This window comes from Carassius gibelio, chromosome A16, assembly GCF_023724105.1.
Source record: "Carassius gibelio isolate Cgi1373 ecotype wild population from Czech Republic chromosome A16, carGib1.2-hapl.c, whole genome shotgun sequence".
NCBI classification, from domain to species: Eukaryota; Metazoa; Chordata; class Actinopteri; order Cypriniformes; family Cyprinidae; genus Carassius; species Carassius gibelio.
In genome coordinates, this window is record NC_068386.1 from 25935278 (window position 1) to 26007366 (window position 72089).

The window sequence follows — 72089 nt, forward strand, 5'->3', positions numbered from 1 at the left end:
ATTTTTTGGGGAAAACTTTCATATTGCTAATGAATTAATGATGCAATATCAGTAAATCCTTAATATCAGATATTTAATGCGACAGCGACTGACAGCTGTCAATCACGTCTGGCAGGTAACTGTAACGCTCTCACCTGTGTTGTGAGGCAACCGCAGAGTTTCCAGCAGAGCTTTATGCTTTACATGAGGACCAGCATGAAGGGTTGCAGATGCAGAGTGAGATCTCTACATGGACAGATAGTGAACATGCATCATTTGCATTGCAATACAAAGCAATATTGACGAAACAAATGCGTGTTTGCTCACCTGCTGGCTTCCGAGTACGAAAAACAGAATGAACAGCACAGAACAGTTGGATGCGGTATGATTCCTCCTCACTGGCACAGAGCTTAGGCAAGCCATGTCTCCTGAAGACTCTTATTTGAAAGCTGCTGCGAGCAGCCTCTGCGCCTCTCCAAACGCGCGCTGCGCTCTCACTGAATCACTGCACGCGCTCGTGCGCTTCACATCTATTCATACAGCATCAGTGAAGCGCAGTCATGGCGACCCCGAATCCATTATCTGTATCCTAAAAGCGTATTTCCAGATCCCAAAGCATGTTGGAGAACTTCTCCCTGCGTCTTATCCGAGAGTGGCCGAGGATACCTGTGCCATTGCTCACGCAGACGAGTCTCATTAGTGAATGTCTGGAGCAGCTCGGACGCCGGTAAGCTGCACACGCGCTTCCGAACAGCCAATCACAGCCCACACCTGTGCGTAAGAGCCCCGGGCCCCTGATGAGAGGAGGGTCCAAACATCTACACTGTATAAAAAAGTTAACACAACCAACTTATAGGAACAGTTGCCCAACATTTTAATAGAAATTAAGTTAGTGTGAATCCAGCTATAATCATATATAGGCGAGTATAATAAATATTGATTCTGTTGTGTATATTTTCTGCTCATTTTTGACTAGAGAGACAGTTTAGAAAAATCACAATAGAGTTTTAGAATACATCAAGCTCATATCTCAAGAGCTCAGGGACGCTTTGATTCTTTATGATATAATCTCTTTCAAATCAAAATATATCAAAGAAAATCCATACAAAATAGGTATTTAACCTGACTTTTCCTTTGTGAAGCTTTGTGTGTACGCGCGCGTGCACGATTGACAGCATTTATTATGATTAGGGCACTTACAGTGTCTGTTGAAATATTCAAGAGTGCAGACCAGCTGCAGACAATATTTTAAGAGATTTTACACTATAGCCACTGTAGATATTAGACACTTAGACAATGATTTTTATGCACTACAGAGGATGACAGTCATTATATTTCTATGAAGCCAGGGAGCTGCTCACAATATAACACTCTCAGAAACAGATTATATTTTCCACTAGTATACAGTAAGACTTCCCATATTCAGACTGCACACTTTACAGCCATTTTATTGTCATCATATCTCTCTGTCTCACATAATAAAGAGAAAATACACTTGTTTCTGAAGCTGCTCCTCACATTTCAAAAGTGTTTCCTCAACAAAAGTGTGATTTCCCGACTTGTCCTGTAGAATAATGGCTACCACAAGCAGTAAACAATCTGTAGCTTACTGTGAAATACAGGCTGGATACTTGCAAATACAGTCAATGGCCATATGTTGTGTGCATTCTATATATCATGCTGCATGCATTTTCCGTCATAAATTTATTTATTTATTTTTATATAAAAAATGCCTCACTGTCATACACAAGATGTAATAAAAACAAAGAAAGTCTATCAAATGCCTATGGAGCACTGATCATACAAAAAGTGAGGTAATATTTTTCAGATGGGTGATTATGTGTATGTTACTGATACTTATATAGGTGCAGAACGCTGAAGTCAATGTTATTTTATGATGAATATAATTTTAGTTTGACAGAGTAAAAAAAAATCTATTTAAGAGCCATTTTGAGGCCATGAACCTGTGGACTGGATTTTATGGAAGAACACAATGTGCAGTTCCCTTTCAAGGGAACTTCGAACTGCATCCTCTATGGGTCGCTATGGGGAACACCTCGTTGTGATGGTTTTTTTTTTCCCAGGGAAAGCAGGAGATATTTGAGGATGGTGAAGATGCTGAGGCTGAGCTTTCTCAATCCTCCTGCCCTGCGTATGTAGAGCTGTTGGAGGTTATGGATCACACCACGGCAAAGTTGGACTTGCCATGAAAGTGTGCTAACAAGTTAACTCCTTGAGGCCGCCTTGACGAGCCTTCCATTTCTGCCTGGTCTCCATACAGAGATCGAAAAATACATTTTCTTCTCGCATCCATCGGTTTCAGCATTAGAATTGTGCCGACATCAAGGCGATATGTGAAAGTGGTTATGAGAGGATGCCCCCTGAAGAAAGGGCTTTCTTTCTGCAGGGAAGACATCCTCTCTTAATCTCCCTTCTTGCCATCTAAGCCCCTTCAAGAAATACATCTCTCTTAAATGGCATGGCATACGCAGCAGCAGGTCAGGCTGTGGCTTTATTACACACGATAGTGGTGCTTTAAGCATATCAGACTGATCTGCTAAGAGACCTGGACAAGGGCCTTTCTCCTGATCAGGTAGCTGAGCTGCGCGGCAACACGGATCTCTCTCCAGTTTACCAAGCAGACCACCTCCACCATGGACAGGAATATGGCAGCCATGGTGGTAGTGGAGAGACATCTGTGGATGAACCTGGCAGACATCAGGAAGAAAGAAAGACTTTCTTCTCGATGCTCAGGTTTCGCCTTCTGAACTTTTCGGTATTTCCATTGAGATGGTGATCGTAAGAGGAATCCTGGTTCAAAAGGAGGTAAGCAGAACCTTAGGGATGTGATCCAAACGAGGCAGCGTTTCTAGCATACCTAGGTATCTACTCATTCCCTTTGGGGATTTTTAACTTCTGCTTTTATCCTCCCCTTCCTAATTCCCCTGTGACCACCAGCTCTCCACCTGATCGTGGTTAGGTGGAAACCTCTCTACTAACAGTCTCCTTTGCTGTGTCTACTAATAAACTCTGTGAGTTTCTTTTGCAGTGCTCAGTTACAGTGTTTACTAAACACTTGTCAGCACCAGCCCTCCGGCTTCATGTTCTGGTATTAGGCGGCTGAGATCACAGGTTTCTGAGGGAGCCTCCTTGATCATCAGGCCTGGCACAACACTAGTTGAGCTGTCTCATCCAGCGGGAAGTGGAGGTGGCACTTACAGAAGTCTTCTTGTATATGGTGCCTCAGGTGATGTTACCCTCGCCAGAGGTTTGTAATTTGAGCTTGCATCTTCCATGTGGTTCCTGTATGGTAAGGGTTACACTTCCCTCAACATGAGGGGTTAATTGGGCGATTCTCGTAGTAGTTTAGCAGCGCTCCCCATTTCCAAGAAGGGTCGCCTATGAGTGTGCTACTCTGAATTCGGAGTTCTCCTCTCATATGAGACTGAGTTCTCAGTTTTTTCCCCAGAGCGTTCCAACATTATTTCCACAGATCGAGTTGATGACTCTCAATCATACTGTTTTGAGATACAACATGCCATCTATGAGCTGCTCTATCAGAGTGCCACGAAAGCCCCTCCTTAGAACAGTATTTGAAAATCCATGCTATGGTTAGTGTGCACATGAATCTTTGCACACTTTCTGAAATCCGCACTGTGGTAAGTTCGCACGCTAGTATTCTGCATTCTTTCTAAAATCCTATATGGTGAGGGCTTTGCACGGTTGCTTCGTGCCCTTTCTTGAGCTGGTAAAAGTCCTGTTCATCTTGGGCGCCACTCCACCTATGTATCCTTGAATACCCATCTAAAGACGGTTTTGCTACTGGGGATCTGTTGAGACAGCTCCTTCAGCAAACTTATGAGAAAGCTAGCGGTAGCCCCTGTGTGACAGGCAAGACTTGGTATAAAAATGCTAGGTTCTTAGCTATATCCCTTTAAAGGAATCTTTCCTGATTCCAAGCATTCAACTCTACCCTGGACTTAGAGGACGCAGTTCAAAGTTCCCTTGAAAGGGAATGTCTCAGGTTACGAATCTTACCATGGTTCCCTGAGTAGGGAACGAGACACTCCATCCTCTAGCTCCCTGCCATGCTTCGGATGCAAGCTTCAGATGAAGAAGTGAATGACGTGTTCTCCCAGTGCCTGTTTATAGTCATGCTGGTATTGACGTCAGAGGCTGTCGCCGGCACACTCATTGGTGTTTTTTCAAGGTATGCTTCAGACACAGGTCACGACGAGGTGTTCCCCATAGCGGCCCCTAGAGGACACAGTGTCTCGTTCCCTACTAAGGGAACCATGGTTACATTCGTAACCTGAGATGTTTTTTCATAAGGTTGTTTGCTGTTTCCATTCAAAATTTGTTAACATTCATTAGCTTTCAGTTTTAAATTTAAATATATCTTATAGGTAAATTCTGACTTCTGATACAGTTTCACCTGTTTTACTGTTTGTCAGTTATATGTCTGATTGCTTGGGAAAACTGCGAACATGCATCTCTGCAACAGCAATCAATAGTGATTTTTGCCTTGCAAACTAAATCACTGAGAACAAAATTTCATTTTAATTTGTGCAACTCTAAAAGGGTTTTCTGTTTTACTGCTTGAAGGTTTCTTCCACTGAACCAAACACACACACACACACACACATACACACACATGCATCCATGGGGATTTTAATTCACTGGCCCAACTTAAACTCGCCCTTATACTCAGCCATGGCACTGGGCCATCTGAACCGCTCTGACCTCACCGGTAAATTTCCTCTAGGAATCCAGCAGTCACTATCGGCAGCGTCAACTGATTCTGCTGAGGAGAGAGAGAGAGAGAGAGATGGAGAAGAAGCTTCAGCCGTTTGCGCCTTTTGCTGAATGTGTGCACAAGGAATTGCTCTAATTATTACCTTTAATGTTTGTCTGTTCATCAGGGCAGAAAGAGCTCTCTAGCAGAGCGGATACAGCGGAGAATGTTATGTGTCCAGTCTCATGACGCACCGCAGGGATGCCGTTTCTGTGAAATGGTCTTCACCCTTGTGTTGTGTCCACAGACTGTTAGAATAACAGCCTTTATGTCTCTCTGCCGAGAAACACGGCGGAATAAAATGTAACTTCTAAATATCCCTGCAGAAATGCTACTCATTCAGTAGTTTACATCAGCATTGTGAGTGTTGTATGTAGCACATAGAGTTATATGCACTGAAAGTTAAATCAAATAGAGTTGATCACAGGCAGCCAGAACAGCTTATCAGTCAAAGCCGTGACATTTGGAGTATGTCTGGCCCACAGAATAAAGGATAGTGGCCTCATAGTTTGTGGGCCAGGGCCTGGCGTTCACCACTGAATGAAAGAACCTTTGACAGTCGTCCTACAGTCCTTTTCCACAGGAAAAACCTGTGGATCACTGCATCTGCACTCCAGCCGCAGTGTGGAGAGCCAGAGCAAACTGACCAGCACATCTCCAGTTAGCTGAGAATGAGAGCTGGGCTGTCTAGCCTCGTCTCAGACTCCCTCAGGAGTAAAAGTGAACACTCCAGACGAGCTCGGAGAGACCACCCGACTCGCCAAACCAAGATCACCTTCAAAAACCACAGAGACAGATGCAGTGGACAAACACGTCCATCTTTGACAGTGTTGTGGAAATAATGAGTTTGGCCTTGTGGAGACCAAACGTGGTGGCATTTGAAAAAAAAAGAAAAGAAAAAAAAGATGAGTTTAAGATTTTAAAATTGAATCATTATTTGAGTTATTAATATGTTTCCTGCATGTTGTATGTCTGGCAACAATTCTTTAAAGCTCTTTATTTCTCAAACAACCCTGTCAGAAGATGTGCATATTCCAGGATGATCAGGCTGAAATCATGAAGGATTGGCAAGTATAAAGTGCTTCTTATATTGACAATGAGAGAGTCTAGCCACTCTGTAAAGTCAGCATATCCTAAGGACTTTTGATAGTGTTAAATAAGTTGCTCAGACTCTGCTGCAATTATTTAATCAAATACAGTACACACTGTAATTGTGAAATATTATAACTACTTAAATTAACCGTTTTCTACTGTGATACACTGTAAAATTTATTTCTGTGATGTGCAGCTGTATTTTCAGCATCATTACTTCAGTGTCACATGATCTTCAGATATCATTCTATATATAATATACCGATTTACTGCTCAAGAACATTTCTGATTATCACCAATGTTGAAAACAGTTGTGCTGCACAATAAGTTTGTGGAAAACCTGATACAAATCAGTCTGAAATAAAATAAAATAAAATAAAAAAGTGAAGATCCTGCTTTCCACATTATTGTTCTTTTCTCCATGTCCATGTCCCATCATGTCATCATCTATCATTTATCAGCTCCTAAACATCATATATTGCAGACTTGATGCTGATCAGCATTAAACCTCCTACAGATGCTCTGTCACTTTGAGTTTGCGGCCAGTTTCTCAGGGTAAGATGAAAAGATGAGGGCATGGAGAATGTAGGACTGGAAATCAAAGAGAGCACTGGTCCAGAGATATAATGCAGGGCATGACTGTCAGCTGTGGCTCACTCAGTAGCGATCTCACTAATCAGATATCACTACAGGCCATGGCTGAGGGTAAGCAGTGCTTTTGTGGGACTTCACTCCTCCATCTTCACCTCATCCCTCCATCCCTCAGTCTCTATCAGGCTCCTCCTGCCCTCCGGATCCACCTCAGTCCTCTGTCGCTCAAGCTCCACTGTGGCCTTCCGGATCCCCGTCTCCACCTCGGTTGCTGCCACCATCTGTTCACCTTGGGCATCCGGATCCATGGTGATGGCCTGGGTCATCGGCTCATCGTCTCTAGCTCAGGCTGCTCCTCCACCTGTTCTGCCACCGTCGGTCGGCCCCCTGGAGTCTTCAGCCCTTCCTCCACCATGACTGCTCTCTCCATTGGCTCCACTGTGGGCCACCATCATGGCTGTGGCCTGGGTCCAGCTTGGCTCCTCCGGATCTGTCCTTTTCCCAAACCTCCAACTGTGTGGTTTTCCTGCAAGCCCTTGGCCATCCCTCTGTCTCCTTTCTTCATGGTGTGAGGACGCACCTTCCATGAGAGGGGCGAACTGTCACACCACAGAACTATCTTTTTGTGTTTTCATTCCTAATGTTCTCTGTGTGATCTGGTTTCTGTCTCGTATCGATTGTGTCATTATGTTCAGGTGTGTCTTGTCATTACCCTCATGAACAGTTCCCTTTTATAAGTTGTATAAACTTACAACTGTTGTCATTATAATGTAAACTTAAGTTTTCTTTGAATTTCTAAAATAAAAACAAATTGCCACTACATTTGCATTGTAATTTGCACTAATAAACAATCTGTATTTATAATGGCTTCTTATTTATATATAGATATTTAGAAAAAGTGTAATGACACTTTACATACAAGCAAACATTGTAAGTTTAACTTTCTTTAGCTGCACATTCACAAATGAACAGTATTTTTCAGCAATAAGACTGATAAAATGATCGCTGTAGACCCTCAACAATTTTAGCAAGTTTATAGGTGTGTTGTAGAGCTGAAGATCTTTGCCCGAACCCGACGGGACCCGATGGGCCCCGACAGGTTCGGTCGGGTTCGGGCTTAATTTATATCTTCTTACGCGGGCTCGGGTCAGGCTCGGGCTTGCGCTCCGGTTTGCGAGGTAAACGAGCGGTCATGTGATGTGTTTCGATTAGTGTGAGAAAGATGCGAAAATGAATGCTGAGGTGTAACGGAGACTTGCCTCTGGTGATTACGTTTTGGTTGCACCAGCAACTAGAGCAATCTCAATCAATTTCCTCCACAAAATCATGTAGACCTAGCCTAATCTCTGTGAGTAAAGGTTTTTCAAATGATAACTAAATATTCATTGAGTCTTAAACGCATAATGTGGACTGAGTATTTACGCTAATGTTTGCATTATTCTTTTATTAAATATCATCTGCTAGTGCGAAGCAAACCCGGCGGAGCCTTTATCTTAATTTCGTTATTGCCAAATACCCATTTTTATTTAAAATGTATGTTAATTTAATTTGTTAAAAATGACTCGTTTTTATTGGTGCGTTGGTCTATTTAAAGGTTAAATGATCCTATGTCTAGAATGCTGAGATGTTACGATGTTACAGAGGACTTATTTTATGTCTTTATTCCAACTTCCAAGTGGTATTGTCTACGTTAGTTATGAATAAATTATGTTAAAACATGTATAAATGACTCATTATTGACAAAAGTCAAAAGAGTTGTGTGCATGCACACATTTAAATAATGTTGGGCTGTAAACGGGTTCGGGCTTTAATAAAGCTTTCAATCAAAATGTACTTGTCGGGCTCTGGCCGAAACCTGTCGGGCCTAACTTTTAAGGCCTGATTACAGCTCTAGTGTGTTGATATCCAGCCGAAGAATAATCAACTATAACTTCAAGAGAGAAGGCTCATAAATTAGGAATACTTGAAAACTCACCACGAATGAGTTTGCGCATGCATACGCAATTGTTTCTTTTACGTTGGTTTAAACATAAGCGTGAATTAGTACCATTTCCATTAGCCGTCTTACCTACAATCTCTGTTCTGTGTAAACAATAAGTGACACACACGCATGAGAGATCACCTCCGGCTCTTTCTGGCGCTTGCGCAGACTAAGCCGTGCACACGTCACACACCAGGAAGTGCGCGCGTCCTCAGATCACTTGGACGTGGTTGTGTTCAAGAGGTAAAAACGATATAAATACTAATTCTTACAAAAACCGCTTGTTTCATGTCTTAGGTCATCAATGTGTACTTACGTTGGGGAATTGATTAATTTGGACTTCTCTGTGCATGCTCTTTGAGGTGGTGACCATAGACCTGCATTATGTGAGCCAAACACAAGAACGGTTTGACCTAAAAATATCAAAATTAAAACTACTGCGGAAACAAAGACACCTATATCTTGGACGCCCTTAGCCCCTTTCACACCTTCTGTGTGAAAACAACCACGTCCCGGGATTGATTCCCGCATTGAACCCGGGTCGGAGACCTAGTAACATTGCCAGGACGAGCGCTGTGTGAACAAAAGCCAGATCTAATGCCGTGTCGAAGTGATGATGCGCGTTATCGCGTGACTCTTTTAGCGGCTGTTTTGAAGGAAGATCAATGTTCGCGACTAAAAAATATGTGTAAACTGTAATGAAGCAGAGATCAGTTAGTTCCTCAATTTCCGCACTGAAGCAGAGATCGTCTGCTTGCTTCAGTGAAAGTGTAATATGCCTAATGTTTTCGACGTATCGTTACAGGATCTTCAAGGGTTGTGTGTGAAAGCACGCACATATCCCGGCTGGCACACAATGCATAAAGGTCCTAGATCACAAAATTTTCACAACACACAACTTAAAAAGTTTTGTCTATTTTTTTTTTCTTTTCTTTTTTCAGAAAAATGTTTTTTTCAGCTGAAAAATCAATATGTTGTTATTAAACAAGAGTATGATAACTTGAATGCATTGTACTTCAGTCTCTCACAGCCTCATTTTCATTCCTGTCAAAAATGAAATCTGGTGCTACCCTGACTAAGGTCTTTTGTAATGTTCACAGCACGTTCATTATTACTGCATATCATTAAACACACTACTTACAGTAATAAACACTACTACACATCAGATCGGCTCTGAGGCGATGAGAACTGGAACAGAACGAGCCTGCTGATGTTGACAGGCTGTTACGGGTTAATATCAGATGTGGTCTGTTGTTTCCAGGCCGTTCCCCCTCTCTGTTGTCTCAAATGCCAGAAGGTGGCAAGCTAAACAAACATGACCTGTTCCCAGTGGCCACCAAAGAGAGCTTCTACTTCCAGGTCAGTTCTCACATCATGGCAGGTCAGTGTCTTGGCAGAGGGTTGTTGAGAGGGAGGTTTTGTGTGTGGATCCAGCCATTCATTTACAATGCTACAGGAACAGTATGAATTCAGCTAGTTCATTGAAAGTAAGAAACTAAAGTAGTATTTTCAGTGAAGTGTCTTTACATTGCACACTTAGAAGCTCTGATATCTTTAGGATCATCTTCATCCTCATGCAAAGCCTTCGTTGAGGAAAGGAGGATTATACTGTAATAAAGCTTACACCAGATACATTTTTGTAAGTTTTATAATCTTTATACAGTATATTGATCTCCAAGTGTTTTTCACAATGACATCATACTATCCTCATCTTCTATTGGTCAAAGCAGTCATTCAGCTTGTTTTCTGCTGGGTTGTTCTGCACAAAACCTACACAAGCCCGACGCAGGAAAGTGAGCACTCGAGAATAATGCTTGAGAATACTAATGAGGATAGTACTTACTAAATTCCACTCAGAAGCTTTTGTCAGATGAGTGTTGATCTCATTGTGATCCGTTGTGATGTGTTAAAGTGTAAGTTTCCAAATGGAGGGTGAAAGAACGAAGCACAGATTTTGTGCATTCTGTAATTGTTTGCATGTGCATTGGTTTGCGTACAATAAATCAATGATATGTTGCATGCTTATCCAGCGTCTTGTACTGTTCTGTGGCCTGTTGCAGCCTGTCTAAGTGAAAGGCATTCTTGTGTGGGCAGTCCCATGCCACCGACACACTGTGGAAAAGGCTGCGGCAACTAAAACCCCATTATCTGGAATGGAAGAGAATTACTCAGTGGCATTAAAGCTCACTGGAGCTCCAAACAAAAGGCCCCTGCAGACTCAGCAATGCAAGAACGGGGGGAAAAATGAGACCTTTCACATTGGAAACAACAGTCAGTAACAATCCCACCCAGTGTGGCGCTCACTGACAATTTGGGAACGATGAATTTCTCATCTGAGATGGAAACTGCAACTCTGAGACACTGTCCCTACAAACAGAGTCAACCAATCAGAAACTTGAGCTGATTTATTTCTCTGAGAGAGAGAGAGAGAAAGAGAAAACCTTGATCAATGAATGCAGTATAAAATACATGATTGTGAAAGTACTCCATAAGTTGTAATATTTCATATTTTAAGATATCATTTCAGGCATTTGACAGCAACTTCTTTATTTCGTTCATTCATTATTATTATTATTATTATTATTATTTTTAAAGGCAGAAAATCACCTGCTTGATAAATTTTTATTATTATTAATGTTTTTGAATGTTGCATTGTTTTTTATGTTTTCTGTTGAATATGTCTAACTGACCCCAAACTTATATGTAAATGTAATTTAATTAATCCTAAATAAAAATACCATAAAATGCAAGTATTAAAATGTATGATTAAAATAAACACTTACTGACCACAGAAATATTCAAGTGACATTTATTTTAAAGGATGACAGCATAAGCATACTCTTCAAATGACAGAAGACACTTTTCACAGGCTCTGGGTATGAACATATGAGGTATTACTGTATTTCACATTCTTAAAGATCAGTACAGTCACCTGCAGGGAACAAGGTGAGCTCTGGACACATTATTGTGGAGTGAAAGTATCAGACTGCTTCATGTGCAGACTTACAACTCCAGACTTGAACAAAGAAACACCTTTGCTGATGAATCCAGATCATGCATCATTGTCCTGACCCCTCTGAAGATGATCTGAGTGTTTGCTGTAGGGTCAGAGGTCATCTGTGTGGGTTAGAGGCAGGAGCTAGAGTAATCCACGCAGAGCTGATGAGATCCTGACGGCAGCAGCTGCTTGTGTTTCTCACACTCACACACCCTCCATACTGTGCCATGCTCTGCTCCATGCCAGCTTCAATCATCCCCACGCCCAGCTAGCCTCAAACAGAACAAAACCATCACCGATTCCCTGATGTCTCCACCATTAGACTGCTCCAAAGAGAAACGCTCACAGCCAGTCCCGCTAGAGACGATAACCCATGAGAAACTCCATCATGACATCCTAAAATGAGGGGTGCGACCCAAAGATCTCCTCAATTACACGGCAAAAGCTTCCATGGTTTTCAGTTGTGGAAATCACCCTCCCCAGCTGCTGGTTTATATTCTACATTAAGGATTTTCACACTGAGTGTAACTCTGCGTGAATGTCTTTTTAACCGCAGACTCGGGCCTTGTTTCACTCTAGGTTTAGCCATCACCGCTAATATATATATATATATATATATATATATATATATATATATATATAGTTCAAATGATATATATATATATATATATATATATATATATATATATATATATATATATATATATATATATATATATATATATATAATTTAAATATTTCACAGTATGTTTTTGCTGTATTTTTGATTAAATAAAGACCTTGGTGTGTGGTTACTGAATACTAAGATTATAAGTGCATAACTTTAAAAATCCATTTCATGACCCCAGTGAAATAGTTAAGATGTCACAAGTTTCACAATATCAAATACTCTAAAAGTTTTGCTACAAAAAAATTGTTAGCTCATTTTTTTCTAGACTTTCTTTTATTTTTTATTTGGATGTAAAATCTTACCACCCTTTAACTTTTGAATTGTAGTGGTAGTTACTTACCAGCAATAGAAAACAAATCACAATAATCGTACTCTAGGTTTGGGCCATTCCCGAGCTCGGAGCTCTTCCCTGGACAACACGCCAAATATGCATTATAATACTTCAGCTAATTATATGTAAGTGTGAACTCGTGAATGCTACATTATGAAAAAGACACATGCTGTTTCACCATGAATAGAAATTTGACGATGAGTCTGGAGTCGCTTGAAGTGAAACACTTTGTGCATTCAAGTCATGCAGGAAAGACTGTATTTATGAGTTTAACACACATAAACATCAACACAAAGTCATAATTATGAGTGGGAAAATATCAGGATTTTCTTTAAGCCTCAAGTTTCCGAGTTGGCGGTGTGTCAGTCAGAACGAAAAAACTAAACAAATTGGACATGATAGCATGATACATGCAGTGTCTGTATGAGTAGTCGTTTTGTTAAGATTATATATATATATATATTTGTATCTAAATTGCATATACAAAATACCATAGTATTTGATAAAATGTAAAATGTTCAGCCCCTTCATGAATTCAATAAAAACAAAATGCAAAAACAGACCCAATGCACTTCTTTTTCAACATTTTGAAGATGCACAAAATGTACACCACCCTCTTACTTTGACCAAGCCTTATTTTTCTGTCCTTTATTTATTAAATGATGGACGAGTGTAAAGAATAGATTTTGTGGTTGTACGAATGGATGCATGCACATATAGATAGTTTGCTGATATTTTTCTGCTCAGATTGAAATGGCATTATGTGTAATAAGAAGTCTAATATTTGTACTCTGTGCATTGTGGGCTCTGACTAGGAAAATATGTACCTGACATGACAGTGCTTTGTTGGTGACAACAGGTAGATGGATAGATTTTAGCCCAGAAGTTACTGCAGAACTCATAACAGGTGAAATCGACACCAGAGAGAAACCAGGTCAAGGTGGATCCTCTGCCAGCTGCAATTTCTCATAGCGCTCAGTTTCCACATAATCGAGCCGTGCAATAAATGTTCGCTTTACAATGCAAACAAGATTTCCCATACATCACTGCCACTGAGAGTAAGTTATCCGGAATGAGACTTTAATGCTGAGTGAGCGTTTTCCCTCTCTGAGTCCAGGGAAAATCATTTGAGCCAGGGAAATCCCAGACGTTACCAGTGTCAGGGTCAGTCTCGGGGTCAAGTCATGAAAATCCTCTGGTGCATGCTTTCCATTTCTCCGTACACCCACTCAACAGCTGATTCTGGGTCTGTTTACACGAGGAGTCTCTCAGCATTCCCAGAAGACCCGGATAGCCAGCAGGACTCTTTGTGGAAAACAGATTCTGCTGGCCGAGGCCCAACAGGACTTCATATTATACATCCAGGTCCACACAGCTATAATACGTCACATTAAAGACAGAACGTGTTATTTATGCACAGGAATGCCTGTAAATATTCCAGAGTAATATATTTGGAACATTTGTCATGACAGTGGTGCATGCGCTCAGTGTTTTAAGGGATCTGTATGTGGTCATGTGTGTGTCTGTGTCTGTCCCATGCACTGGCAGGTTGATCTGATAACCTCTCAGATTATCATGATGACATTTTGATGATGTTGGTGTTAGTGAGTGATACACATAGACAAATTGTAGGAGAGTGAAGACAAGTTGTGCACTCTGCCAGAATCTCATGACTCATTTCCTCAACATGGGCAACAAGAGAAGACTCATAAAATGACACATGGAGAGCATAAACTGAAATTCGTTTTTCACACTATAAAATAGTATAGTAGCATGTTGTGCAGTTTGAATTATTATTATTATTTATTTTTTTACAAAATGGTGTGTATAGTATACATCATAGTTAGAACTGTAGTGCTTTGTTCTGAGAATCTTCATATGCAATAGATGGAAACAGCCTTTAAAAATTCAAAGTGCAACCTCATGACGCCCTCTGATGGTGAAAAAGGAGAACTACTGTATGTGCATGTGAGAGGTATTTGCTGTAGAAATCTAGGTACACTACTGTTCAGATTTTTTTTTTTTTTTTTATAGTTTGAGCAAAGGCATGTTAAACTGCTCAAAAATTATTTAATGGTTTCCAATTATATATATATATATATATATATATATATATATATATATATATATATATATATATATATATATATATATATATAATATTAACACTGGGTAATATTCATAATGAGAAATGTTTCTTGAGCAGAAAATTGGCATTTCTGAAGGATCATGTGACACTGAAGACTGGATGATGCTGAAAATTCTGCTTTACATCACATAAATAAATTACAGTTTAACAGAGATTCACATAGAAAACTGTTATTTAAACCATTATATTTTAAAGTATGTATTATGAATAAGCACAAGTAGGCAACAGGCAGTGGGTCCAAGTGGAGTTTAAGATCCTTTAATGACAATCCACAGAGAAATACATCCTAAATACACGACGGAACCAAAAAAAAAGGATCACAAGAAACACATGAGATAACACTTATCAACAACTCACACTGACAATAGCAGTCCAGGGCTTAATTTACACAAACACAGGTCCAAACAGGAAATGGAACACAGCTGAACCAGCTCGACACTAATGAAAACACAGCATGATGGGAAATGGAGTCCATAACGACACATATGACACAGCCCCCCTCTAAGGCAGAGCCGGACAGTAACAGAGTACATTTACTTGAGTACAGTACTTAAGTACAATTTTGAGGGATCTGTGCTTTACTCGAGTATCATTTTTGGGGTGTACTCATGACTTTACTCAAGTACATTTGAGAGGCATATATTGTACTCTTTACTCCGCTACATTTCTATCCATAACCGTAAGTACGCGTGACTTCATCGGGCCCATCCACAAGGAGATCCGTTCTTTTTTTCCCCTCGTCTCAAGATATATCCTCGTCTACACAAAACCACAAAATGATATAGTACATATGCCAGACCAGCATGTGGCGCTGTAATTCTGCCACAGAGATTCACTTGAAACGGAGAAGACATGGACTATGCTCATAAACATTGCGCATGGTACACAAACGAACATGGAACAATACATTTATTAATCTGTGTTAATGTTAGTTAATAAAAATACATTAGTGTTTGTTCATGTTTTTGTTGCTGTTACGTGACGTAGCAGTGTCTGATTAGGGGTGAGACATGGGCTGATGACGTCATCGTTTCAGAAAATATACGGATTCACCGTCAAGACGAAAATGCAAAACGGCGGATCCATGTGGACAAAACGACTATCCGATAAAAAATTAGTGCGTATTCACAGAATACACAGAATGTCTCAGTGTGGATGGAAAAAAAGAGGAAAAAGACAAAATATCAGAAACCCTCAATATGTTGTTTCCCTCTCAAACGTGATTGGATTGTACAGGTGCCACTGATTGGGACAGCCTATCAGCAATCACATTTAGTTTTTGCTTTCATGACATTTGATTGAACTGAAGTACAGTACACATACACACACACACTCACACATGTTTGTTTTTGTGTAAAGTGTGTTCATCCCATAGGTGTAATGGTTTTTATTCTGTAGAAACTGTATATTCTATGTCCCTTCACCAACCCTACACCTAACCCTAACCCTCACAGGAAACTTTGTGCATTTTTACTTTCTCAAAAAAACTCATTCTGTATGATTTATAAGTGTTTTGAAAAATGGGGACATGGGTTATGTCCTCATAAGTCACCCTCTCCTTGTAATAACTGTGTCATACCCATGTCATTATACAGAGTTGTGTCCTGATATGTCTCAAAAACATGCCCACACTCACACGCATAGACTGTGTGTGTGAGAATGGTGTTAATTAATCTGAAAGTATTTTCTTCTGCCTTTGCCTGTATGTCAATGTGAGATATAGGGGCTTAATACTGTCACTCAAATAATCTGAATATTTTTTTCCTTCTTTGTACACTGACCTAAACACAGCTGCGTGTATAACACGGCCAGGTTCAGAGGTGTGTCATAACATTGCTTTATTTCCTTCTTTGCTGGTTTAGGTTTATTGATTGATGAAAAAAACATAGAAACTCACATGTAAACACAATTTTTAGTAATGATATTACATGTTAATTCAAGCTGAGCATTTGGTTTGTTCTTGAGTATGCGGTGTGTTTAACACAGTCAAGTTCAAATGTGGGTGCAAAAAATCCATTAAAACTCTAGCAGAGGTTTGTCAGAGCAAACAGGGCAAGTGAGAAATGTTAAATAAAGAAACATAGTAAAAAGATGCAAATGACTTGATTTTACTTTCAATTACTTTTACATTCTCCAAGGTATTAACGTTAACATTTTTCATAACTCCATGTAGGACGTTTCTGTACATAAATGTAAGCACTGTGGCAGTAGTAATGCAATATTTATAAAATGTACTCTTGCACACTTCATACTCAAGTACTTTTAAATACAAGTACTTCAGTACTTTTACTTAAAACAGCAGTCGGTAACTTTTGACGCTCTAGCGGTTAATAAACAGAACTGCTTGCGGAAGAACATCGTAGCCGGAACTACTTCTCTCTGTTTATGTCTATGAAGAATCACAAAGGTACTGTGTTACTCCGCAGCGGTATCCCCGAAGCAATCTAAAATAGTCTGAATACAAACACTTATTATAGGTGCACCCTAGTGATTCAGGACAAGCCAAAAACACGGTTTGGAAAATGGATGCATGGTGTACTCGCTTATTATATACATTTTTCTACATTTTGAACACAAACAAAGTTACGGACCGCAGCTCTGATTGGTTGTTTCTTACCGGGAGCGATGGAGTTTCTGCAAATGGCAATAGGACACTGGGAGGAGCCAGAGGAGCTTGATTTTTTCACAGATTATCTGTCTCATATTCTACTGTCAGGACATAATGACAGGTTTAATAAATATGTAAAAAATATATATTTTTTTTTACAAAAGTTCCCTACAGCACCTTTAAGTACACAGCTGACTGAAGTACTTTTACTTGTACATGAGTAAAATTTAGCAAGGGGTATCTGTACTTTTACTCAAGTAATAAAGCTGTGTACTCTGTCCGCCTCTGCTCTAAGTGCAGATTCCAGATACCAAACAATGCCAAAGTCCAGGAGTGCGGTGGTGCAGAGGTGGACACAGTGTGAGGAAAGGAAGGCCAGGACCGTGGTGAGGTACGGAGGCAGGGGCAAAACAGAGGGTGAAGGCCATGGATGATTCTGCAGAGCAGAGGGTCAAGACCAGATCAACACCATAGATGAAGCTAAAAGAACAAAAGGAAGCAGCCACGAAGAAATCAGCAGTTCAGAGGGGAGAGACCAGAGTGGATTGGCAGCCAGAAAGAAACTGGTTCTGGATTGGGTTCAGCAACTGGACCTGGTATAGAAACAGAATATTGGACTGAACTAGGCTTCAAAATGGATTCTTGAACTAGACTTGATTTAGGACCAGAGGCTCATGGTGGTATCATACATGACTGCTTCAGTGCTTGGCTCTCCAGTGTTTGTACTGTTTTTGTTGATTTTTCCTTTTTTTTTTGTTTGTTTATCAAACATGATCAGTTTCACCAGGGATGAATTGCTGAACATTCGCTCTCCCATAAAAATAAAGATTTCTCACACTCTGCTGCTCTGTTTCATGGAAACCTGGCTGAATGACTCCATTTCAGACAGCACACTCTATCTGCCCGGCTTTTAGCTTTTTGAGCAGATCGCAATGCAGAATCAACGGGGAAATGCTTTTACATCAATGAACGGCGGTGTACAGATTTAACTGTGTTAAAGAGGATGTGCTGTCCTATTCTAGCCGTTCTATTCGCAGTGGGAGTTTCACTTGTTCATTCTTGTGAGTGTTTACATTTATCCGCAAGTGCACGTGAGCTCAGCTTTACAGAAAATCTCTGATCAGATCACACAGACAGAACAACAACATCTGGACTCTGTTTTAATAATTATTTGGGACTTTAAATTAATAAATTCCCGTGAACTGCCAGAATGCAGACAGCATGTTACATGTCCCACCAGAGACTGCAATAGAGAATGCATATCACTCTGTTCCAATCTCAGCTTTGAGGCTGTCTGATACCTGCCTGGTTCATCTTTTACCAACATGCAGCCAAAAACATAAATATGCTATACTTGTAGAAAAGACTGTAAAGAGATGGACAAATGAAACAGAGTGGGCTTTAAAAGCCTGTTTGGACCTAGATTTAATTATATCGCATGGAATCGATCTTACTGCTATAGATATTGTACCTCAAAGTGATGATATAACAGACCATTTCCTTGTATCGTGCATGCTGCGTCTCACTGATATTAACTATATGTCGCAGCGTTACCGTCTGGGCAGAACTATTGTTCCAGCCACCAAAGAAAGATTCGCAAATAACCTGCCTGATCTATCTCAACTGCTATTTGTACCCAAAAATACACATGAATTAGACAAAATTACTGACAACATGGGCACTATTTTCTCTAATACATTAGAAACTGTTGCCCCCATCAAATTGAAAAAGGTTAGAGAAAAACGTACTGTACCATGGTATAACAGTAATACTCACTCTCTCAAGAAAGTAACTCGTAGTCTTGAACGCAAATGGAGAAAAACTAACTTAGAAGTTTTTAGGATTGCATGGAAAAACAGTATGTCCAGCTATAGACAGGCTCTAAAAACTGCTAGGGCAGAGCATATACACAAACTCATTGAAAATAACCAAACAATCCAAGGTTTTTATTTAGCACAGTGGCTAAGTTAACAAATTACCAGACGCCACCTGATTCAAATATTCCACCAACGTTAAATAGTAATGACTTTATGATTTTTTTCACTGATAAAATAAATAACATTAGAAATACAATAGCGAATGTAGATTCTACAGCGTCTAACACTTCAGTTTCATCCATCGCACCCAAAGATAAACTGCAGTGCTTTACAACCATAGGACAGGAAGAGCTAAATAAACGTATCACTGTATCTAAAACAACAACATGTTTATTAGATCTTGTACCCACTAAATTACTGAAAGAGCTGTTACCTGTAGCCGTAGAACCGCTTCTCAATATCATTAACTCGTCGTTATCTTTAAGTCACATCCCAAAACCATTCAAGCTGGCGGTTATCAAGCCTCTTATTAAGAAACCAAAACTAGATCCTAGTGTACTGGCAAATTATAGGCCTATTTCACATCTTCCATTTATGTCTAAAATTTTAGAAAAAGCTGTGTCTGCTCAATTGAGCACCTTCCTGCATAAAAATGATCTGTATGAAGAATTTCAGTCAGGTTTTAGGCCCCACCATAGCACAGAAACTGCACTTGTTAAAATTACAAATGACCTGCTCCTTGCGTCAGATCAAGGCTGCATCTCATTTCTAGTTTTACTTGATCTTAGTGCTGCGTTCGACACCATAGATCATGACATACTCATAGATAGATTACAAAACTATACAGGTATTCAAGGGCAGGCTCTAAGATGGTTTAGATCCTACCTGTCCGATCGCTACCATTTTGTTTATTTAAATGGGGAGTCATCTCATTTATCATCAGTAAAATATGGAGTGCCACAAGGATCCGTCCTAGGTCCCCTTCTATTTTCAATATACATGTTGCCCCTTGGTAATATTATTAGAAAATACGGAATTATCTTCCACTGTTATGCTGATGATACTCAGCTATATATCTCAACGAGACCAGATGAAACTTCCCAATTATCTAAGCTAACAGGTCAAGAAAATATGATCATATTACCCCAATTTTACAGTCTCTGCACTGGCTACCTATTAAGTTCCGTATCAGTTACAAATTATCACTACTTACCTATAAGGCCCTAAATGGTTTAGCTCCTGCATACCTAACTAGCCTTCTACCACGCTACAACCCATCACGCACCCTAAGGTCACAAAACGCTGGACTTTTGGTCGTTCCTAGGATAGCAAAGTCCACTAAAGGAGGTAGAGCTTTCTCACATTTGGCTCCCAAACTCTGGAATAGCCTTCCTGATAATGTTCGGGGTTCAGACACACTCGCTCTGTTTAAATCTAGATTAAAAACACATCTCTTTCGCCAAGCATTCGAATAATGTATCTCTTAAATTGTGAGTGTAGTTGCATCTGATCAAAGGTGCATTTTTATTCATTAGCTTGGGTTAAACTAATTTTACTTTGTTGGATCAGCAGCTATGCTAAAGATGTCTCTATTTTGTTTCTATGTTTCGCTAGGATTTACTAGGATTTACACAAGCTCCAGTCTGGATCCAGAACACCTGAGAAGAGATTATGCTGACCCTCAGAGGACCTCAGATGATGCTAACCCTGAATCAACAAACAGAACTAACAATTATTGCTAAATGTGTGACTGCATCATATAATAACTTAATTAATAATATTGATAGTTCATCGTCTAGCTGACTACGTCTTGTATTATTATTATTATTTTTATTTTTTTCTAAAATCCTGTCAAATGTGCACAAACTACTAGCTACTACTAAATATTGTAGAAACATAATTTTCTGTAAAGTTGCTTTGTAACGATTTGTTTTGTAAAAAGCACTATGCAAATAAACTTGAATTGAATTGAATTGAATTGAATCACTGATTGGAGGATGCCTGCAGAAATGCGGACAGAGTCTTGTACAATCAGGCCGGGAACACACTGAATAAAGAGATTAGAGTGGCTTATGTGGGAAAGTCATGGCCTAGTGGTTAGAGAGTTTGAATCCTAACCCTAAGGTTGTGGGTTTGATTCTCGGGCCAGCAAAACCATGACTGAGGTGCCCTTGATTAAGGCACTGAACCCCAACTTCTCCCTGGGTGCCGCAACATGTGTGTTGACTGTGTGTGTATTCACTGCTTTGTGTGAACTTTGGATGGGTTAAATGCAGAGAACAAATTCTAAGTATGGGTTACCATACTTGGTTGTATGTATGTCATGTCACTTCTGCACTGAGGTGAATCAGCCTGAAGGAGTTTTATTGTAGATTTGAAACCCCCCACACCCATTCTGACCATCTCTCTACACAACTGTTAACACCTCCTGCAATCCCCCTCTCCCCACCTTCTCAGTGAGGATCAGTTAGGATGATGTGCACCAGGTCTTCTGGAAGAACAAAAGAAGAAAGTCACCAGGCCCAGATGTTGTTACACCATCCTGTCTTAAAACCTGTACTGACCAGCTGGCCCCCATCTTTTCACAGATCTTCAACAGATCTCTGGGGTTGTGTGAGTCCCTTCCTGCTTCAAAGGCTTCACCATTAGCCCCGTTCTTAAGAAACCCATGATAAAAGGACTTAACGACTACAGACCTGTGGCTCTAACATCTGTCATCATGAAGTCATTTGGAAAACTGTTTATGGCTTATCTTAAGGAGATCACTGGACCCTTACTTGACCCCCTGCAGTTTGCTTACCGAGCAAACACGTTCATGGATGATGAAGTAAACATGGGACTGCACTTCATGCTGCAACATCTGGAGAAAACTGACTTCTGTGAGGATCCTGTTTGTGGACTTTAGTGTACTTCAGTAACTGTCTGGTTTGGTTCAGCTACAAAATCAGACATGAGAAGACTACAGAGAATGGTCTAGACTGTTGAAAGGATTATTAGTTCGCCCCTGTCCGCCCTTCAAGAACTGTATACATCCAGAGTGAGGAAAAGGGCTAAGAAAATCACTCTGGCTCCCTCACATCCAAGCTATCCCCTTTTTGAACTTTTGCCATCTGGCTGGTGCTTCAGAGCCACAGGCAATCTACCTTATGAACAGTTAAATGTTCCCAAGTTATGCAATAAAAATGTGCAATATCCTTATATTTATTATATAAGCTTATGTCACTAAAACAAATTCCTTGTATGCGCAAGCATATTTGGCAATAAAGGTCTTTCTGATTCTGATTCTGAACTGGACTTGGCTCCGGTATATATTCTTGGAATGGACTTTGCTTAGTACTAATGACTTGAACTGGACTTAGTAACTGAAAGGATTCTCAGACTAGACTTGGTTGAGATTTAGAAACTTGAATTGGACTTGGTTCCATAACTAATTCTTGGACTGGACTTGAGTCCTGAATGGAAACTTGAACTGGACTTGGCTCCGGAACAGATTCTTGGACTTGGTTTCTAAATGAATTCATGAACTGGACTTAGTTAAGGACCAGAGACTTGACTTGGTTCTGAAATGGATTCTCGTACTGGACTTGGCTCAGAAACAGAAACTTGAGCTGAATATGGCTCAGGACCAGAGACTTGAACTGGACTTAGTTACGGAAAGGTTTCTCAGACTAGACTTGGTTCAGAATCTATCTATCTATCTATCTATCTATCTATCTATCTATCTATCTATCTATCTATCTAGGCTGGACTGGGACAAAAAAATGGCCCTGGCGCCACTTATATTGTGACGAGTCAGCTGCCTTCTCCCTGATTATCTTCGGCACCCCATCCTAAATCGCTACCCTTCACCAGGCTCCCGACAGGAGTGGGTGTGTGAGAGAGGAGGGGTGGTGGATGAGCCAGGGCTGGCAGTGTGTGATGGGGCACACCTGAAGAAAATGGAGCCTCATCACCGCCGCTGTTGAAAAGCCCAACGTGCCTCTCCTCGGGAGAGCGGTCTCTTCCCCGGGTATGCACACTGGTGTTCTCGTGGGTCCAGGAAGGGTGTGTTGAGGGACTCCCATGCCACCAGAGATGTGAGCTGCCGGACCCGTGGTCCGGACGAGAACCGCACCCGTTTACACAGTCGTCGGGCCAGGATGCCGGGCCGTCCATCCCCTGCAAGCGCCTCGGCCAACGACAAGGATGCATCGACGGAAAAGGAAGGAAAATGCAAAAATTATCATGATATTATTGGTCGTAAACATTATCAACGTTGTCAAAAACAGTAACAGTAGCATTTAAAACTAGTACACACAGATCTGTAGAACAAGTAGGTTACAGAATTAAATAAAATATGCAAAAACTAGCTATGAAGAGTCTATGCTATTGTATGTCATTCAGTAAAGTTACATTTTCACAAATCATGCTAGAAACTTTCATAAGAGCACTAGACAAAGTTATTGTAGCCTAGTTATGTATTGTTGTAATAAACAACTGATAAAATAATCCACCATTAAATATAAGAAAGTATTAACAAATTTTGATGCAATAAATAGGGTATGATTTAAAAATAGTCCTCCCTCCAAAGCCTGGGTATGGCCATGCATATCACATCTTGTTTTTGGATAAGAATAAAACATCAGGTCAGACAATATTGTGTTTTTCTTTTATTTAAGTCTAGTTTTATTCCCACTGGCCCATGTAAACCTCTATGAACACACATGACTTGACTTGGCCAAAAAATCGTGGGTGGCGAATTTACGTTTTTATTACAAAGTGTTTTCGTATTCTGCACTCATGGTGCACACACACATTAGGATAGGTTAGGATCTTCTTCTCCTCCTGCCTGGCTTTTTTGGCCCCCTCTCACTCACACAGAGCAAACCTGTTCTTGATAAAGCTGCTATGAAAACTTGGGAAAAGCAGATGATGAATAAGATATACTGTATAGGCGGAGCAAAATACTTCATTGATCCGTCTATAGCACATTGTGATTGGGTGGATTACGCTGCCAATACTGGAGACAAACCAATGGGCCACTGGTTGCTCGTTGTCCATGTGTGATGGTCCTCAGCAAAAAAAAACTAAACAAAAAAAAAACCATTCTATTTACCCCTTAGGTTCATCGGCCCACCGGGAAAATGCCTGGTATGCCCGATTACCCTCTGTCTGTCTGTATGTCTGTCTGTCTGTCTATTATAGTTCTCTGCTGGGGTCAGATGAATAACTTTGGTTGATTGAGGTCTGACAACAGTTTAGAGGCTCACGTCTCTCTGCTATGAAACAGGCCTGAATCAGACCCCCGAGGGCCATCACAGCACTTGAGTTTCACCATCAATCCATCCTGCACTGACTGCCAGAGATCAATACAGACGGTGGCACTATGGGAAATATACAGTTACTGCGCCTGACAGTATACAGCGACAGAACTGAAGGAGAAACAGTCCTCCTTTACTCCCGTCATGTGCCTTAGCTTTATTTTGCCAGTGGGCAATGCTGGGATCAAACAAAAACTGCCCGTCACATGTCTTTTAGTGGTGGGGTTGTAAATCATGGGCTCGCTCGTCTTATGGCAAGTGACAAAATGCATGCGTCTATCTCATTGTCTTCTAACAAGTCTGTCTCCCCCAATAACAGAGAAGCAGTCATTAGCCTCGACCGAACAGACAGAGAGAGACCCCAAAAATGGGAAATTAGGAAGGAGAAAAGAAGGAAGCCAGTGTTGCACAAAGCACTTAAGCACACTCATTACCGCCGTCCCGATAGCAGCAGGCCATCGTGGGATTTGATAATTTCTGCCGGCATTATGCACCAGCGATCCTTTCATGTTCCGTCAGGGATCGGGGCTTGCAATTCTAATACGAGCGGCGATGAGGAAAATATGCACATACATTTAGCATTTAAAATCTCCACAGGCTGAACAGAAGAGAGACAGGCACATGTCATATGACATATTGTGCGAGGGAAGAGGCAGAGAGCCCCTCCATAAATGATTCAAGCGTTTATTTATCAGCAGTTTATGTCTGCCCCGGGCAGCTGCCATGCCAATATTAATGACTTGGCCTCGCCACATTTGAAGTGAAAAGGTCACGGCTGTTAGACTCCCCAGTTAAATCTGAGGCCTACTGTTTATTTAACGCTCTAAAGTGCTTTGAGAGGCTGGGGAAGGAAGGGAGTTTATCTCACGCTCTGAGAGAAAGCGAGAGAGAGAGAGAGAGAGCGAGAGAGATGTGACTCTTTTCATGCTGTATTGACAGAGCTCCTAAACAAGGCTGTTTTCTGGGGTTGAGCTGCACATTGCGTTTGACCCATTGAGAAGCTGTTTCTTCTGATTGAGGTCTACAGAGAAATGACGGGTATAAGAATACTCTTAAAACAGGCGCTGAATGCTGATCAGAGGCAACTCTACAAAATATTATTATTATTAAAAAACATGTATTGTGTATTGAATTATTATTATTACATTTTTTTTGAGAATAGTGAAATTTGCTAAAGTTTCTTATAAAGCCCTCCATTGGAAACTATACTTGCACTGAAGTCATGTCAAATGTTTTTGTATAGCGAGTTTCAGTATACACAGTTTTTTTTACAAGTAAAATTTCAACAATTGAGATTTGCTATATACTGTTGTTCTGTAATTCATGGAAAATGTATGACATTAAATTGTCATACATTAAAATTAAACAGGACATTTAATGATGTACAGAAAAAAAAAAAAATTATTTAAAGTGCAATTTTACCTGATATAATATAGCATAACTAAAACAATATATGCTCTTGATTAAAAAAAAAAAAAAAAGTTGTGAATTGGACTACACTGGTCTCCTGTTTTGTGTTGTGTTTGTTTGCAAAAGAAATAGAACAGCAATTTAAGTATTTGTAATGTATCGCTTTATGTGCCTATACTGTATCTATGGAGATAAAGCTAGGTATGCTCACTTGTCCAACTTAATGTATAGATCCTGTGCAATAGTCTACATTTTGCAATGATATAAACAATCAAGCATTTGCAATATATAGTAGCCCCCATGTACAGTATGAATGTAGATAATGTTGGACATACTTTGACAACAATATAGTTTACATTTTGCAAAAGTATATACAGTCAAAATGTAAACTATATGAGTGATTGAAAGTGTAAACTATATAACTATATTATAAACTGTTTGCTATGAATTAGATATGTCACTGTGTTAGCAAGTTAAAGGACTACTCAGATCTGTAAATGGCATAATTTTCAGCATGCTCAAATATTTAGCGGCATGAATTGAGATGATTTTTGTGGTCAGCAGAGGGCAGAGCTGGACTGTGTGCAGCTGCAGTGTTATCTGAGATAATTAAGAGAACATCTCTGTTTGCTCATGCACACAGAACATTCAGGATCCCTTTGTGTGGCCTTATTAATTACTTTACAGACACAACTAGAGCCTCCCCAGTCCCTTAGTAATGACTACAGTGAGAACAGTACAGTGTTCATGCACAAACACACACTTCAATGCATCAAACAGCCTAAATAAATAGCTTTTAAAGCAAACAGATATTTAAAGCTGCATTAGGCAGTGTGTTCATGGAAGCTAATTGTAATCATGTAATATGTGGCTCACAGCTGCAAATTAAATGTAGTAACAAGTATCTGCTTCTAGAATCTAAAGCAATTATAATGTTACTTTCCTCAATGATTTACTGTCTTGTATTTGCTATAAACTCTGAATAAAGGACATGCTTTCAGCCGCAGGGGCTTAAATAAAGCATGAGCGATCAAAACACCTGAGTTATCCCACAAACAGCATCACCGATGCTTCATTTGCTCACGTTCTAGCAGAATATTATTATTTTTTTTGTGTGAATATTTCATATCCCTGGCAGATTTCTCTGTCTCTGTCAGTCATGTTCTGCTGTGTTTATTCTTGCTGCACTCTTCATAATTAATTTTGTCAAGCATAATTACATTTTCATGACAGAATTTTTAAGGGAGATGAGAAGGCAGATTATTTCCTTGATAACATTCCAATTAAAATGTTTGTGTCTCTGTTTGTTTACTTAATTAAATATTGACACAAGCATCCCAAACTGATTAATGCCGAAAGCCTTCGTTCCGTTCGACGCTCCGAGATTCCGTTCAGACAGAAAACAAACATGTCGACAGATCTAAATGTGAGTCACAAACGACAAACGGATGTGTTCATGTTTGTTCTGCGGCAGCGTCTTGAGCCTCCCGTGTAGTTCTGCAGGAAATAAATATTGCTTAAACTCGTTTTGGACTCGGCAAAAACAATCTCTCCTGAACAGAGAGATATTGCGGTCTAGGAAGTGTTGTTTGGTTCCTGCGGGCTCCTGGCTAGAGCAAAGCGTCTGTAATATTTCACAATGCTCGGGGCTGTGCAATCCCGGCCTATTGATAAACCACCCGTTCCCTCCGCTATGGGCTCAGACAAACTCCAAATAAAACCGAGCCGGCTTCACTACAAAGCATTTAGTGGAGGGTAACCGTATTGTGGGAGGAGAAGCTGATGTCAACATCCCTGTAAATTATTTTGGAGCAGTATGAAACACAGGGTAGAACAGCGGTCGGTCAGTCGGTGGGCGAGAAACAGAGATCTAATGAGGAGAGATCAGGCCTGGAGGAGAGAGAGAGAGAGAGAGAGAGAGTGAGAGAGAGAGAGAGAGAGAGAGAGAGAGAGAGAGAACACGCAGAGAGAGAGGAGCTCCAGATACAGTAGATGAAGCTGGAAAGACACAATCAGTGCAAAAACTCTTTGATTAATTAGTGTAGTCATTATTCTAAGGTAATTGAATCTATTCAGAAGGAGTTTAGTCTTGATTACAAAACCACTGGGGATTTTCACAGTTGCTGGGCAGGAAAACACATGCAGTTGCATTGAAGACATACTGACCCCATATACCAATATCAGATGTTGTGATTTTATAAAGGGTAAGTTGTCACACTAAAAACAAGAATATATGGTGTGAGTGTGCTGTTATTTCATATACAATATAGTGACTATTGTCTTAATGTATATAGAGATCCCTGTTGGCAAAAAATAAATAAAAAAATAAATAAAATAATCTTTTCATATACTGGTTAGGTATGTTTTGAAGCTAGTTTGAGCTGGTCCTGAGCAGGAGCTAGTTGCTTAAGATCAGCACAGGACCAGCACAAACCAACAGCCATGCTTTAAAACATAATCAGCATATGCATTTTTATTATTTTATTATTATTATTATAGATAGATAGATAGATAGATAGATAGTATTGAAATAAAAGATAAATGTCAGCAAAATAATTCTAAAACTAATTTAATTAAATGTCCTTCTAGTGAATTGCAACCTATTTGACTACAAAGCCCCCCACTGTCAACCACAATATACAACAATAATATCATTCATTCATTCATTTTTCCAATTGTTATGGATTCACTTGGTGAGAGTTAAGGAAAATAACATTAAAAACTATTTTTAAGTTATAGCTTGGCATAAATAGAAACATATTTATTCATGATAAAAGATAAAAAATTTTAACAATTTACATGACTTATATTTCTATTTTTTTTTCAAGACTGTATAATTGTTCTTTATTCATGAATTAGACGGTTGCTTTTGTCTATAGCATGTTACATTGCCTGCATGTTATCAGTTCATGGATTCTTAGGATTGCTAGTTTGTGAAGCAGACTACACTGGTCACAATGTTTGTTTTTGCATGCAGTCAGTGAAGAAAAATCTAAACAAATGAGTTACATCATCTTTTGTGTAGCTGTGGCTCTGTGTACCAGAAACTGTGCCAGAGTCTCAGTAAAAACACTGTATTTTAAATACATCTGATATTTCCTCCTCACTAATTCTGCTCTCAGACTTAATGTGTTCTCCAGCCCCATCTGGACAGGAGGGCCTTCACTAGTTTTATTACCCCATGATATTTCTCTCACAGTCCAGGTAGCTCATATTTATGTAGATGAATAATTAAGAGGCTATTAAAAGGGCCCATATTCATGCACTGATGGAAGTGACATTAATATTTTAATGCTCCTCTACCTGGCTTTACATGTTTCCTCCACAGATCATTTAAAGTCCATTTTGGTGGCAGCATCCCCACTTATCAATTTTGAATATGGAGTGCTGGGGAAAGCCTGAAAACCCTAATCCCGTCTCTTGTCCGTGCCAAAGCGAATACCTTGCACATTAACGGCCGACACATATTGAACGTCTTCCGATTATTACTTATCCTAACAAACGATTGAACGACACGGCTCCAATCAAGCACATCTTCAGTGACTGTTTCACTCGATTCTGGCATGTTATGAAAGCGTGACCCGTGATCTGATCCGCCTCATTGTGTCCCTCGTTCAGACTGAGCCGTGGTCCGATGTTAATTAGCGCCGGTCGTGCATGTGTACGGTGTGTTTTGAGCCGTGATGTCCTGTTGTCTCGTACGGCTCAGGCGCCTGCTGCCAGGATGCGTGACAGTTGTTTAAGAATGGGAGTTGTTGCTGCTGTCAGTTCATTGAACAGTTTATTTCGCCCGGCGCTCTAATGAGGTTTATTTACTCGTCAGCCCCACGAGCGCCTGCTTGACACATTACAGCCCACGCTTGCAAACATCTCCCCCCCCACTCCTTTCACGGCAATAACACTGACGGCTAGAGAGAGAGGAAGTCTATCAAAGTGTCCCTTATTAAAAGCAGCCGCGGCACATTATTAGGCCTCACAAGGGCGATCTGAGGGTCCCACCTGAAAGCTGTCAGCTGGAGGAACAGACACCATCCCTGATTGGTTGTAGTCCCAGCAGGTGAGCTGACCCTCCCAAACCCTCCATCGGCCTCTGTCTCAACACACATCCACACTCCACACTAAACACCACGCAGGGTCATCAGCATTCACTACATCTCACTCGGACCACATTAGTGTGCACTGAAATAAAGCTGAAATTCAACAAAAGATAAGAGATAAGAAATAAGAAAAGAAGTCGTCTCTTCTACTCACCAAGGCTACATTTTTTTGGTAACAAAATACAGTAAAAACAGTGATGAAGCTATGAAATAACATTAAAATATTTATTTCTGTGATGCTCCGCTGTATTTTCAGCATCATTCCTCCAGTCTTCAGTGTCACATGATCTTCAGAAATCATGAAAATATGATGATTTACTGCTCAAGAAACATTTCTGATTATCATCAGCGTTGAAAACATTGTGTATGGCAACATTTTGACTGCCAGTGTATAAAAAAAAAAGGTAATTCAAAATATTAACAAATGGCATATAAACAATACTATAATAATGCTGAATGAGAGAAAGTGTGATGTTAATAAATGAGCAGACCACTGGAGAACATTTAATTTTTATTTAGTTAGTTGAATCACTAAAATTGCTAGCTGTTAGTAAAATACATAAAAACTAAAGCTAATAAAATGACTAAAGCTTGAAAAATTAACTCAAATTAAAATGAAAATTTAGACTATAAAACTAAAAGCTAATTCAAAATATTATAAAGTAATATATAAAATATATAAAGTAAGATTGCTGGAGTGAAGGTGCGACATTAATAAATGAGCAGAGCGCTGGCGAATGGAGATGAATTAATAAACAGGAAGACATAAGAAGGTGCCTTATTGATATACACTCTTAAAAATAAAGGTGCTTTGAGCGATGCCATAGAAGAACCATTCAGTCAAAGGTTCTTTAAAGAACCATCTCTTTCTTAACTTTTAATAATCTGAAGAACCTTCTTTAGACACAAAAAGCTTTGTGAAACAAAGGTTTTTCAGGTTCTTCATGGAACCATTTAGACACAAATGTGTAGAGCAGCTTTAACCTGATTCTGGAGCTAATGCATGTAATCTCAGACTGCTTGCTGCTTCTGATCGTACCTGACTGTTCCAGCAAAGTGTGCCTTCACCCGTCTTCACTTTAGACCATCTCTCACGATTAATCTTGCAAATCGAGAGAGATTTTTGACAGAGGAGCTGCACAGTGTAACTGTTTGTGAGCATGCGATATCCTTCTTACACAAAAATGAAATTTCCCTGCTGATGAATTATTTGGCAGGGCTGTATTTACCCGCGCTCTCTGCGTCCGGTTCGGCCTGCGAGAGACCTGGATGCCTGAGCGACGACTTCTACATTTAAATCACCTTTTACATCCATATTTAAGGGGCTGCTCTGTGGCCTTTATTAGAGCGGTGGGCTGCTGCTTTCTTAACCGGCTGGCTGAGGGGATGTAAATGTGGAATAATGTAGCAGGACCAAATTTGCATGGTCAAATGTCAAAAAAATGAGCCCTTCCCCTGAGCCTTGTCAAGAGGAATAACATAAGTGGCCTCCTCCACTGCCAGCATGCCATTATCGGTTAGTTCAAGCTGTCATCAGTGACTGGGAAAAAGAAATGGCGGTCATTATCTCAAAAAAAAAAAAAAGAAAGAAAAGGGGAAGGGAGTGGAGGGGAATATACGCTTTCTCCCTCCCTTCCTCCCTCTCTTAACCTCTCTGACAAGATTTCACTATGCACAGATGTGTTTTGTTGTGCGTCTCATGGCTATGTGTGTATGTGCGGCACAGGTACGCTAATGCTAATAGCTACCGTCAGTGTCAGTCTCACCCGGGGCGTCGCTGATGCACAGGAAGTCGACACCATATTTGGAGTAATCGCTTTATTTCAGGCCTATTATTCCGTTAACGTGCCAGGAGGGCCAATTTACAACACACGGCAGGAATAATTAAATATGCGACTGGTAGGAACGCAGGAGCGAGCGCTGATTATGTGGGTCCCGCCAGGGGAAGCATGCACAGTCAAGCAATTAGATAATACGTTTAAAGAGCGGAAAATCTTCGGCTGCGGGGACAATTAGCCAGAACATCAACCAGCCACGTATTTATCTCTACATAAAACTGAAGGGGCTTTCAGTGTCCCCCTCCTGGAGAAACAGGCCTTCAGCTTCCATTCAAATAGACTTTAAGGGAACAGGGTACAATTTGGTGACTTTTCAAAATTGTGACTGGTGTGATTTGTATAACTGTTAAATAGATTATTAATTATTGTCTGACAAATTAATGTAACATTATAACTATCCTATTTTTAATACACTGAATGTCTTTATTAAAATGTGTTTTTTTTTCTTCCTGTATCCTTTAAGATAGAAAAATAAAAAGAAAGAAAAATAAATAATTTTCAAATAATCTTTCTATTTACTAATAGAACTAATTATTAGTATATATTTATATATTTTATTATAACTAATTTACTAATACATTTATTTCTGTGAAGCATAACTGATTCTAATTACCAAAATAGCAATAGTATATATTTTTTGTAGATTAGTCCTTGGTTTGTATCAATCAATCATAAATAAATGAATAAATAAATAAATAAATTAATTAATAAATATATTTATTTATATTAATATTCAATTTGTTATTGTTGTTATTGTAGTAACCAAAAAAAATATGTTCCTTCATTCATTCAATCATTAATTCAATCAATCAATTGTGTGTATGAGGTGATAAGGATAAGTTTATACCTCTATTACTTGCAACCGTTTTAAACATTCCCTGGCTAATACACACACAAAGAAACTGGATGCACAGGAATAAGATTTTAACTTGAGGAGTTAGTAACAAACAAAGGCTTTATAGGCCATCGGTGGAGGAAAGAAATCCATGCATTTTTAAGAATGTGGATGTTTGGGAAAGAAAACAAACAATGGAAAGCAAACCAGCTCCATTGGGGAGACAACAAATACTATGAATAATATTCTGTGAATAAACTGAAGCAATCAAGATGGCATGTCATTTCATCGGCGAGTGAAATGAGTGTCCTTGACAGAAGGATGAAAGAGATTAGCAGGTTAGCATCACCTTCAGAGCGTTTCACAACACTGTAAGCTAAGAATAAGGGTTTGACACATTTAGGAATACAACTAGTCCATAATTATAGAAATGAGATTATAAACACAACATCATACATTTTAGTTCTATTAGCTTTGGGGCTGGTATGCACAAGTACTTTTCACATTTTACACTGTGATCAATATACTGATTGACCAGCCCGTTCAAAACACTTCCTACTGAAGAACACTGTTACGCAAAATGTAAATTTATATTACATAGAAACTCTGTTCATCTGCTTTAGTGATGCACTTTTTAATCATCAGCTGGAATGTTTTTTTCTGTTTGACCAATACATGTTTGCAGCTCCAGGACTTTTATTTTGACAGCCTTTATTTAGTGTTAGTGCAATTACAGAATTATGTTTCTATATAAAGTATAAATATGTTTATTTTACACATTTGTATTAAGTTCAAATGGATAGATTTTATTTTATGTATTTTGTTTTATTTCAATGATCCTAGAATAAGACTGGTGCAGAGTAAATGCAGACTAGATGTAATGTTTCCCTGTATAAGTGCATGTATGATGGACGCTGCTGTACCTGCGCTGGGCTGCTTTACCTAATGGACTCACAGAGTGTCTGTCATCTAGACACACCGGCTGCACATTACCTTGACAAAATCAGCCTCTGTAAATTAGCCATCGTCTGCATTATTAAAATAACAAGGAATATTTCATTGGACCTGGCAAAAATATCTCCCCTAATTGTCCACTTTATTCAGACTCCATGCAGTCGGCGGCTGCTATTGGCTCTCAGATTTCTCATGTCCCATTAGAGGGAAGTGGCACTGCAGTCCAAAGCGTCCTCATTTCTTTTAATAACCTACCGAGGAAGACATGGAAATGTTAAAGTCAGATGGCTCCTACATGACGTTGAAGTGGCTTGTCAGATCTGCACCAGAGTCTCTTTTTACAGGCCTCTCTCCGTTCATGTCTTTTGAGTTTGAGGATTTGATTGACTAATTATTACAGAACATTGTGTGCCGGTGTTGTGACTGATACGCTTTTCTTTCTTCACAAGATTAACAGTGAACCATCAATTAAAATCTCTCTAGAAAAACATTAGTGCTAAAATAAACTTGTTTTGCATTTGAATTAACATTATTTTTCTTACCCCATTGTCGGATATATTTTTTTTTTTTTCATAAAACAAGACATAATTTTGCTTCTTAAGTAAATACATCTCAATTTATGTATGTTTTGATTTATATACAAAATTTTGTGGGAATATTCCCAAACATCATGTGATTAAAATCAATTTAGCACTTTTGTAGTGAGTTCAGCTAATTAGCAGAATAGGGAATAAGGTTTATATTTAGTAGTTTCCAAATCCAGAGACTGTTATTTAAATAGCCTTGAACAGTCTGGTTTTCCTACTGCGATTAAGAGAAGTGTGGGTATTTTTCCGGGATCTGGAAAGAGAGAAGTTTCCCAAGCAAAGCGGATGTGTGTCGAGTGAAATCAAAGCATCGCCTCTCGTTTGATGAAGTCTGACTCTCAGCCATCAGATGACCTGTCGACAAACAAAACATGTGAATAACGATGAGGGAACGCTGAGGTGTAACTGTGTCGTGGAGGACTTAGAAAACAAAGAGGATTTATCAGTCGAGGAGTAAACAAGGCCTAATCCCGCCTCAGATCTGAGTAAATAAACGCAGGCCTAAATTCACCCAGAACTCCTGCCTCCAGGTTAGCCTGCTTTCTTAACGGAGTCTTTCAGGAACTAATACCATGTAAATGAGACACTTGATGGCTGGCAGAAGCTTCCCCTAAATCCTCTGCCATTTTTTTAGCGGCTGCTCTCTCCGAGACCAATATCTGTTTCCATCTGGCTTGATAAGATCTCCTAAGGATTTAAAGATGGCTGCTCGTCCGCCGGCCTGGGCTTTTTGCTGTGATCTAGGGCTTTAGGGAGTTCTCATTAGGCAGTGGGGCTCGGATCGAAGAACCTAGTTCTGGCTAGTGGATTTTTAATCCTCTGGTGGCCTGTGTTGGGAGCAAGAGTTATTTAGAGACTTTGATTAGCCACAGCGGTGCACTTTTGATTAAAAGGACTTCAGACGATTGAGCAGTGCTATGATTCAGGGAGAGGAAGGCCTGAACAGAGCTGGAGATGCTTGGAGTGGCAGGCTTTGTCCACGAGCTGTTCATTCTCCTCCGAGTGACCTTCTGTGCAAGTCAATGTGAATGGAAACTTCTGACTACTTTAGGTGGATGGTTGGGTTACCGACTATTCATGTGTGAAAAAAAAATGGAAAATCAACAACAGTATTTTAAAATGAGAGAAAACCAAATGTCTATTGACAAATGATATACTTGAATAAAAGACAACACACTGATCAAAATGTATAGAATTAAAAGAAGTATGCTATAGAAAATGTATAGAATTTTAAGAAGTATGCTATACAAACATAATAGTTTTAAAAAGTCATTGAAAGATGCTTCGGCAGCATGAGAAAATGTATGGACATTAATCTATGTTATTTTAATGTTATATTGTCATTTTTACCTGAAACCCGAGTGGCCCATTCTTGACTCATTTTGAGTTGTGAATTCACTGAATTGTTGACTGGAGACTCGCTCTGACTGGATCATTTAAATTAGTTTATCATGCTCATTTGCTGATTAGATAAATAGTCTGCTGATGTGTTGATCTACATAAAACAAGTTAAACCCTGTCCACACTGAATGCAACATTGTTGCGGGATCAGAAAGGCTTCCGAGGATCCTTCCTTGAACATTCAGAAACGCCTAGTGACTGCAACTGCTATTTTCATGGTCAAAAAAGAGCTATCTCACACCCAATGCTGGTACACTGGAGGACAGAACAGCTAGGCACAGGATTGTATGGCAGCAGAGGCTCAAGAAATGTGACCTGAAAGCGTATCTCTCATTGGTTGTCAGTTTGTTTTTTTAAGGAAATAAAATAATCTCACATAACCATTTCGATGTAGTTTATGGTTTTATGAATTAACTGCTTGATCTTTTACCTGATGGCATCCAGTCGTCAATACAGAATGACTTCTGTACAAAGCCAAATGGTTTCAGAAGACACTAATACTTTGTGGAAACATGTAGGCTGACTTAAGTTTGTACTTTTGTCTTGTTCTTAATCCTCACAGGACAAGGAAGTGAATATCAATCAGGTAAATTGGCTGTTAAAGCAGGTCTTTCAGTAGATGGAATAGTGTGAATATAAATGTGAGCAATCAAGCATTGAGCTCTGAGCAGAGATGATGCCGGAGCACTGGGATACTGTAAGCGTAACGTATGTAATGTGCTGGAACCCCATGGGGATCACAGTAAAGAGATTGTCTATATCATTAAACTGTGTGTTTAATTACCATCAGCTCCTGTCTTCAAGCTTCAGCATCACCTCATGAAATCCTTATGAAGGCTAAAGACACATAATAATAATTCTCCAGAGAATTCATAGTTAACTTCTCCAACAGATTTTTCCTTAAAAAAAATAATTATAATAATACTTTTAAAAGAGCTCTATTATTATTATTATTATTATTATTATTATTATTATTATTATTATTATTATTATTATTATTATTATTTTATCTTACACATCACTTTTTTAGTTTAAGCATAACAAAATTTCTTATTATAAATTAAGAAATGTTAAAATATATTCATCATGGAAGTGTGAAATTGTCAGTATGAATTTTATTTGAATGCATTTTTGACAAACTAAAGATCTAGAAGAAAACATTGAGTGTCATTGACCAGTGTAGGAACATATGTCCACTTAATATCAACAGACACCAGAACAGGGCTTTGGACTCTCTGAGAAATTATGCAGATCCACAAGCTTATTGTGTGTTATGACAAAATCAGTTGATTGAATGATACAATGACCCACTGATAAAGACATTCACTTGCTTAGTCCCTGATTAAATCAATTGGCATATATATATATATATATATATATATATCATGATTTTAAGAATTGTGATCTGACTGTGATCTGGAGACATACATTGGCCAACATGAACAATTCTGCAATCAAAGCCAAAGAGCAGATGAATAGACAACATATACAGCAAAGAATTTGTCACTTCGTTATTTCATGTAAGATGTCATCAAGATACACAAAGCGCACATTAATGCTTTGGGCCAAACCGAGATTTAACTGGCACACTTATATGGGAACGACTGTGAAATGGTTCATTAATCTGTGCCAAGTATCTCCGAAGTCACACGAGACTGGAGAACTAGTGCAAGCATGAATTAAAGATCTTACATTCAGATATCTCACAACTTGTTTAACTTAAAAACGAGGATTCAACGGTTCAAACAGCATCCAAGTTTTGAGTGTAGATCCTTGCTGTTTACATCAGGAACACTGGTACCTTTAAACCCAGTTGAAAGCATCCCGTCAGCATCAATTAATGGCTTCATGAGTGCGACCCGATCGGTAATGACACCCGACACACCAGTAACCCAAAAAATAAATAAAACGACAACAGCTTTCAAAGGCCGAGGTTGCCATCGTCATCCTTCACATATGCTCTTTAAATCTACAGCCGTCCTCCCTCCGGTGTGCCGCGCCTTTGATATCAGAGGGGGGACAAAATCATATCTTGCCTTTGAAAAGCAATTTTACAGGGTGAGGGATTTGTATAAATAGTCCCTCGTCATGCGAGCCAGGGGCCAACGGATTCTGATGCCGAAATTACGACGGGCTTCTAAATAGCGATGCAAAATTGATGACTACAGGGCCGCTGCGCTGGTGTCGGGCAGTCAGAGATGCAACGACATCAAGGTCGAGGCGCGGCGATTGGGGATTTTCTCATCCCTTGTCTGAGGAGAGCGAAGTTCTCGACGAGTTCACTCTCGCTCTGCTCAAAGGACTTAATAGACGGAAGCTTTAAGAGGCCAGAGAAAGAGGGTCAGACAAGAGCCTGGTGCTTATCTGCTCTTGACCACACCATTTTCTGTCTCTCTCTCGTCTCCTCATCTTGATGGGTCCACTCTTCAGATAAAGCTGTCTAATGAACATGCAGGAACTTTAGCGTGTTACGCATCGAAACATCGAAGGCGGCTTGAACTTTGACTCCGCTGCATTAGTGCTGCGGCCTTATCAGAGCCAGAGACTGCAGAGATTAGAGACTTCCTAATGAAGTGGAGGGATCGGAAAGGTTTTAGCACTGCCAGAGTGGATTGCTTCCAACGTTTTTCACTTGTTATCGCAGGTATCCAGATTGCTGTTGTGAGAGCAGGACTTCTCTTAGTTTCAGGTCAGTAGAAAAAAAAGAAAAATCCTGGCTGGATCAGAGAGTGAGTAGCAGCTGACTTGTAGTTTGCCTCCTTTTCTTGGTTTCATTGGGCGAATACAGTTCTTTTGGAGGGAGTTAAGAGGATTCTTGTCTCTTTTATTTGATATTTTGGAGAACAACATACAATCACAAGCCAGGCTGAAACCTGGGTCTTCTGCATGAGCACCATAGCTGAATGTTTCCAGCATATATGCTAATACATGCTAACATTCTTTATTCTGCTAGTGTGTTATGGTGCACACAGGCTTTCATCCGGCCTAGTTTAAAGACAGTAAATATAGGTTTAAAATGCCTCTAAATTATGATTATGTGAGTTAAACCACTAATTCTCAAATGTTTTCCGTAAAAACTATTGGGTTGAGTAATTTCCTATTTTGTTATAATTATTATTATTATTATTATTTTATTTTTTTACTGTATGTATATTTAGCTTTATTTTTATTTCAGTTTTAGCTTTAATAATTGTGCATCAGTTGAATTATGTTTTTGTGGGTCAAGTTGAACACTGAGTATTTTAAGCTAACGGACTCTTCGTTGTGTATTTCATATTGTTCACCCTGCCATCTCATCTTTAAGGGAGTTTGAGCATCTGTCAACTCATAAAAATAACAAAAGTTTGTGTTTTACAAGAGAGACATGTTGTCAGTAAAGCCTCCTAACGAGTCTGATGTCCTGTGATGGTCAGTGTAACTCCTGAGAGTTAAAGCGTGCTGTCAGCTGTCTGGACGTACGTGCCGCTGCACAGCTTAATAATTCATTGTTAAGTGATAAATTGCTCTGAAGCATGAGAAATGGTAAGAGCTGTGATAAATATGAAAGCACATTATAATTCATAAGCATGTGTTGGATTAGTGTAAAGCTTCCACCCATATGTACATTATTAATGCTGTGATCTGCAGCCTTTGGGCCTGAAGGACTGTTTCAGGGCCAGATATCACCTGTGCATGATGATTATCACACCATCATGTGCACTCGCGAATTAAACATTCACAATGACTCTCTCTCTCTCTCTCTCTCTCTCTCTCTCTCTCTTTGAATGAGAACTTTTATGGTTATGTTACTTAGAAGTGTCCAGGTCATGTTGGAGCCTTGCATGACTTTAGTGTGAGCCATGGCACTCATGTGAGCAGGGGCGCTACTAATTATATAGAGTATAATTATATATATATATATATATACAGTATATATATATATATATATATATATATATATATATATAAGAGTTAATTGGGTTAATGTAAACACCATTAAAAATCCACTGTATATAATTATGAAGGTTGAATCTGTCTTGCAACATTTTCCGATCTCATTGCCCATTATTTCGTCTTTTTTTCTCCAATATTTTATGAATACAAAGTGGCAGTTGATTAGTAATGATGTTTAATGTTTATTACAAGAATGCACGTGTGTAAAACAAAACATGTATTAAAATAAAAAGGGCTGTTACACTTACAGGATAAGTTAATTTGACCAATGGACAAATAAATCACAATATTTAAAAAATACTGTACAGGTATCTACCATAATAACTATTATACATGATACCAAGACACCAGCACTGAAACATTTCACTCAGAAATTGATAGTAAATTAGAAAATTATACAAAGAAATGGTAAGTGCACATTTTATTAAATATGAAATTATGATGTAGAAACCTGAAATTATATATATATATATATATATATATATATATATATATATATATATATATATATATATATATATAAAAAACCAATTCCAAAATGTTTTTTTTTACTAAAAAACCCTTGCAATTATATTATTATTATTATTATTATTATTATTATTATTATTAATAATAATAATAATAATAATAATAATAATAATAATAATAGTGGATGAGTCAAAATTATGTGCATTAAATTTTTAACATCAAGCTAAAATTGCTGTTGGTAGAGCTTAATTTATTTTGAACATGGAACATTAATCTAGTCAGTTTGTTCTATCAATGTCCATGTTGTAACTCAAATTATAGAATAATTCTAAGATTAAATAGTCAGAGTTAGGAGAAGAGTTACGGTGTAAGATCATGTTCTTTATTGAAAATATGGAGGAGTTTTGAGCTGCACTGTAGAGTTTGTCTCTCGGCGTGATTCCAGCTTCAACAGATGCTCCTCATGATGCTGTTTGTGCTCATCCTCCGGAGATCTCCCAGTTTAACTTCTGGAGGTATGAGGAGAGGCTCTAATGAGACTCTCTCTGGATCATCATTAGGTTTTTATGAGCTGTAGATGCTGGTCTCTCGTGAGACAAACCCTCGGAGACGCTCCTGATCTGCAGCCCCAGAGAGAAGAAGCATAAGTGCTGTATGAATTTAGCACGACTGCTAAAAAGACCTGCGGGAATATCACCGCCGTACATCCGTTTACAGCACAGTTAATGTTAATAGATGGTGATATTTTATTTCTATCTCTCTCACACAGTTGGCATTTAAGCAGAGTGGAGATTCACATTCACCATTTATGACACTGGGGTTTATTTAGAGACCAGTTTAGTGTTTAGTAATAACAGAGGACAAGGCAGATTAATCGATTCATAATTACTTGAGGAATAATATGTGATTAGCTGATACTAGTAAGTGATTAACAGAAATGGTAGTATTCCACTTATTAAGGCTCCTTCTCAGTGTTGTCTCCTGAGTGCAAATGGGAAACACTTTATTTTAATTACATAACTTTATAGTAATAACAGTAAATCATTCATTATTGCATGCAACTAACACTAAAGCAAAGCCTTCCCCTAAACGCACAGTAAGTACATGTTAATTAAAATTGCTCAGCACTTGTTTGTGTAATTACACTGTAATAATGGAATTTAAATAAAGTGTTATGTGGTCTGTTTTTTTTTAAGTAAAAAAATATATATAATTCATGTTAATATTAAAATGTATGTTTATGCAACTTTAATAGTTTTGTGCATCATTTGCCATCTTTAGCTAATTGTATTATTTATACTATATATTGGTATAAAAACAGATACATTGTTTTATAGATATAGATATTGGTGCTGAAAAAAAATCTGTATGGTTGATTACTATTGTTTAGTCATTTATGTATTAATGAAACTAAAATGAAAAACATTTAAAAATGTTGCTTGTAAAGTCTAAACTAAAAATGAAAATAAATAAACAACAGCAACATTTTAATATGTTTTTGCTTAATAAGTATATACTAAAAAAAAAAAAAAAAAAACGGAAAAATGGCAAAACCTCAACAAAAAAAAGAAAAAAAGAAATAAAAACAGAATGTCTAAAAATGAATACAGATAAATAGAGATTCAAAATGTTAGAGCTTGTTTTAAAGGAAAAGTTCTACTAAGAATAAAATAAAATTCAAAAACAGCTGTGAAAAATCAATACAGAAAATTAAAACAGTACATCGGATCCTAATTTTATGGACTTTTCACTTTTCTGTAGTTCATGAGTGTAGAGTGTAGTCCATGCTGACTGAAACCCCTCAGCTGCAGTTTTCAAATCTCACTCCATATTCTCCATATTCAAACCGGCATGTTGCATTTGGTTACAACACACAAAATGGCAACACACAGTGCACATATCTGAATGGCGAAGGGGAAAATGTCTGACCCTCACACAACGATATCATACCTGTAATATTGCATGTGAGCTCAGAACAAACAGAGCAACATTCCGCCTCTTGGAATGCTGGGAAAACTGTGGGGAATCTTCCCAGCATTCCTCTGCCATTGTAAAAGTCTCTCTGCGGAAGGGATAGGCTTTCAAACGCGCTCCCCTCGTACACACCGCCCCATTGTTCCTTTCATCAATTACATTAATTACTATTCAAATCCCCATTGTAGCAGCGATCCACGCTATCAGCCACAGCATCGCCGAGGAGGAATCGGAGGACGTGTCACTCGCGGCCTCGTTTCTTCAGAAATCTCGGCAGACAATAAAGGAACACGGCGAGCTTCTGTTCCTGAGCTCAAGTCTGGCCCGCCGCCAGCCGCACTTAAACCCATTACAGCTATCACTGAAATGATTTTCCCTCTCTCTTCATGCACTGACTGAATTTCACAGTTATCAGTGCAAATAGGCGGCGTCTGGAGCGCAGGGACGGGGGATTTGCTGTGCTTGCTGCTCTAAGGCTGTCTCTTAATTAAAGCTTTGCCCTGGGTTAACTAGTTCCATGTGCAATGGCTGCCCCAGGCCAGATGGGGGCAGTGCTGTCTTATGCTATCCTTGTACACGTGAACGCGCTCAGGATAGAGTGCTCACATTACAGGGTGGGCCTGGGCGCTTTTTGATGGATTGCAAATGATTGTCCCTGAAAACAATAGCTGCTGGAAGTAGCGTGTGATATTGTCATTGGCCCGGCTCGCTTCAGAAACACATCTGCGCTGAAACACAAACCGCCTAAATGAGGGCAGGAGTTAGTCATAACTCAGTTAAGATGTCCTCCTGAATGCATCGGTGCCAGATCTGCTTCATTTATAAAGATAATGATGGCGGGATCTTCCAGCGGATCTCTGAGGTAACCTGGCGGAGGGAAGCTGGGTAAGACTGATGGCAGATGGTAGCTCCACCAACATGTCCTTTAGCCAGAGATACGAGCCTGACGTCAGAGTAATGTGAAGGCTTCACAGCAACTCCTCCACCTGTCTCTGTTACACTCCGGACTGATCTGAGTCAGGCTAGGTTTACACTAGTTTTCATTTTAAAATGCATAACTTTTGCTACGGTTACGCCTGTCGTTCACATTTGTGCTGCGTCTTCGTTTCTCGAAAACGGAGACTTTCGAAAACGCTGCAGACCCAGTTTTAGTTTGAAAACTCAGGAGTTGCGTTTCAGTGCAAACGGAACAAAACTGAGACTTTTGAAAATGATGGCGTGGCTGCCCACATTCACTCTGCGTGTCCTTGATGACCACATTAACAATAACATGGAGAACGAACGGCACATTTCCCTGGCTTTGTTGCCATTTTTTAGCAGCCATTGTGCCAGGACACTCAAAATTCATTATTTTATAATACAGCAGCTGCCTACATACTCAAGAACCAAGCTGTGCTTAGAGCAATCGGCAACAAACATGTCCTTGCTTTTCCTCGGTATCATGCTCGTTGTTGTACCTGTCAGTGACTAGCTACCAACTTCCTGTTTACACTTTGTTTTTCAACTGGCCATGTGACATGCTTCGTGACATGTAGTGTGGACAGAGATTGTTTCTGAAATATTATAAAAACACCAGTGTTGATGAGGATCATTTACAATTTAAAATGCTGTTTTAAAATTAAAAAGCACTAGTGGAAACAGGGCATCATTTGGGGCCCTGTAATGTTTAAGTTTTCCCAAATTCTGTGTTTAATTTAATTAAAATAATCACAAATCATGTTTAATTGGCTGAGTTCATAAAACTTAACGATTTTATAATTTATGAGAATTGTAACAATATAAGTCCCCTATCTGTTTTATTTAACCCCCCCCCCAAAAAAAAATAAAAAATAAATAAATAAATAAACAAAAATAAATGAATAAAATAAAATCCATGCTTTAATGGTTTAATTAAATCATAATCACACTTAATAAATTCAATAAATTAAACTTTAACAAATGTACTTTTTTTTTTTTAAATTGTAACAACAATAGGGCAATACGAAATAGTATTTTTTTTTCATTAATTCAGTTAGTTACATATATTCACTGTTTAAATATTCAATACAAATTTATCATGAAAAACTGAAAATGAATAAATAAAACTTGTAATCAAATGAAAATACAGCAAGTTCCAGCAATTTACATGTTTGTATTTTCTTTCTATTTTTGGTCAAATTATAGTTTACTGTATAAATGAAAACATGAAGGAAAGATCTCTTGATCGTGTGATATTCCTTAAAATGTGTGAATCAATAATAATAATAATAATAATAATATTAATGCTTTGAAAAGTACATTCTACTGTGCAATACTAATATATCACAATATGTTATAATTTTTAAGTTAAACTGAATACTTTTATTTTGACAGGTTGAGGTAAAGAGCTTTGCTACACAACTGAGTTTTACTGTATAAATAAAACAAAAATAATGAAAAAAAGCCATTGATTGTGAAATATTCCTTTAAAAGTGTTTAATAAATGTTATTATTATTATTTCAATCACTTAGAGAAGGACGTTGTTCTTTGCTATAGTAATATATAATACTTATATTGTCATTTATTCAAGTCATACTGAACTTTTATCTTGCTGTGTTGTAGTGAGGATCTTTGTGTTACTGTTTGTATCTGCTGATTGTTTTTGTCAAATGAAATGACGTGAGCATCTCTGGAGATGAAGTTCATGTGTTGCTGTCCCTATATAGTGAGACGCAGACGTGCATCACGCGTGCTTCTGCAACCTGAAACGCTCAACATGCAGACTTCATATTAAACACTGTACAGCCCTATTTTGATTTATTAATTAAAAATTTGTCAAATTCTGTGATATTCCGCATTGTACAGTACATTCAGTTTTAATGACTTGATTCTGCATAGCTCTCTTGTAATTATAGCTGAAAACTGTGTGCGCTGTTGTATTGGACCAAGAACAAAAGAGTGATGTGAACAGGAATGCAGAATGATGGATAGTCAGAACCCACACAGTCATTTCCAGAACCCTTGTGTGATTGGTGACTAATGCACAAACACATAAACTGGTGTCAGAGCATGTGTACACGAGTCCCACCACACCCACGAGTCTTGCCAAGTTTTCCAGAGAGCAGTCGCAGAATCTGAGCGTGCACACACTCATCAAGCCCCACGACAAGCCGAGAGTGGGTACGTGGCGTTTCCCGAGCGAACTGACACGACTCCTCTCCTCGAGGTTTCTTCCTCGTCCTCTCCTCCGTGCGCATCCACTTTCTGTCTATCTCTCTGCCACGCTGTTCCTCGGCGGTGGCACACATTCTCAACTAGAGCTTGACAATAGCTATTTCCTGTTTCAGCGCTGGTGCCGAGAGCCTGCGTACTGGCAGCTAGAGAAAGGTCGAAAGAGTTTTCAAGATGGTGTTTTCCTTTGTGCTAAGAGCAGCAGAAGTGTGTGTGTTGCTGTGTAAGTCGTTCCTACTGCTCCCTGATGTACAGAAAGGACCATAATGAGATCAGGCCTGTCATTACTGTTATTGATGTTCGCTCTGACACAGGAAGATATACACAATAATTACGGTTCTGGGAAGTCCCCGTGATGGTGTGTGTGTGTGTATGTGTGTGGCAGATTAAGGGCTAAGCTGACAGACACGCATTCTGAAGGGTTGAGTTCTGAGGGTCTGCGGTTGAGTGTGTGTGTGTGTGTGTGTGTGCGCACGCGTGGTAAGTGATCGTGAGCAAGTACGGAAAGGATCAGTAGATTTCGACATCAGTCAATGTCTGAGGCAGGGCCGTGGACTGTATATGTGGAAGTTCTCTCTCGCTGGGAGTTTATTTTTGCCAAAGTGTCTGCCGTGACTGTATGGATGTGAGTCACTTTTAAAACGAGCGCGCGGCTTCGACGTGTTGTCTTCACAACGGGCTACTCGCTGCAGTCTAGCTTTATGGCAAATGAAAGTAAACTGTTGAGGTGTATCACAACAGTCTGTCCATACGACTGCTTCTGAAACACACGATCTTTGAGATTGGGCTCAGTCTCGGGCAGTCGTAGTCTCTCATACACGGTCAAAGTTCAGTCTTTAAAGTCTCAAATCTTGTGTCAGTGAGTTTAGTGATTAAGTGTGGCAGGACTGAGTCCTAAAACCTGGAATTTAGCAATTTTCCTCAACTTTGGTTCAGTCGTAAGGGTTTTTGGTTAAATGTCTGAATCAAACTAAAATATATTTTAAACGTTATACACAAAATTTACTTTTTGTTGTTGTGAACACTGGACGTCATCATGCAGAACACCATGTTATACTCACGCTCTTGAGAATTATTCCAAGGCAAACTTTACAACTTATAGATTCATCATGATAATAATTTATTCTGAGAGTCCATTTTAGTCATTTTACTAATTATAAGTGATTTTGCAACTACATGTCAACTAGCATTCATTCGAATATTATTAGACTGTCTACTTAATATCTGTTAACACTTTTTTAAATCGTTCCTCAACAGGCACTTCATTGAAATAAGTAACTTTGCAAGTACTGTACGTCAACTTATTATACTAACCCTAACCCACCAGTCTACTACTACTATTAGTAATACTAGTTAACTGACATGTTTATGAGCATGAGCAAATTTACAGTACTGTATTTCTAAAAAAAAAAACTTTAACCTTTAGCAATTTATAGCATTTTTCAATTGTAGTATTTGTTTATATGTATATAATATATATCCTAAAGATAGCACATATAAACAGCTGGAATTGTCTCTAAAACATTGCAATATGAATGCATTGCTAAAAACTACATAACAGTGATAACATTGAAGTCATGTGACCTTTTAACTTCAGCTGTATACTTCTGCCCTGTGTATTTAGGCTACAAAACTCATAAAAGTTTTTTTCATTTGTGAAGATGAATGAACACAACAGATAAGAATCATGAATGTTGATGATCACAGAACTTGTTTTCTGCAGTAATCCAAAATCGTATTGGTGTTCCCCAAAGTAGGTGAGTGGGTGAGCAGGGCTGGTTTATTCTGCACTCATCTATGCCAGCAGTATATGATGCATTGGTGATTAGTGAAGATGCCATCTTGTTGAGACGCTCCTTTAGATGTCTACTGCTAAGTGCAAATGGAGTCAGTGATTGCACTTTAACTTCTGAGATCTATGGTCTCTCTCTCTCTAAAAAAATTATAAAATAAAATAAAAGCAAGAAAGAAAGAAAGAAAATTCTGAAAAACATGCAGAGCAGTGAAAGTGTTGGAGTAGCTTCACCTGGCATGGATTTGCCCCTGACTGCCCTCTGCAGCCGTGTGACAGTGGACATGGCAGGTAAGTGTTGACCTCATGACCTCCTCGGCTCACTGGAGCGGATAGGAGCGTGTTCAGAGGGACAGATCCAGGGACGGTGGGGATTTTGGGGTGGGTTTCAGTCTTTACAGTGAATGATGGGGACACCGCATGCTAAGCTACATCCAGAAGAGTTTGTGTTTGACCTTGAGCAGAGAGATGGACGCTCCGAGGAAGTCCTGACCTCATGTGTCACGAGATGAACTGTCCTTATGGTGCTATTTCAGACATGAGACTTTCTCTTTGGTTCAAAGTTTATGAAGTCGTGGATGCTTAATGGTATCACCATAATGTTAGCATAACAGCGAGACTGATTGTTTCCCATTTTCTCTTTACTGCCATCTGCAGCCATTAACAACCATGGATTCACTATAATATCGGTCATGGTTTTGCATGAACCCCGCATGAGTGTGTTGTCCTTTTAGTTTTGGGCTGTCAGTTGTGATGCCGCAAACCTTGGTCCCTTCAAACAGCCCTAAACTGCCAAAAAACCTACAACCGAGCAAGCTAAAAGGTACCTGCTTTATTTCTCACTTCTACAATAACACACCGAGCTCCCTTGAGCTATAAATGACTGTATGTTATCTGATTTACTCCCGTTCATTCGTGACCTGGTTAAATATGTATGTAGGCGCTCGGCGACTGTGATACGGTGGCCCGGAGGTGATTTATTATGTTAAAGCAGGCAGACGTTGACCTTCCTTTAATTAACACTGATGGAGATAAAGGTGAGTGCGGAGACGATGAAGATGGATTCACACACATAAATCATGGGCCGGCTGAAGGTACAGGAATAACCTTGGGGTTCACAGGTTAAATGAGCATTCACAGAGGAGCACCCATCATCACTTACAGCGACAGCAGCCATTGTAATGCACCGCTCTGTGTTTATCTCCCTTCATTTATTAATTTAAAGCCCTCCATTTGCTTACACTTTGGTTTCGCATGGTTCTTGGCAAGAGGCTTTGTTAATTAAACAATTGCATTGTTTTGGCCTTTCTACAGTCAAGTGGGATGCAGCATATGACCTTTAACAGATATTCACACTTTGCATAAATAAATAAATAAAATACAAAATATCATCAAATAATCTCATCTATTTCTGATGTTTCTCAGGAGATATTTACTCAAAAAACAGAATCACAATTATAATCACATTTACACTTCGACATTTGTTTATCTGAGAATTTTTTTTATTGTTCAATTATATTTGTTTTGCTTAGAACTAAATGTTATATTTATATTATAGCAGTAAAATTTGCATATATATATATATATATATATATATATATATATATATATATATATATATATATATATATTTTTTTTTTTTTTTTTTTTTTTTTTTTTTTTTTTGTGTGTGTGTCTGTAAAATAGATTAATCTTCGGTAATTTTCCACTCTGTTTTTCTCGCTCTTGCTAAGTACTTAATTATTATTGCACACAGTCCCATAAAGCACTATTTGAACTGCTTGCACTGAAGATTTTAGACACACTTCATTGCCTAATATTGTCCTTTTAACACTTTTCCTTGAGAGCTTAGTGTTTATGGTCTGGCCAGAGGCGAGGGGAGACTTATGATGTTTAAACAGAGTATAAGATTAACATGGTTGTTAGGTTAATAAATGACACACAATTTCAAATGAAAGGTGATAGCTCGTGAAGGGCAATGATGGAATTACAAAAAATCATGTGACGCATAACACATTGAAACTTTCCAGTAATGCTCTAATTTGCTCTAACTTGACAGAAAAAATCGTGCGAGTAGATGTTCTGGAGTTTACATGTGTCAGTGCATTTAACGCCACTATAAATGATAATAATGACTTCTTTTGGTTCAAATGAATAATTGACACTTTTTTATTCATGCACGGGGCACACAAACAAGAGTGTGGGATATTATTCTGATTCAGTGTGTTCGCTAACGAGCTCAACATACGCTCCCGTGTGCTTCAGGACCAGCCAATGTGTCGCTTTGCCTCTCTTGACATTTTCATGGCTTAAAATGATTCATGCATTTTGAGTGTTGTTTTCCCCCCTTCCCCCTCTCTCTATCAGCAATTCATAAATAATGTATTTATTTATCATGAAAATCTGTTTTGGAATTAAAGACTACCACACTTCAAAGACAGGAAACCTTTGATATGTTTGATTCTCTCCGAATATCTGCTTGATTTATTCCATTTATGCAAAACACCTCCGGGATTATAAAGGTGGCATTTGAATATATTTGAGTAAACGAAATGATATATAAAGAACGGCTGCTGTCCGTATCATTAAACTGGGTCTGATGCTCAGTTTTAGTGGGCCATTTTGGATGCATGTGTAAGCGACGTGAGATTTATGTGTATAGTTTCAAATGACTCTTTGGCTTGCTGTCGTCTCTTGATATCCGAGTTCAGAGGTGTCTGGAGGGAATAAGGCTGTTCTTTTAACTTCTCTGTTCAAAACATCCATAAATTAAAGATCGCCGCATGCCACACACACGCAGCAGCTGGGGGTGGGCTGGGAAATCATCATTCATTAGACACTGGGCTCTGACTAAAGGCTGAATGTTATAAAAGGTGTGCGATATATTTCATTTATCAGCGCTTGTAAATGGCTGTGCTAATATTGCTTTGTTATAGCTGTGAGATATTACAGGTCAAACCAGGCTTCGTGAATTTCTATTACAGTCACTTGACTGACATCACAAGCTGAATCAATACCAGTCTAGTGAGAGATTTTGATATATTTACATGATGGGCAACTAAATCAAATCCAAATGACTTTCACGCTTGTAGCTTATTTTCATTTATTCATTTTTCATTTACAGACCATATTATTTACGTGTTTCAGTTTATTGTGTTCAGTATGCCTGTGTGAGTGTTATAATATATATATATATTTATATAATGTGTATATAATATATATATATATATATATATATATATGTATTTGCATTTGATTTTGTGTTTCATTTTAGAGTGATTTTGATGAATTTGAACTTCTGTACTCTACACTATGAGAAGATCCTTATTATTTACAGTAGCCATTAACTATTGCTATTGGAGCTCAAGCCCATGATAATGACATTCATGACATTATTCATGCCCCGGATATTATTATGAATCAATCCGTGTGTTTAATAATGAGCACAACATACATTTTGTCCATAAATACAACACACACACACACACACACACACACACACTTTATTTATTTAAAATATTTTTGCACATACTGCCTATTACGATGAGCATGCATATAAATACATTTTCTTTAAAAGGTCAAATGTAAATATTTAGTTAGTTATGTAGTTTATTGTAGATCTTAATGTGCCAGAGTTCTTGTCCTTTTTAAAATGGTTTGTTTGACTATACAATATATCTCTGCATATATATATATATATATATATATATATATATATATATATATATATATATATATATATATATATATATATATATATATATTCTCTTTGAGAATGTTATACACACACTCTGAGTAAAAAAATTTACAAAGCTGTCACTGGGATGGTACATCAAGGTACAAAAGCTGAAAAATACTAATATGTACTGTACATTTCATTTAATAAAGTTTATTAAAAATATCTGCTTTTTAAATGCTAATATGCACCTGGACGGTATTAGTAAGTATAATTTAGAAGTAAATAAGGTAAAAAGATGAATCTTTTAGCGAAAGTGTATGTAGTGTATATGCATTTTATTTTATTGCTTTTTTTCAAATGCAGTTATTTTCCTGTTAAAGGGGTCAGATTGAATTTGAATGACCTTCAGTGTTTGCAAACCTTTGTTGTCGAATCAGCTCAATAAATAATGTTTAAATGCTCTCCATAAACACCAAAAAAAAAAAAAAATAATAATAATAATAATAATAATAATATTAATAATAATGAATTTAAAAAAATCATATTATACTGGACATTAGCATTACAATTAAAAACAACAACAACAACAACAATAAAAAAATAAATTAAAAATTAAAAATCACATATGTTCTTGGGAACAGGTTTTTTGTTTTAATAAGGAAAGAAATAGCCCTGTTTGGCAATCACAGGTGCACACAGCTTCAGGCCCACGACAATGACATGATGCAAAAGCACCTGGACCAATGTCACGGTGCTAATGTAAATGTTTGAGGTGTTTCCCTGTTAAAATCGAGTTGTAATCATTCCCGCGAGTGCATCAGCTGCGAGTGAGCTGAAGCCATTAAAAAGTCCCGCGTCGGAGCCTTTCCTTCTGTAATGCGGCCTCACTTCCTGTCTTTGAGTGTGGGGAACGGAGTGCGGGGGTCTGGGGGAGGGATACACACTGCTGAATGCTTGTCCATCACCCCTCTCAGCAGTTACAGGTGGTCTCATTTTCCCTCCAGCAGATCGCTGCTGCCTTATGACAGCAGGCCAGCAATTTGCATGTTCGACAGACAACAAACGGCCTTGTGCATGTCAAAATAGGTGGCGGTGCGTGACAGTTCCTACACAATGCTGTCTCCTCTTGGCTTGACCCTCCGACCTCTCTGCATGTCTCCCTTGCAATCAGGAGGGAGATGGGGAAGAAATCGCGGCCACCCCCTTTCTCTGAATAAATCTGATACCAATGCCATTATCTCTCTTCCTCTCAGCACTCCATCAACAGCTTCTTCCCCCAGCCCTGGCGTTGCCTCGCTCTCCTGCTTCTCTTCTCTGCTTTAGGAGGGGTTTGTTGAGGTCGCAGAGTCTTGGAGGGCACTCAGAAATAGCAGAGTTGGTTATTTACTATGTGAGATAATGATGTGGAGGGGGTCATTGTCGTGAGATCCTACTAGCTCTGTTGAGACAAATTGCTGTGCGAGATGTGCCAGGCAACATGGGTGTCCTGCGCGTTTAAGACCAGCATTATCGATACCAGATTATAAATATCCAGCCTTATGACTGTTACATATAAAAAACCTATAGCTGAGGAAAATATGAAGGCCACTGACAGACTGTCATAGCTTCTTAGAAATAATACGATGTGGGAAAGTGATGGGAACAAAAGCCAAGGCGTAATTGGAAAGCAAGAATTGCCAACTTCCTGCATGGAAATTAGCAACAGGACGACAAAGTCACACTTGGAAAATAGTGCAGAAATATGAGATACAGATGTATAATATCATGCTAGCATTGTCCCAAATAAATAAATGAAATCAAAGTTTATACAGTATATCATAAAACCTGTTTCATTATTTTTTGCATATGCACAATGTAAAACAAACAAACAAAACAACAACAACAACTTAAATTTACAGTTAAGACCATCAGCTGTGGTTGCCAGAATACAGTAGCAATGTTAGTATACCAACCTAAAATCTACCGATCTACCAATACTAAAATCTTAGATTTGGTTTGGATGTTTATAATACACTGCAACTCACCCTCCAGCCCCCCAAAAAAGAATTCCTACATTCCTGTAGAGAGGTGGTGTGCATCAGCACCAAGGAGGAGGTGACCCTCTGAGTGAAGTGAATCCCTCAGTCCTAGGGGGCATAACTCAACTTGTGTATGGTACAGCACGGTGATAGAAGAAGCACCCCAGTCAGCAAACATACTCCATTTCATGACATAAGGCTGCCTGGTAGAGGGGGATCTGGCCTGAGTGATAATGGCTGTCATTTCCTGTGACAAGCCACCTTTGTCCTTCATATACCATCTATGAGCCACACATGGAGGTGTGTGTGTGTGTGTCTGTGGGGGAGGGGGGGGGGTGTTCATCAGGGAGGGGCTATTGAGAGGACAATCAGGTCGGAAAACCATGCCCAGGTGGGCCAGGAAGGTGCAACCAACAAGACCTGCGTAGACCTCCTTGATTAGTACTGCCATCAACTCGAAGCAATTGATCTGACACTTAAGTTGAAGTCCTGTCCAGAAACACACAAAAGAATGCATTCAAGAGACTTTTCAAAATGTATCTTCTATTTTCTGTCCTCCTTCCCCTTCTCCTTCATCAACTCTTACAAATGATGACTTTGTCGTTTTATTCACAGATAAGACAAGAACCATCAGTGACCAATTCCCCACACCACAGACTGATGATACCTTCGTAACAACTAATACACACTCTATCTCCTCATTCTCTCCACTCTCTGAGATGGACGTTTCCAAACTTATCCTTTCCAATCATCCAACTACTTGTCCACTTGATCCTCTCCCCACTCACCTTCTCAGGCCATTTCTTCTTCAGTCATACCTTCACTTACCCACATTATCAACACCTGTCTTCACTCTAGTATATTTCCCACAGCATTTAAACAGTCTCGGGTAAGCCCACTGCTTAAGAAACTGTCTCTAAATCCAGCACTTTTAGACAACTATAGACCAATATCCCTTCTTCAATTCATTGAAAAGATACTTGAACTTTCTATGTTTCTTGTACAGAACAACCTCCTGGACAGCAAACAATCTGGCTTCAAAAGGGACTCGGTTACTGAAGCCCTGTGACTGGCAAGAGCAGCTTATAAATCCTCAGAACTCATCTTGCTGGATCTGTGTGCTGCTTTTGACACAGTTAACCACCAGATTCTCATGTCCACCCTTTAGAAAGATGGGCATCTCTGGAACCGCACTCCTGTGGTTCAAGTCCTACCTCTCAGTTAGGTCTTTCAGGGTGTCTTGGAGGGGCAAGGTTTCTAAGTCACAACTTCTAGCTACTGGGGTTCCTCAAGTCTCGGTGCTTGGACCACTTCTCTTCTCCATCTACATGAGGATTAGCATCTGTCATTCAGAAGCATGGCTTTTCTTATCACTGCTATGATGATGACACTCAACTCTACTTCTCATTCCAACCAGATGATCAGATGGTACCTGTGGGATATAGCTGCCCACTGCTCTGGGTGTGTTCACTTCTCACTGCTGTGTGTGTGCACTTGGGTGGGTTAAATGCAGAGCACCAATTCCAAGTATGGGTAAACCATAACTCCTTCCAGGACAGCCTGAAACCTAGGAGCTGTGATCGATCATCAATTAAGATTCACAGACCATATTACTACAATGGCCTGTTCCTGCAGATATGCCTTATACATCATTAGGAAGATTAGACCCTTCCTGTCAGAGCAAGCCAAACAACTTAAAGTCCAAACTCTTGTTCTCTCCATACTGGACTATTGTAATGGTATCTTGTCAGGCCTTCCTGCATGTTCTATCAAGCAACTGATCCAGAATGCAGCATTGAGAGTTGTTTTCAATGAGCCAAAAAAAAAAAAAGCTCACATTACTCCTCTCCTCATCAGGATATACTGGTTACCAGTAGCCAGAAGTCTCTCCCCCCAGCCCTCCTCCAGGGGGAAAGAGTAGACACTGATGCTAACCTACAATATGACCACCGGTGCTGCACCAATATACCTAAACTCAGTAGTCATGCGCCCTCCAGAAGCTTGGGTTCTGCAAATGATCGGTGCCTTGTGGTGCCATGCCAAAGAGGTTCAAAATCACTCTCACAGACCTTTTTGTAATTTGCCCAGCTGGTGGAATGACCTCTCAATTAGAACAGCTGAGTCTACACTCATTTTCAAAAACATCTAGTCACATCACATTTTTTTGCCAGCACTTGATCAACTAATACTACTACTTTTCTTTTCTTAAAAAAATAAATAAATAAAAAATAATTAAAAATAACACCTTTCCTATGTGTACTGCGCTAGATTAACTGACACTTGTCATAGCACTTGAATACTGTTGTTGTTCTCTCATTGGTCTGATTGCTTCTATTGTTCTCATTTTAAGTCGCTTTGGATAAAAGTGTCTGCTAAATGATTAAATATAAACGTAAATGTAAGACACACATATCCAAGTGAGGGCTGTATATCTGAACCCACCTCAGCTGGAGGGACAGGCTCTATTGTGTCCTTTGCTAGCAGGACCACATTCTCCTCATAGGACAGAGGCATGATTGTTTGCCACTGAGGTAAATAGGGTGCTGCTAAATCTGGGGATGGGGCTGGTGAACTGGGTTGCCTAGTCTGATTGCCCAAATGAGTCAATGGAAAGGGCTGGGAAGCACTAGCGAGGCCCCAGTCTCTTTGTGAGTGGTGTCAAAGGGGCAATAGATGTACCTGCGGAGGGGTAACAAGGAGTGTTGGACAGCAAACCAGGAAACGTTGCACTCACCTGGCTCCATGGATATCACATGGGATTGGCTAGAGATGTGTGAGGAAGCAATGCTTCACCGAAATGTGAGCTCTTAGTCTGTGGCATTGTGGGGAGGCTGGGAGTGAGGAGACATTGCATCACACACTGCCAGACTGCACCCAGTGTAAGCCAGAGACTAAAAGAACTGCTCTTTCATAGAAAATTGTTAGAATTTTATACAGAAGTCTCTCCCCCCAGTCCTCTTTCAGGGGGAAAGAGTAGTATATTCACCACCTCCTGGGAAAGAGCAGGAGCAGCAGACTTGGGTCCAAAACTCGGCCGCCTGATGGTGGTGGACACATGATGGGACTAGATGTGTTGTGTGTGTGTGTGTTAGTGTCCACCAAAATGGACATCTCCTGGTTAAGGGCTAGCGCTGTGATTTTATTCATCTAGAGGCAAATTCGGTCACCGTGCAAAGTTCCTGCATCACCCGGCTTAGAACTACCCTGTGCAATACAGTGTTTTGGCATAAAAATTTGCAGGATTCGCATTCTCCGCCTAAGAAATCTCTTTGCACTCCCATGTGGCCCCACCATCAAGGCTAATGAGGGCATGGACATAAATCACACAACAGCCCGAGTTGTGATCACAGTATCGCAATGGTTATGCTTTCTCAGTGAGAGAAAACCGCTATTTTATTTGCTGAAGCACCCAGGAATGTAATCTACTAATAATTTCTAAATGAAAATTGTTTCAGATGAATTCATAGACATTGTTTTTTACAGGATGTATAAAAGTGGATTCTCATATCAACAATAACATATATAATTTTATTTAAATAATAATAATAATAATATTAATAATAATAATAATAATAATAATAATAATAATGAAACATATATATTTACTCTCTGTGAGAATCAAGAAATGCTTAACACTCACAGAAAACAATATATTGATTTACATTTTCTAAGATACATTTTGTTGGTAAAAGTCACATGCAACAGTAGGCTACAACTATCATGAATATCATTGTGATTTACATCTGAGAAGACAAAGGCCTGCATAATGGGCTGCATAATGAGCCGTTCTGCCAGGCTGTCACTGAGAGGGAAGAGTTACAAGAAAGAATGTGAGGACAAAATAAATGTATATAATTTTATGTATGTAGTTTATTTAGAATATATTGAATTATCCCACAACATAATTTAATATTCACTGGTGAGTGCAGTTAAACAGTTTATTAGGAACAATCAAAGCTGACTTTCAAACTGAATTTTTAGCATCATTACAACAGTCACACAATCCTTTTAACAATCTGATTTTCAAAAAAAAGATGAAAAAAAAACATTCATTATTATTATAATTATTATTATTATTATTATTATTATTATTAATGTTGAAAAGTGCTAATAATATTTTTTTCAGGTTTTTGGGGGGATAAATTGAAAGAACAGCATTGTTTGTTACATTTGTTACAGTTACATTATTTGTTACATTTATATTATTTACATCAAGCTTTTGAATGGTATAGTATTGTATATTGTTATTGAAGCTTCATAATGTTTCACTTGATTATACATTTAGTCAGGAATTATACTTTGGAAAAAGTCTAACTATTAAAATGTTTACACGTTATGTGAAAACTAGTACAAGTATAAATAAATAAAAAGAGACTTACTCATTATTATGAATAGAGTGCTTCATTCTTTTTTTCTGAGGAAATCCAAATCTCAAATCCTCTACCACATCACATATATTGGGGTGAATTATGTCTTATTCCTCTCATCGCAAAGTAAGCAGTAAAATAAAAAACTTGAAGTACAGTCTCGCTGCGTTTTCTTCTATTTCTTCTGGGTGTATTCAAGCCGCGTGCTTCAGTAAAACATTAGAGACTTAGTGTCCGTTTATCCCCTTGTGAGTGTTTTCAAACTGCTGGGTGTTTCTAAATCATGCAATCTAAATGATCCCCATTACCCAACCCACCCCTAAACCTAACGTCACTATGACGTCAACCAATCAGGTATCATTGTTTAAAAACACCCTGATCTGGTAACTCCCATTACTTTCCTGCAGAGAGCTATACTTGGAAACATTAGAATCTGAAAAGCGCTCTCAGCGCGGGGGCGTGGTCACATTAGAAGATAATGAAGGGAGACGCGAAAAACGGACATCGCGTTGTTTTTTCATATGGATTACTTTATCACAGAATATTTGTTTTCGGCATCAATTTTAAACTCTTCACAGTTTAAAATTAGACATAACAGGCTTTCTATAGATATATGTCTCATGTCTCTTCGTCAAGTATTCACGGAGTTTCCGTTCATTTTAATGATGCGTTTGCAAATGAAGATCAGCGCAGCTGCAAACAGCACAGCTTGTTGGTTATCTTTATTTTATAAATGCACAAAGTTTTGTTGTTATTATGTCTGTATACAAAAAGTAGACCCAATCAAAACTGAAAGTGTAATTCAAGTTCTTTTCAGGGTTATCAGGAGAAAATGACCCAAATACGCGTATACGCGTTAATTGACTCCAGAGGGTTAATTTGAAATGCCTCTGATTCACAGCAAATAAAAGTCAAATAACCTCATGTTTTATATAATGCTGCATTATTTGTCCTATTTGTGTTGTTCTGCGAGATTTGGCCCAAATCTTTAAATGACTCATTCAACATCACTAGAAGTTTAACCAAATGCACTTAGCATGAATCTGAGATCTGGCTGTCTAGAAGAGCAAAACAGACAAAAGAGATGATTCACAGGCCTATTCCCTGCTGTTTTACCACACCCTAAAAGAGTGGTTAAATGAACTTTCATTAGAGATAATGATCCTCAAAGAATGCTAACCTTAATTCCAATAGACAGCTAATTGCCTGTTCGCACCTGTAAATGTAGTGTTTCTCATCATTTAAACTGCAAATTAACTACCGCACCCCAGAAATTTCCAGTGTCGCTGTGCCGAAATTAGATGTTCACTAAATTAACTGCCACTTTCTCTTAGCCATCAATGATATGAACTTTTGCTCTCTTACCGTTGCTAATAAGACGTTGATTCAAATGAATATCCGTGTACAGCAAAATCTCGCTGAAAGTGGAGTGTGAGATAAAAGAGCATTATCGCGGCCCAGGTTTAAGCATATACTTTACATATTTAAAGGGATTCTTACATCGCGAAGCTGCTGTTTTAAGAGGTGCTGGTAAAAGTCAAGCAACAATCTGCGGAGGTTAACTCAGTGAGGCCACTGCCTTCAACAGGAATATTCATCAGTGAGAATAATCCAGAGCGCTGTTAATCCAGCAGACTATCAGTCCTCGACACGGAGGATTGTACCATCACAAAAGTCATTAGATACTGCCAATGCACAGATATTTCAGGATATTTCTAAACTGTGTTTTATGAGCTGAAACCCACTTGGAAACAGGAGCATTTCTACAATTACAGCAATGTTGGGTCCCATGGCTCTTTAAGGGGGGGTTGGTTGTAGTAGAGGTCAGTATCAATTTTTTAGCAGAACAATTTTCAAGGTGTAATTTAGTGTAAAAAATAGAGCAATTCAAACTGGTTTAATATCACTGAATCAACCCAAATAGACTCATTTATACTAGCAAAACTAATTTTTAAAATTGCTTTTGAATATAAAAAAGTAGGAATTTTGAACCAGGTTAATTTTTTTTACAGTGTAGATTTACCAAGAGACAATGCATTTGCCATTTTATTTTATAAATGTTTCAAATGTAATTTCCAGCACAGTATGCAATAAAGTCCACAGGCCAAAACTGAGTGCATCTGATCTAAAAAATAGGTTAGTTGTTGATGTATTAATAAAATGGGTGAATAAAATCACTGACGTCTCATAAGTGTGAAGTGTGAGAATATAAACTTGCCCAAGAGCAGTTATTGCCAATTAAACTGGCCTTAAAGTAACAAATGACAAACCTGAAGCCTCTGTTAATGAAACTTCTGTCATTATTTACTCACTCATTTCACTTTAATCCTGTATGCTTTTAGTTTTCCATAGAAGTCAAAAGTTTTTTTTTTTTTTTTTTCATTTTAAATAAAGATTAAAACCTTGATTATTTCACCAGAATGAGTTTGTTTCTTAATCAGAACAGAACTACGAAATCAATTCATCATATTTTGTTGAACTGCTGCCATTAATCTTGAGTTTTTCTTCTGTAAAAATTAAAACAAAACACTGGCCTTCTTATGTAAACTCATATTAGAAACTATCATGATGTCTCTTAACTTCCCATCACCCACTCGAGCAAAATTTTTATAAGATCACTTTCTAATGTCTCTAATGCATATCTTTTGCCAAACGTGGCAGTCATTCCCTGTACTGAAATAAAGATGTAAATTTGCCTTTTGTTTCCATTGAGGCTGAGTATCTGACACTTCAGATTACGGCCAGCGTAACCTTAATCCACTCCAGGATGGCTGTACGTTCTCCAATCTAAAGCAGCTCTTTCGTATCATGCAAACTTCAAAACCACATCTGAGACGCTTGTGAATGGTGTTGTCACAACACAGGTGGAATATAAACCGCATGGTGATTCAACATGAAATTCCCTCACTCGCTCTCATGCCTGCCAAACAAAGAGACCAGGCCTTGAAGAGCTTCTACCTTTACCTGAGTTAGTGTGTGTGTGTGTGTGTGTGTGTGTGTGTGTGTGTGCGCGTGGTGGGTTAATGGAGACTTCCTGTGATTTAAAGCAGTCTGAGGATGAATGTCTGCTCAGCAGAGAAACAGCGCTAGGGGCATTTTAAAGTCAAAAACCATTAAATTACCTGGCGTCTGGTGTCCGCCGTACAGTATGCCTTTAAAGAGCTGCAGAGGTGAACTCAAGAAATCTCAGCCTCATGAGAATTCACTGAGAATTTGATATCTTCACACTGAAGGCGCTGTTAACATCATCTGCACTCAGGAAGTGCTGTGAAAGAGAAGAAAGGAGGTGGAGGGGAGAGAAAGAACAATGCTCAGAAATACTCATCCATGTTCAACATTACTTCACAAGAAAATAATGCTATGATTAAAAGTATATATAAAAAAATAATAGTATAAATTTAATGAAATAAAAGGCAACTTAAGTGACTTAAAAAGAGATATTTTCATGAAAATATTTCTTAACACACTTTAGTATACTTTTAAATATGTGTAATTTGTAATAATGTCAGATTAAAAGCTTTGAATCATTGTTTAAATCTTTTGTCATGCTGTAATGATGTACACTCATACTAAAGCACAAGCTGGACAGTTTGAACTGTAGTTGTAGTGCTGCCAAAAGAGCATTTTTACTGTCCAGGACCGAGCTGGGTCACACTTTTATGGCCTGTAAGAATAAAATATCTTCTTCCAATCCAAATAATTCCTTTGCTTTATAACTGCATTTGATCTCTTTCTTTCTTTGTAATATTTCAGAATTGGACTTATTCAAGTCAAGGCAAGGAAGATGAAGGTAATCCACTTAAATGCCTTTAATTATAATCCACGAAAGGTAAATACTTCAGGTAAAACAAACATGTGACACCTAACAATAACCAACAGCAAACTGACCTGACAGGAGACTATAAATAGGGCCGATAACGAAGGGCAGACAGGTGAACACAATGAAGGAGATAAACTAATAAAGAGAACTAATGGGATCAGGAACAGAACCAAATAAGGGCAAAACAGGAAAAATGAATATTTCTTGGCTTCAGAACAAGCTACAATATGCAGCAGGCTCAATAACTGATTGTTTGCAAGACTAGCAGTGTTTTTGTTCTGAGAGCGACAGGTCAGTGTCTCACAGGGACAGAGAGAGTTTATGAGAGCCAACGGCACAGAATAATTCCCATTTCTCTAAGCAGCAGATCTCAGAACCGCTGGTATCCCGACCCACATCCACGGCCTCAGGGAACACACATGAATAATGCATAAATAAGAGTGAAGATTTGATCCTAAACTTTCATAACTTCAGTGTAATGCTGGTCATCTGAGCCTTTATGGTAGAAAAACACAAACACATGCAGCGATGTCACACAAAAGCTCTTGTGACGTGCCGTATTTCCGTCATCCTCTTATTAAGAGCCCCCTTTAGAACAGACATACATCAAAAGTAAGCAAAATACATAATCACCGGCATTTATATAATGAGCTCTTCAGATAAGCCGACCGCCCCTTGGAGGCGAATGGAAATAGTGCTGGCAATTAAGTGTGCTGTTTCTTCAACACGAGCAAACGTATTTACTAGATAATTAGTTAATAATTTCCCAGGTATGTCTGGCAGTGTTTAAGCAGATACAGGAGGTTTTGCGGGCTGGCCCGTGACAGCCTGGCCTGTTGACATTAATTACACGAGGACTCAGAGAGACTTGCCCTTCACAGGAATGAAAGGGTGAGGACGTCAGACCCGAGGCCATTCCTCGCATTGTGGGATTTACCTAACAGCCTCACAAGAGGTTTACCTCTTCTTTAGAACATGGGTGAGATAATCACAGATCAAAACAAATGACCCATCTGCAGTCAGGTGACGGCGTGCCAATAGGAGCCTGGGGTTATGTACGATTTGGAGCTCAGGAACTGGGCCGGGGTCTACAGAGCAGCTCTCAGATCTCTGCAGCTCCGAAAATCACTGCATAATATACGGCTGCACGAACGCTGTGCCCAGATACTATGAGGCGTTAATTGGCCGAACCTCTAGCCAAGGGCTTTTGCTAACAAGACCTGTGTAAAAAACATTGTCAGGCCATCGGATCCGATGTGTTTCATGTGACCTACCACAAAAAGAAGGAAGCAGGCAGGCTGTTGTGATCTCATTAGGACAGAACGTTTAGTCTTAGACACTCATACTGTACATGATATCAACATACAGCTTCTGAAATATCTATGTTAAACTTTAGATCTACGCACATTTATTAATCCTTGAAGGTTGATAGAATAGTGAGTCTGATGTATAATGCCTTAACATATATTTAAAACAGCTGATGCATTGCAGTACACTAGAACATACTGCTTTTAGTAGTGCAAACTGAATGTAATGTTTTCTGACACTTAAGTCAGGTCAAGTCACCTTTATTTATATAATGCTTTTAACAATAAAGATTGTAACAAAGCAAGTGAACAGCATTAAATAGGAAAATAGAGTGTCAATTAAACAAAAAGACAGTTCATCATTTAATGAAATTATGTCATCATCCAGCTCAGGTCAGTTAAAATAGTATCTGTGCAATCAAGTCGACGACATCGCTGGAAATGAATTGTCCCCAACTAGCAAACCCGACCGAATCTCATGGTAATTAGTACATTTTTCATGAGGTGGCTTATTCGTACAAATTCGTATGACCACACTCGTACAAATTCGAATTTTTGCCAAATCGTACGTATTTTACGAGTTGCACAATTTGTATGAATTTCTACAAATGACCTACATCTAACCCTGCCCCTAAACTTACCTGTCACTGGGGTTTAGACAAATTGTATAAAATCGTACGAGTGAGGTCGTACAAATTTGTACGAATAAGCCACCTCGTAAAATAAGTACGAATTGGTCGTGAGATAGCGTTGGCAAACCAGAGGTCCATCTGTGATAGAATGACTTAGTTGCATGCTATTTACAATTAAATGCAAATATATTATAGTTTAAAATAATACTAAATGCAATTAGCTTAGTGTTTTTGAACCATTTTAGTAGGACTTACTAAAATGTCATTTCATAGTAAGTTCTTTGAAATAGGGTTAAAGTTTTACTGCTGAATGTACTGTCAAGCATTTATGATCAGCTTAAATATTCTGTACTTTAATGTCATTTCTGTTGAATCTTACACACTTATAATGATGAAGTTGTAATATAGTACATTTAAAATATATTAACTTTAAATGTAATATTGAAAAACGTAGTTTAAATTCTGATCAAGTGCTTCACACCTGCTTTAAGATATTTAAAACAATGATTTAAAATGTACTCTAAAACTTTTAATTTAATATTATTACAAAGTGCACTTTTTAAAAGTGTGTTAAGAAACAGTGGTGAAAGTGTCTCTCTTTAAGTACACTTAAGTGGCATTTCATTATTATATTATATACTTATAAGATTTAAAGTACACAAGTGCACATTCAGTGCAATTAAGTGTGCAAGTAGTTTCATTCTGTTTTGCGTGATGTGGTAAATAAACTAAACACACGTGTTATACTGCATCACCTTCTGCAGGCGACACAACTCGCCAAACCACATTCACTGCAAACAGACAGCGCAGAGAGGTCTAGCGACAGGTTTTATGATTCCTACATGTCTAAAGTTGTATTTAAGGGTTTACATTTTAGGGAAACTGTCACAGTTCAATGTTTCACTGTCTATCCGAAGACCTGTGGATTATGTGTAAACACTTACAATTACAAACATGACCATGAGCGCTCAGTCTTGATCTGCGTGTGCCGTGAGATCACAGGCTGATGCTGTGGTTTCAGATAAATGAAGGCACTTGTGTGGCTTTTCTCTGCGCTCAATTCTATCTCAGTGCAGTCACCTTTGGGCAAGAGGTTCATGTAATTTATGTTGAACTCTGTCCCGACGGCTGTAATGTGCTCTGTGTTTACTGAGCTGATATGTGGTGAGGTGAGAGCGCCATCAGCCATGTCCAATACTGACGGCCTGCCTTAAGTTTTCCACATGCCAGTTTGGTCACTGCAAGTTGTGTTTTTTCTTCTGAGAAATGTAATGTGCTCTGAGCTGTAGCATCTCTGCTGGTTGATTATTTAGGAAGGTAATGCAATGCTTGCGGATGGCTGTTTCTCCAGGTTAGTAAGACCTTTGTTTATTTTTAGGCCTTCAGCAAGTCTTCCTGAATGACAGCTTTGGACGTTGAGTGACACAAATTGATATGGAACGACATTCAAATATGTTGCAGAGGCAGTCGGTTTTGTGCATGCTGGTTTAAAGATGCTGGCATAGATTGTCATGCAATATGATTGTTTAGCTGGATAGAAAGCTAGCTTGTTGTGCTTTCACTCAAGGTAAAAAACATGCCGTGTTTGGCATCTGGTTGCCAAGAGACTGTCAAGAACCACAAGCCCAATTTCACTGGGAAATGGGATCATTATTAACAGTCTGTTTACATTCGGACAATAAAATGCAGAGCAAATTACAATTTGGTTTAAAGAATCAAGTAGATTCAAATTTTTTTGAAAGAAAATATGAGAGGTGTTTGCTAATGCAAAACTCACCTATATGATGCCAAGCAACGTCGGAATTTGGAATAGAATAGAATAGAATAGAATAGAATAGAATAGAAAAAATGTGTCTTGTGTAAAACAGCAGGCAGTCAACCAACATTAGACACTTAACTAAACTAAATGGGAGATTGTTTCAGTCTGATCACAGCTCTCCTCATCAGCACACATGATCATCCAAAGCACAACGGATGCAGCAGTCATTATATGCTCAAGTTACTCTAATACTTTAATAAAGGATTACGGGGTTTAGAGTCCAGACCATTAACTCTAAACATGACTAATAATGATTGATAATAAAGATTTACATTTTTAAACTTTACAGATGTTTCCAGTCATCCTTTGATCACTTTCAACAGGACTGATGGCTTTAGAAGTAAAAACAAGGCTAAGATTTCAAAACAGAGGCATCAGAAACACACACACACACACACACACACACACACACACACACACACACACACACACACACACACACACACACACACACACACACACACACACACACACACACAGGCTTCAGACGGCCAGTCGTTGGCACATCTCCACAGCATAACAGTTTCCCAGAATGAGTGTCTAAGGGTCACGCTCTCTGTCTTTTGGTGACACTGTTAATGACTTTCTAACCCTGAGGATTTTGGTTCTGGGGCTGTCGCAGCACTTAGCAATCCTAAGCAACTCAACGCCGCTCTTCTGCTGTATCAACACGCTCAGGGGCAGCGAGTTCAAAGACGGCGCGCCATAATGGCTCTCACCTACAGCTCCACCACACAACACACCAGCACATGCATTTATCTTTGTTCTTTGGCTAACTGACTTAATCTAGCAATGCTACTAGCTTCTAACTACATTTTTCACTTTTTTTTTTCAGTAATGACCTAGCCTTGCTATTTTTGTTATGTTGTACTGCACATACAGCTTTAAAGCTAAAAACACACAAAAAAACAACTTAACTCTGTTTTTGTTTGTTTTACTTTTGTTTCATCTGTGTAGCCTGACTGTACTTGAACTACTTTAAAAAGGAAGTAGCTTGTAGTTTGTCAAGTTGAAGTTTCAAAGCACACGGCTCCCACACACACCTTTCCCAAACTGTACTTCACAGCCATCAATCACAAAATGTGTAATGGAGCATAAATCAAAGGACAGTAATTACACGATCAGCCCGAGAACATCTGGTGACAAGCTCAACTAGTTTCAACCACACCAGCAAACAATTGCAACATGTTCATGGCTGTTTACATTACAGTGTGTTACTCGGGCACGCTTGGGGGCGTTCGCCGTGTCAAAGTTGAGTCGAGACTGCCAGAACAAGCAGAAAAGTTGGATGTTCCCTTTGTGTGGTGAGAGACTTTGTTTTTCACAGAGACATTTGTGTCACCGCTCTCACTCTTTTTCCGACAGCGGCTTCGCTTGCTCCTTTGCCCTCTCGCTGTATCTTTATGCTGATGGCAGCTCTGCCAAGCCTGCCAATTATGTGAGATGAGCAGGTGGCACCTTGCAGGTGGCAGGCTAATCCTTAGAAAGATTTCACTTCATTAAGAAATCCGTTTAATGTAGCCAGTGGATTGATAAATCGTCCAAACCCAAATCCCACTTGGTGCCAGGTTTGGTGCTCCGACTTGATCCGTGGCAGGAGAAATGTGCCGTCGTATGTCCACACGTAAACACGGGCCTGCGTTGTGCTGCACAGATTGTCGTCTGTGTAGACGATTCAGCATATGCTTTACTGGAGGAAATAATTGGTTGCGGTTTAATTTGACTTACAGAAAAGATTTTCTGGCTAACTTCTGCATTATAAGTTTCAAAGTTACTTGAAATAAAATTTTTACATTTTCAGAATGCAAAAGTGACAGTAAAGACATTTATAATTTTACAAAACATTGATATTTTAAGTAAATGCTGTTATTTTGAACTTTCTATTTACCGTATCAGAGAATCCACACAGATATTGTGCACCACAACTGTGTTCAACACTGATAATAATCAGAAATGTTTCTTGAGCAGTAAATCATCATATTTTCATGATTTCTGAAGATCATGTGACACTGAAGACTGGAGGAATGATGCTGAAAATACAGCGGAGCATCACAGAAATAAATTACACTTTAACAGAGATTCACACAGAAACAGCTATTTAAAAACTATAATAATATTCCACAATGTCACTGTGTTATTTATCAAATACATGCAGCCTTGGTGAGCAGAAGAGACTTCTTTTATATTTTTTTATTTTTTTTTACCGACCCTAAACTTTATGCTTTGATTTAATAAATATACTATACATCTGAATAAAATATTTGGCAAAAATCACTAGTTCACCATATATACCAATGCGCTGATAAACAACTACATAAACTTTGATATCAAATTTTGTTTCCTCAAAAACACTGATCATAATCAGATTTATTTTTCTTGACCAGTAAATCAGCATATTCTGAAGAAAACTAAACAATGCGAGTTTAAAAGCAAAGTTAAACCTAATTAGACAGCAGAACGTTTAAACAGTTTCTCTGCGGACACAGACCACCCTTACACCAGCTCTGATGTGGTCTGGAGCTCGTGTTGCTCAAGGATCTTCAGTGTAATCGTGCTCTCTCCTCTGTAATGTGGGACCGCAGAGAAACTGAGGGGTGAAAAGATGAAGACACAAACCTAAGGCAGTCAGAACCACGGTGGTCCGCTCTCAGGATGTTCATTCATAATCCTTGTCAAAAAAGTTGATAAATGCTAATTGAAATGCTTCTCAGATGACTGCAGCATCCAGGCTGTGTAACTGATACACATTGTGTTGAATTTGTTGTAAATGAGGTTGCTACTAACTGAATCTTTGGTTGTAGAATGTGGTTGTGACACTGAATTTATTAAACTGTCCACAAAACACGATTAAGCACCAAAAGATGAATTCATAACCATATATTGGTGCGTATGTGGCCTAAATGTCTTTACTGTCACTTTTGATCAATTTCATGTGTTTGCATTGTGTTAGTTGAATTGTCAGTCACTATATGATTTAATAATTTTAAGGTTTTGTGTATGACTTCACAGCACAATAATACAGCTGATTTGGCTGCAGAAGAACACCCATCTCAAATCAATATTTCTTCTGCTGCTTCATAACAGGATGACATCACCGTCCCGGTCCAATCACATGCCAGTTTTCTGCTGCTTCGAGTAACATCAGTGTGTCATAAACTAATGAGCCCTCAGAGCACTAAAAGCTGCTACACTGTGCCGTGGCTCACATAGAGACGGCTGTCAGCAGCGGAACAGCTCTGAGTTACGGCACGCTATCATGCAATCAAACATTACGCCGGCTTTCCCTCAGCTGCTAGCTAGCTTGTAACTCTCCTGCTTTAGCTGTGGCTGGGAGTGCTGTCAGAATGTGACAGAAGAGATCACCTTCTCCGTCAGGTGAGGAGCTTAATTACTGTCCCCGCACATCAAAACAAATGTCAGTTGAAAGTGCAGCGCTCACAGCCGGGCCCAACAACACCCACTCATTGTTAGGCATCACATGTTGTTTAATGGAGCCTGTTTTTTCAGTTGTCGGCCGTGTCTGGTGTGCTGTTGTTATTTGTGGCTACTGTCAGTTGTTTCTAACAGGCCAAGACACTTTATATGTATGTGTATATATATATAAGATTTTAATAGTGTGGAGAGGCTCAATCTGTCTCCTAACACTGTCCTCGGCGGTGATGATATTTGATGTGATCTTTGATGTGATCTCACTCAGTGTTTCTCAGTTATTTTAATGTGGCATGTATCTAGATGACCCGACACAAACATTACTATTACTCCAAATAGTAATGTGCAAAACTGCATATTTTCCAAAGGGTCTAATTTAGTCAACTAGTCAAAAAAAAGATGTCCATGCATCCAATGTAGGGGTCTTAAATACATACATGACTGTCACTGCTGTTCAGAACATTGTGATCGGTAAGATTTATTAATATTTTTAAAAGAAGTCTCTTCTGTCACAAAGGCTGCATTTATTAGATTAAAAATGAAGTAAAAACAGTAAAATTGGGAAATATTTTTACTATTTTAAACAGCTCTTTTCTATGTTAATATCTTGTAAAATGTAATTTATTCTTTGATCAAATCAGAATTGTCAGCATCATTCCTCCAGTCTTCAGTGTCACATGATCTTCAGAAATCATGAAAATATGATGATTTACTGCTCAAGAATATATATATATATATATATATATATATATATATATATATATATATATATATATATATATATATATATATAATGTTTTATTTTATGAATGGTTGAGCAAAATTCAGATTTGAACAATTGGCTCCCCCTTAATTCATTAGTGTTGAATTGAATGGGCTACGAGTTAATTTGGAATGACATAAAGATGCATTTACTGAATTGCAAAAAAAATAAATAAAATCTATTAAATTCCATAAAAAAATAAGTGTTCTTTCACCCTAAATTACGAAAGGTATTAGTAAACTCAATACAGATGTCTATATGTGGAGTTTGATGCATGTATCTGTGGTCCCCTGCTGCTGTTGTGTTCGATTATATGAGCGTTGATCCCCAGGACTGCAGGGGGCAGTATAATCTTAACCCAGCCATCTGTGAGGTGATCACGGCCAGATACACATCATTTAGCACCTCAGCGCTGCTCTTATTCCCTGGGAACTCACTCCCTGACCTTTATATATTTGTTACCGCAAGAAATTGACATTGAGAAGTCGGTGCTCTTCGCTCTGTTGGCCGCCGGTCTGCACGGAGCGAGTAATAATCAGCAGCTCTTCGGCTGGGGATTTTTAATGTCTGTAATGCTGGAAGTGAAGGCTGGTTGTGTTTGTGTTACGTGACGCCACGCACATTTCTTGGCACTTTTGGCAAGTGAGAGATGCGGACAGCGGTATTTACGCCGCTCTTTGCATCTCATTAGCGTTTGAAAGGATCTGCTGAGATGTGAAGAATATGACCGCAGGGAAACATCTCACACAAAGCCAGCCATCCGGAGGCCCACACAATCATTTCCACTTTATTTTAACCGCTTGTGTTTAATTGTGTGAGACCGGTGGGTTTACGAACCACTTCTGACCCCTGTTTTCCTCCGTCTCTTGGTGAATGATCTGTGAGATCTATAGAGGGATTGTGGGTAAAGGTAAAGCTGGGCCTCAGATGAAGGCCTTTTGCTGTGATCTGACATAAACCAATCTGCTTCCAGTGAACTCAGGTTACAGTTCTCTGTTTCTTCTCATGTTTTTAAAGGAATCTTAGTCTCATTTAACCTCTGTGAGATGCTTGTTTAAATGGATGTAAAAAAAATTTTGGAAAATTATTGTACTGTAAAAAGAGGAAAACTCTTTTTGTTTTCTTAAAGAGTATTTTTTTTTGCCAGATTTAACCTGTTTATATGAGTTCATTTATTTATTTATTTATTTATTAATTGGATTTAAACTAGTTCATTTACAATAATTATTTTCAAGGCTCCCATTTTTAGTCATTTTAATAATAGGCATCCTAACAAGCATCTAGTTAATAGTGAGAATCTGCCCCTAAACCAAAGTGTTTCTTTATTTAATAATGTTTTAAATTAAAATGTTAGTTTATGATTAAGTAATTTTGTCATGTGCTTTTGTATTTATTTATTTTTTTCTATTTTTATAATTATATATAGCTTTAGTTTATTTTTATTTTTTATAATTTAATTACTTATTTTATTTACTTTAGGCAACATTTGCAATTTTTTTCTTTTTTAATTCTCAAAAAAAAAAAAAAAAATCAGCTTAAATACGTTATAAATACAGTATACATACATTACACTCAAGTAAAGCAATATATATTTCATAGCAAAGCTCAACTGCCTGATTGTTTATATCATTGCAAAATGTAAACTATATTATTGCCTTGCCCTAATCTGCTGAGTTTGACTGTAAGGCATGAAGATATTTAGATATTATAAAAATAAACTTAGAAAACAATGTGTATTGTGAAAAGAGCTATAGCCCTCCCCCCAATAATTCATTAAATGATTCAGAGAAGCAAATGCAGTAAAACACACACTTTCAGTAGATTCATGTGATGTGGTACAGCCACAGTAAAGTATTGCAGATTGTGGTAGTGTGTTGCATCTGCTCAATGCTCAAACTAGGAATGATCGGAGCTGCACTCTTAAAAATACACAATTTGCTAAGTTTTGGTAGCAAATCTGGTGTTAAAATGATGCAAAGAACATGCCGAAGTTCTTTCTCAGTGAATTCCCAGAGTGTGTTTGTGAGTGTGTGACCTCTGCTTTAGCAGTTTGTCCTCTAAGCTGACAGTGTTCTCCTCCAAACCCCTGGCGCTAGCTCCAGGCCTTCAGTCCCAGATGGACCGGCCCGCATCCCCCTTCCTCTGCTGCAGCGTTAGCCCAGCAACCCCACGCCCTGCGCCTGTCACAGCTCACGACGGGGTCAGGCAGACGCTGATCACAGAGAACAGGGAAGTCACTGTAACAGGGAACTCTCCACACATTGAAACAGGTGTTGAACACACACTGGAATCAGATGGAGTGGTGTCTCTCTGTGTCTGTACGGTTCATGTTTGCATGATTGTCATCACAAGATCAAACATTAAAACACAACGACAACTGCAGATGAGTGAATGTTTGCCGCAGAAGCTGTTTTCATGTGTTATTCACACCTTTCAAACACGCAACACTGATTAACTCATGCTGATTACATTTCACTGAACTACTGGGGCACAAAAGCCATAAGATTTCCTTATTAGCACGACTGGACAAAACCGGCTCTGTTCAATTCATGAGCTGGAATTAAATTGGCCACACAGGAGGACAGTAAGAGGAAATTAACGAATTACATTTTGTGATTTAATACAATAGAGAACTTACATTAGTGCTTAACAACAACAAATGGGCAAGAACAGAGATGTCTATCTATCTATCTATCTATCTATCTATCTATCTATCTATCTATCTATAGTAGTCAATGGTAATTAAAACAGTTTGGTTACCAAAATTGTTTAAAATACCAGCTTTATTTTTTATATATTTTTTTCCCCACACAATATCTGTTATTAGGCGAGCTATCCTTTTTAGGTTTCATGTACATTGGCTTTGGGGTAAATTAAAAATTATAATAATACTACATAAAAACATAAAGAAATATTTCAACACAAAACTGTAGAGGTATAATATCAAACATTGATTACTAAAATATGTAATTTGTAATGCAATGTTTCTGGAAATATCTCAACTGATGTGTGCATATGATAATATGCCTATAAATAATTCATACTGATGTAATGTTTTATTAAAAACTATGATTTTTTTGCAGTTAATTCCATTCTACTCCCATAAATGTAAATTCTAATCACACATTTCTGTATCTTAATTGCTAATTCACATTTAAATCAGGTTCAGTAGCTGATGGAATGTAATAGAATTTAAAAGCTTGACCCTGTTATTGCAGAAGAAATCAGACTACAAGCAAACAAGAGATGTAAAAAAACACTTTCTTGTCTCAGATTAAAATAAATTCTAAGAAAAATGCCAGAATAATAGCAAATAAACATAATAGTGCAAGATGCAAAAGCTGGACATAAAAAATGAGTTTGTTTCATGGCAGACTGCATAAGTTATGAATCTATTTTATTTCCTCTGTGCATTCACACAAAGTCAGCAAAAAAAAGAAAAAAAAGAAAAAAAAAAGAAAGAAA

At 38.6% G+C, this 72089-nt stretch overlaps 1 protein-coding gene across 1 annotated transcript in view; it reads right to left on the bottom strand.

Moving 5' to 3' along the window:
• Window positions 1-743, bottom strand: part of LOC128030921 (A disintegrin and metalloproteinase with thrombospondin motifs 16) — a 74380-nt gene extending 73637 nt beyond the window's left edge. Inside the window, exons 1-2 of the mRNA XM_052619009.1 lie at window positions 307-743; window positions 135-225 (exon numbers count right to left, since the gene is read on the bottom strand). Coding sequence (XP_052474969.1) covers window positions 135-225; window positions 307-402 — 187 coding nt within the window. The 5' untranslated portion in view covers window positions 403-743. The remainder of the gene's footprint in view (window positions 1-134; window positions 226-306) is intronic.
• Between the last annotated feature and the right edge of the window lie 71346 nt (window positions 744-72089).